This window comes from Pinus tabuliformis, chromosome 1_1 (assembly GCF_031772625.1).
Source record: "Pinus tabuliformis cultivar Carrire ecotype Pingquan chromosome 1_1, CPIR1, whole genome shotgun sequence".
Taxonomy (NCBI): Eukaryota; Viridiplantae; Streptophyta; class Pinopsida; order Pinales; family Pinaceae; genus Pinus; species Pinus tabuliformis.
The window spans coordinates 229,536,420-229,608,508 of NC_142297.1; positions in this window are offsets into that span (position 1 = coordinate 229,536,420).

Below are 72,089 nucleotides of genomic sequence, written 5' to 3' on the forward strand. Positions count from 1 at the left end.
AGATAGATATGTCATAGGCTTAACATTTATAAATAAAATTGGTACTAAAGTAGGTTTAGAATACTTGGAGAATACCTACATTGTCAAAAATTGTTGCAAGTATGAACATAGTGATGAAGTATTGCTACCAAGGCTATTGTGGGGAAGGAAACCTAGGATGGTAGGAATAACTCATGAAGAAAATTAGATGGAGTATCTACAAGACAAATTTGTAGCTAGAGAAAGCCATTACTATAATGATAAAATTGGTTACACAACTATTGGTGAAGAAAGATGGGGAAGAAAAATTGATAGAGATTGAGCATGAAGAAGATAGCGTATACCAAGAAGATTTCATGTGTATTTATTTGGGGTAAAATTCTCATTTTCTTCATCTTCAAATATTCCTTTGAAAGTTGAAGATAAATGTGAAATAAACATATTGATGAACAAGTTAATGCCAAAGTATTGAATAGTTATTTGAAACAAATATAATTGTATTTTTGGCCTTTATCAAATCTAAGAAACACAATAGATTTATTTTTCATGTCTGGAGAGGAATAGACATGATTTGTAGCGATGGGAGATCTATTTTGATGCTTTGAGGATAGGAAAGAATATCATGATTATGAAATGGAAGGATTTCAAGGCATTACTAAAGTCACAATTTTATCCCATAGTCTACATAGAGCAGAAACTCATAAAGTGGAAATAGCTTTAATAAGAACAGTGCAAGGGGTGAAAGAATACATTTATGAATTCAAAAGGAAATCCATTACGTTGGGCATCTCGTTCGAAGAATTAGGGGTGATGATGAAGTAACTTGGAGGAATTTTAGCCATATTCGAAGATATTTGCAACTTCTTAGTGTGAAAAGTATAAATGAATTGAGTAAGAAGGATCTCTATATTGAGTTGGACTTTATGAAGGTGATCTATATTGAATCATTGTATTATTTTTTAATCTATTTTGATGCTTCATGAGTGGAAAACACTAGAGGAATTAGTTTCCATGTTCATTTTAACAATAGGTCCTAGTTTGGAAAATTAGGGTGTAAAACCTTTTAGAGTCATTTTGAGACATTAAATGGCATTTTTTTGGGGTAAAAAATTCTCTATGCTTGAGCCAAATCCTATAGTGTTTTTCAACACTTAGTAAACTTTCTAATGATGCACAAATTGGGTCAATTAGAGCTTAAATACAATAATTATACCTCTCGCAAGTTGACCTACTATGTTGACACCATGGTATGAGAGGATGCCACATCATCCACTGTTACTCATGAAAATGGGTGCGGCTAGCCACATGTGGACTTTCAAGAAAACCAAAATCATAACTTTAATTGAGGGTTTGACAAGTCAAAACATTACCACTAGATGGATATTGAGTTGTGTTAAATACCATTCCTATAGGAGGAAAAAGGATTATATTCTATGTCACTATATTTGTTCCATAGTTAAGAAGAGTAACTGCGAATCAGAAGTTAGAGAGAAAAACAGAGGGGGATAATATTTTTCAATAGCCTTATAGGCCACACTATCTCAAGTAGCTCTACAGAGAGTACCTATTTCTTTGTATTTGCATATTCTATAATAGAGAAAACAAAGCAGAGCAGCCTTACCTTCTAGATAATTTTTCTCTTGTTATGGGTTTGATAGGTAAATATTATGTTTATTGTGAATGGTATGTGTATATTTTTCTATTCTCTATTTTTTATGCTTCAATGATTTCATACGTTGAAGAAGAAATCCATCAGTAAATAATCTGATATATAAAGGAAATTAACCCTCATAATAAATATTTTAGTATTTTTGTCATGACAAATTATTCTAGTGGAATATTCACGGTAGTTTATATATTAGAAGTGGTAGAAAAATATGAGTCTAGAATAAAATGGAAATTGAGGAGAGAAGAAGATGATAACTATAGCTAAAACAAGGAAGGACCCTAATAAGATTGCAACATTGTGATGTGGATGGGCACATAGAAGATAAGAGCTAGAGTTTTCATTTGTAATTGCATCCAAAGTGGTTGAAGTCCAAGGGAAAAAAAAGGTAGCTATCAACACAAAAGTAAATTGCATCTCTAATATAGATGAAGTCATAGTTTTCATCACATTGTAGCAACCAAAGGTAAGTGGAGATAAACATACTCTATTCCAAAACAAATTTCAAGTGAAGAACCAAAAGGTAAATGATTTGTTTGATAGTGAATCTTAAAGTAATCTGATTTTTGAAACATTATTTGATGAGCTCAGTTTTGAAATTCATGATCTAGCCTCGCCAAGTTCACTAGCATTACTGCAAGGTAAATTTATTATGAGAATCATTCAAAGATGTAAAATCAAGGTTTCCATTAATGCTAGCTATCTTGATGAAGTAGAATGTAAAGTTGCGCCACTAGACATCTATGGAGTGATGTTTGGTAACGCATACCTATGTATTAGGGATGCTACCATATACATGAGAGAAAATAATTATTTCTTGGTAGAGGGTGGAAAGACATACTTGATCAGATCACATAAATAGAGAGAGAGAATAACTCGTGCAGTAGCAAAGCAGGGGCATGCAAGCACAAAATATTTGATCTTATTTAGTAATGGAGTAGTGGATATCGAGAACCAAATGTAGGCCCTGTGATTCCATCTCCTTTGGGTACCAAAAGCATGCAAATGGAAAGATGTGTTTCGAATTAGATCCTTGCCAAAAAAAAAAAAAACTTTGTTTTGTAATAATCACTTAATTATTTTTGGCCAAAAATTAAAAAATGTCCAAAATTTACTTGGAAGTTAAAATCAACTATTGTGATGGTTATCCTTACAAGAAATCCCATTAAAAATGAAGATTATGATGAAAAGTACTCATTATTATAAATAAGACTTCAATTTTCATATAAAATAAAATGAAACTGGATTACAAATAACAAAATTATATATAATACAAGTAATATGTGTGTGTGTGTGTGTAAATTAATGTTTAAAAAATTCATAATATTTTAATTAATGTTGTTAAAATAATAGAGAGAGATCCTCCAAGTTGACCTGTCCTTTCCTTGTCACAAAGTGCACCCCTAATCACCTTAATGCATGGAAATATATCTCCCACAATAGCAACATAAGGGTAGAATTACTCTCCAAAATCCAACCCCTTGCCTATGGATGGCAGTAAATATATGGGTGAAGGAGGTAGTTCATGACTTCTTATCCTTTTACCAATCTAGGCTTGAGATCCACTCTTGATGGGAGGATGAGCTCAAGGGATAAGGGAATAAAACTCCAAGGTAGGATATGATACTTTTATTTGAGGTAAATGGTTACAACAGATCCTTGATGCTTCTGCAAGAGGAAGCTTTGGGATTCTCTCTCTTTTTCCTAAATTTCTAGAATCAGTGCACCCCCAACACTGAGCAACCTACTGGTGATTAGCACAGGTGCAGAGTAGGGAAACTTGGTATTCAACATTGGCCAGTGAGAGACTAGGGTGCATTGCTCCTTAAAATGATTGAAACAAGGTGCTTTCAGGTAGAAACTCAGGGATTAAAATGAGTCATTCTTAGGGATTTGTGCAAGGATGATGAAAATGAGGTCAAATGATGTTGATTGACCCATTTGAAGACCTATTAACAAAATGTGACAAAATGGCCTATAATAGAATGCCCCCTAAAGCGCAAAGTCAAAAATGGTAGCTAATGAATGAAGTGCTTTACCATTTGACAAGTCGGGATCAAGAACAATCGGTGAGATCGTCATCTATTACAATCCATTTACATCATGACATATTTCTTAAGGGAGGTATACCCATACTAAGCACATAAGCTAACATTACATGTACAATGATCAAAATACACGTCCACAGATCATTGATGGTAGACCCATGACTAGATGAATTCTTGTATGATCATAGCCATCATACATTGTGATATTTTACTTCTGAAATCGGAGCCTGGATGGATGAAACTAGATCTAGGCTCTTCTATCTCATTCACATGACCAACCAATGTATGAGTCTAACCATGTGAGTTAATGAGCTAGATTTGAACATGGTAGACACCATCTGGTTATTGTGTTGGGTCCCTATAATACTAGTGATTACCCCATTACTATTGTAGATGTATCCCTTATTAATATTTTTGTGCCCCTATTGTCCCCATATTGTTATTACTGTGCCCCATAGAATCCCTCTATTGTTATTTTTGTGGCTCTATATTATTATTGTTAGGTCGGCTGGGTTATATTGTGACTCCTTAGACTCCTATATATAGAAAGGAGGTTTTGTCATTTGAATCATCCAAGAATTGTTCATTTATGTAATGTAAAGGAGGTTGCCCCCTCGAAGAGGCTGAATTCTAAGGCATTGATCTATCTTTTCTATCTTTTTCTTGAGCTGGTTCCATAACATTTGGTATCAGAGCTTTGGATTCTAGGGTTTCGCTGCTCCAAACAGGTCATCGTGGCATTTTCACTATAACTTTTTTTCTTTGACATTAGAAGTTAAAACAATAACCCATTTGAGAAGAAATCACGCTGAATCTTAGATCCGAATTTCATATCTTTTCGCGCTATATTGTCGGAGATATGATCTGAGGAAATTGGTCTTTTTGCAGACTCCTGAATTACATTCCAAACAGATGACCTAGGGAAAATCGTCATAACTTTCTCTCTGAGCATCGGATTGAAATTTCGTAAGAAGGTACAGAAAGAGGACGAATTTTAGTTTCTTGTCTGTATTTTTTAGAGCCAAATGTCGAAACAGGGACACGTGGCATGTCGTACAAGTTCGCCATACTGAACTAGTCTATAATCAGGTCACTGTGGGAGATTTGACATAACTCTTCCTTGGAGAATCCAATTGGGATCAGACTGGTGGCATTGGAAAGAGGACAGAGAGGGATACTATAGGTCGCAATTTTAAAATTGTATGATTTGAAATTACAGAGATACATCAGAGGAAATATCGAGCTCCTACAATGTGAAAAAAGGTCTGTAGATTTTTTTTAATTTTTGCTTAAGCTTGGTTTGAAAAATTATTTTTAAGGAATTCAAAGGGCACAGTAGAGCATTGTTATCGGTAACTAGTGCCCCGAGGAAAGAAAATGCAAACACCTAGTAAGCAGCCTGAAAGCTCTAGCATGACTCATGAAGAAGAAGAAGAAATGCTACATGGTATATCAAAATTACAAGACCAAGTGAAAAAAAGTTCACTCTCACAAAAGCTAACAGAAGCTAAGATAAATGGCATGGAATCTAAGCTAAAGGGCGTGGAAGCTAAGATTGACGATTTGAAGACAAATTTGACAATTTTTCTACAAGAAATACTTACTAATGGTGAACAGGTAGTAAAGGAAACTCATGATGCGAACAAAAGAAATGTTAATCATGATTTCATAGACTCTAATGTGGGATCGAAGACCCACCATATTCCAAAAATCGATATGAGGAAGTTTGATGGCAAGGATCCCACAACATGGATATTACAGATGGAGCAATTTTTCGATCTCAATAATTTGCAAAACACACAAAAGGTACGTATTGCAACTTTATATTTGGAACCAAATCAATTTGTATGGTATCAATGGCTTTGCTCTCATAAACAAATTATCACTTGGGCAATTTTTACGGAAGAATTGACAGCACACTATGAGGATACAAAAAGCAACACTTTTTTTAGCCAATTGATAAGTCTCAAATAAAAGGGTTCAATAATGGAGCACATTGAGGAGTTCCAAAAATTGAAGATAAGGGTAAAAAATATTCCAAAGGAGCATAGGATTGATGTGTTCATAGGGACTTTAAAAGATAATATCCAACATGATGTTCGCCTTTGGGAACCTGATTCATTAGAGAAGGCATTCATGTTAGCAAGAAAATGGAAAGAAAAATTATGGCAACCAGGAAGCATACCACTCACAACTATAAATATGGAGGTGTTGTTGCCCCTAGTCTTCCACAACCTATAAGGTTGACACCACAACAATTGGAAGAAAAAAGAGCAAAAGGGCTTTGTTACAGTTCTGATAGCAAATACACTAAAGGTCATAAGTGTGCTGAGAAGAAATTATTCTACATAGATTGTGAAGAGGAAGAAGAAAAAGAGTAAGAAAGGTCAAAAGAAGAGGACACTCTCCAGGAACAAAGCCTAGATAAAGAAGAAATGAATCCGACCATATCTTGTAATGCATTGGTGGGAATTACCACTCCTCAAACCATCAAGATAGAAGGACAAATCAAGAAGAAAAAGGTAATAGTGTTGATTGATTCAGGAAGTACCCACAATTTTATTCATTGTAAGGTAGCAAAAGAATTGAATTGCTTCTTATATCCAGCACCAGAGTGTCAAGTGATGGTTGCAAATGGAGGAACAACAAATTGCTCAGGAAAGTGCCATAATATCAATCTATCCATGGGAGAATGTGTATTGACTAGCCCAATGCTTTCCATTCCAATGGGAGGTGCTGATGTTGTACTAGGAGTCCAATGGCTACAATCCTTGGGTACAATAGCTTTTAATTTTCAAGAAATTTTAATGAAATTTTCTGTGGAAGGAAAGGAAGTTGAATTAAGGGGTATTGTAGGGAAATCGGGAAAGATAATCAGCTCTAACGGTATCACAAAGCTTCTAAAAAAGGAACAAAGAGGTGTAATTGCACAATTATGTTCGCTAGATGTTTCCACATTGGAATCATCTATTTCTCCAGATCTCCAAAAAGTCTTGGACAATCATTCCAAAGTATTTGAGACTCCCAAAGGTCTCCCACCTATTTGTGATCATGATCACGCTATTCATCTGATTCCAGGAAGTGTTCCTCCAAACATCAGGCCATACAGATATCCCTATGCCCAAAAGAGTGAAATTGAACGTATGGTTGCAGAAATGCTAGAGGCTGGTATAATTCAACCGAGTCAAAGTTCTTTCTCTGCTCCAGTAGTATTGGTGCACAAGAAGGATGGATCATGGCGCACGTGTCCGGATTATAGGGAGCTCAACAAGCTCACTATTAAAGATAAGTTTCCCATTCCTGTCATTGATGAATTACTGAATGAATTGCATGGATCAATTTACTTCACCAAGTTGGATCTTCGTTCATGATAACATCAAATCAGAATGAAGACGGAGGACATTCCGAAAACAACATTTAGAACTCATGAGGGTCATTATGAATTTTTGGTCATGCCTTTTGGCCTTACCAATGCACCTTCAACATTTCAAGGTTTGATGAATTCCATTTTCAAACCATTCCTTAGAAAATTTGTGTTAGTATTTTTTGATGATATACTAATCTACAGCAAGTCTTGGAAGGATCATGTTGAACATGTTGACAAGGTGCTACAACTATTGGAGGAGAAAAAATTATATGCAAAAAGATCCAAATGTTTCTTTGGGGTACAAGAGGTGGAATATTTGGGTCATATTGTAGCTCATGAAGGAGTTAAGGTAGACCATAGCAAAATTAAAGCCATTAAGGAATGGAAAATCCCCACATCCATAAAGCATCTGCGAGGATTTCTCGGGTTGACAGGGTATTATCGCAAGTTTGTTAAGAATTATGGGAGAATAGCAACACCTCTAACAACATTATTGAAGAAAGATGCATTTTCATGGACTCCAGCAGCAACAAATGCCTTCGAACATCTTAAAGAGGCAATGTGCCAAGCACTAGTCTTAGCTACACCGGACTTCACAAAAACCTTTATTGTGGAATGTGATGCTTCAGGAAATGGAATTGGTGTGGTTTTAATGCAAGATGAAAGACCCATTGTTTTTGAAAGTCGTCCAATCAAGGGAAAGTTTTTACACAAAGCTATTTATGAGAAGGAAATGTTGGCAATACTCCATGCACTTAAGAAATGGCAACCCTACCTAATGGGAAGACACTTCAAGGTAAAAACGGATCATGATAGCCTTAAATACTTTTTAGAACAAAGATTATCCTCTGAAGAGCAACAAAAGTGGGTCACAAAGATGTTGGGTTATGACTTTGAAATCATCTACAAAAAAGGGAAGAAAAATGTGATGGCAGATGCACTCTCAAGAAAGGATGAGGATGTGGAAGCATTGTTGTGAGCCATTTCTATTATCCAACCAGATTGGATAAACGAAGCAAGGGAGGAATGGAAGAATGACGAAGAAGTGTGGGCACTTATTCGAAAGTTACAACAAGATTCCAGTACGTTTGATACATTTAACTGGAAAAATGATTCGTTATGGTACAAAGATCGCTTATACCTCTATAAGAATTCCCAGCTAAAACAAAAGATTCTCATGGAATTGCACACTTCTCCCTTAGGAGGGCACTCAAGATTTTTAAAAACTTACCACAGGGTTAAGAAGGAATATTTTTGGGATGGCCTTAAATTATATATTCAAAAGTTTGTGGCGAAATGTTTGGTTTGCCAACAAAATAAAATTGAAACAATTAAGACACCGGGTCTATTACAACCTTTATCCATTCCAAGCCAACGTTGGGAAGAGGTTTCAATGGACTTTATCACAGGTTTACCCAATTCTGAGGGAAAGAGTGTCATAATGGTGGTAGTTGACAGACTTACCAAGTATGCACACTTTTGTGCATTATCACATCCATTTAAAGCCAGTATAGTTTCTTATGCATTTATGGAAACAATTCAAAAGCTACATGGAAACCCAAAGATTATTGTAAGTGATAGAGATCCCATTTTCACTGGAAATTTTTGGATAGAATTATTTTCTTGTATTGGTACGCAGTTAGCTCATAGCTCATCTTATCATCCTCAATCTGATGGGCAAATTGAGATAGTAAACAAATGTTTGGAAGGATATCTTCGTTGCTTTGTATCTGATAAATAGACACAATGGGTCAAATGGTTGCCTCTGGCTGAATGGTGGTATAACACTTCCTTCCATACAACAACAAAAATGACCCCATTTATGGCACTTTATGGATATCAGCCACCATCCATCACATCATATTTAAGATAAAATTCTAAGGTTCAAGTAGTGGAACATCACATCGAACATCAACAAGTAGTCCTCCAACTCTTAAAGGATAACCTTGTGTTGGCACAGAATAGAATGAAACAACAGGCAGATCAACATCGCAGCGAAAGAAGTTTTGATGTAGGTGATTGGGTATTACTACGGCTACAACCATATAAGCAAATGTCCCTCAAGCAAGCTAAGAATGATAATAAATTATCACCAAAGTATTATGGTTCGTACAAGGTATTGCAAAAAATTGGTACTATGGCATACAAATTGGAGCTTCCTGCAGCTTCTCGATTGCACCCAGTTTTCCATGTTTCATGTTTAAAGAAGGTTATAGGTGACAAGCTCCAAGTTCAAACAATATTGCCAGAACTTGATGAGGAAGGAAAAATTATATTGGAACCAGAAGAAGTCACAGAAACAAGAACTCGACAGCTACGAATCGATCAATTTTGGAGTATCTTATCAAGTGGAAGAACTTATCCACTGAAGATTCCACATGGGAGGATGAAAATTTTATACAGAAGCATCCATAACTACTCAAGCGTTGAGGACAACACTTTTTTGGAGAGGGGCATGTTGGGTCCCTATAATACTAGTGATTACCCCATTACTATTGTAGTTGTATCCCTTATTAATATTGTTGTGCCCCTATTGTCCCCATATTGTTATTACTCTGCCCCATAGAATCCCTCTATTGTTATTTTTTTGGTTTTATATTATTATTGTTAGGTCGACTGGGTTATATTATGACTCCTTAGACTCCTATATATAGAAAGGAGGTTTTGTCATTTGAATCATCCAAGAATTGTTCATTTATGTAATGTAAAGGAGGTTGCCCCCTCGAAGAGGCTAAATTCTAAGGCGTTGATCTATCTTTTCTATCTTTTTCTTGAGCTGGTTTCATAACATATTGGCTAATGATCTAAGTCGTTAACATACATGAGAGAAACCACCGATGATGTTAATGGTTCTCAAGGTACTCTAGTGCAATCCGTATGGTCTGAATGGATGATTTTATGTTGAACACCACAATGAACCGTTTGGTCGAAGGCCAACGATGTAAACCTATTTCTGAGAGCGAGGAAAATTTCCATTGATGTATGCAAGAACCAAGTTACCAAGGGGTGTTTCTAAGTCAACTTCCTGAATAATGAGCTAATTTCAATAGGAAGCGACCCGTCGTAGGAGGGCCCTGATGTATCCCCCATCAATGACACGAAATGGGTATCGTGATTTGAGATAGAATGATCATAATGATGTTGATATGGAACTAGATCAAGAAATATAGAGATGGAATGAAGGCTTAAGAGAATTGTAGTAGATATTCACTGAATTACTTCTATTGAACACAACGGTGATACTAAATGGAGTTGGAAGCATTGACCCAAAACCAAAAGTGGAGGATTTGAAATGGTATGATAAACCAAAAGACAAGAAAATTTACCAACCCAATGGCCATGAAAATAGGCCTAGATAGTCGAAAGGTGTTTTGCACCTAGGTGATGGTATGCTACAAGGGAGGTGTGAAACACATTGTATCCCCTCTTGGGGGTGCATTGGGCATAAATCCAAGAAATGTTTGCCAATTCCCCTTAAAAAAATTGAGTTTTCTTGTAGGGAAAGAATCCTAATGAGTCTCTTCTTAATGTTTCAGGTCTTAAATAGCACAAAATGGCCTTTATCTGTAGAGAAGGAGAACATGAAGATGAAACTAATGATCCTGCTACTGCTTTGATACTAAAATATTGTGGATTGTTTAAATTCTTATGGATTCCTAGTATGAGGAAACACATGGAATTACTAGCATATCTTGTTCATGCATGGGATGTGTAAGCACACACATTCATATTTGGGGAACATCTGTTTTTGAGATAACAATAAAGGACATATATTTTCTAACAGTTTTATCCAAAATATGTGCTCCCATCTCTCTCCTAGGTGGTAGAAGGGGTGGAGAAATGATGAAAGTTTATATCACTACTTAATGTAGACCTCAATCCAAGCCAACTAGAGATGGAAAAATCAACGTAAAAGATGCAACCCATTTTCTCTTAAGAATGATATTATTCATCATTTCCATATTGGTGAGTAGCTCAACAGTTCATGTAGCTAGCAGATCATACATGAAGTATGGTTTGGAGTGTTTTGAGCCAAAAGTCTTCAACAAGAGTGAGGGATTCTTGGTCAATATGAAAGAACAATTGTCTAAAGCAAGAGAGGGAAAGTTGAAAAACTTTGGATAAATTTCCATCTTGGTCTCTTTTATCCTATAACAGGTTCCATTACTACAACCTTATTAGATTACACTCAAGCTCATTGATATGAGGGTACAATAGATGAGGAGTTGGATGGATCATATGTCCTGACATGCAGGTCCGTCATCAATCAGTTTCTTACTAACCTTCTTTGGATGGTTGCGCAGATAGTTCATTATGATCAATTATTATCCATACGCAAGGATTAATTTCCACAAATACCTTGAGATCATGCTTCTAGAGGGATAATGATGGGATTTTATAGGTAAGATATTTCAACATTTTGAATTTTTTAAAGGTTTACAATTACTTTGTGTTTTTGATGTTTCCGAGACTTAAACTATTGATTTGTTCATGCAAATATTAGGCATGTTTGATCGATAGGTGCTTCATATCTGCATTGCGTAGGAGAACAACCACAGGTATCAGTAAAACCAACACAGGTTGTTGCAGTAGGATGGGATGTACTACAGGATCTTAATGTAGCCGAGATGCTAACAGAGGTGGAGTGCCACATGGATGGGTTGACACATGGGATATATGAGAATATGATCAACCAGATTCCGATATGACTTCAGCAACACAATATCAAAGTGCCTAGTCGTATTGGTTGGCTACTGTGCAAGATAGCTCGTGTGATGGCTTGTTATCATGAGCACTTTGATTAGTCTACTTAGATATTTGCATGTATTTTTTATATGGGTTGTGTGGCCATATGTGTCTTAGGCACAAATTTTGTAAAACCAAACTTTATATATATCTACCTTTAGCGTTTCTGTGTTTGATCCGGATTTAAACAGGAACGCAACAAATTACAGAGATAACCATATACACAAAGATGCAGCGGAAATAATACTTCATTTCATTAATGGAAAATACTGAAATATGCTTACAAACAGAAATGGAAATAAACTAGCTAAGGCGATGGTAGCTTATCTCTGAGAAGAGATGTGATGGCTACATGCCTCTGAACTGTGTTACAATGAGGCTCGAAGGCCTATTTATTGTTGAGAAATAATGGAAAAACCCTTAACATTCCAAAACCTAACCCTAGGAGATGAAACGCCAAACTGTGGGCCCCGTTTGGGGGTAAGTTGGTACATCAACTTCCCGGGGTCGTAACTTTGGCATATGATCTCTGTTTGACGCGTACAATAGCTCATTAGAAAGATCTATCCGAGCACTATCATTGTTGGAACGGGCAACACCAGTCCATTCCATGGACTCGTGTTGCCCCCAGATTCCCCAAAAAACGTCGTTTAGGGCCTCAAAACGGCTCCGGAAGTTCAAGACCCGAAAAACTGCTAAAAATAGTAAGTTGTGCTACAATTAAGGAAACTGAAAATGCTGAGAAAGACAATGGTGGGGGTCCAGGTGGACTTGGTAGGTGGCCACCAATATCCACCTGGATCATTCCTCCCCCCTTAGGAAGTAATGGTCCCCATTGCGTTGAGCTCCTCCATGAGATGAGGAAACTTCTGCTGAACTTGTTCCCTGGTGAGCCACTTGCCCTGCTGAAGGAGTTGGCCCGCTTTGACAACTCGATACAGTTGGATATTCTGTTGGCGAGTGTTCTTGATCTGTGTGTCCATGATCCGATCAGTTGCAGCTTGTTCCATGCAATCTGGATTTAATTCTGTGGGTTTGAGTTGTTCTGCAATGTCGGATGTGTCTAGCAATGGTGGAAAGTATGGCCGAAGGCGGTCCACATTGAATACTGGGTGCAGGCCAAGGAATGGGGGAATGCTGAGCTCAAATGCATTGTCTCCCATAGCCTTAGTAATGGTGTAAGGACCATATCGGAGTGGTCTCAATTTCCGATAGGCTCCAGTAAGGCGTTCCTTTTGCAAATGCAACCAGACTTTGTCGCCCACCTGAAACTTGTGTGGCACCCGATGTTGATCATGTCGCTACTTGTACTTGGCATTTGATTTCTCAAGAATGTCATGGACCTGCTGGCGAATATGTTGGATGTGCTCAATGAAGCTGGTGGCCTTATCTGTTTCGGACTGGACATGAGCTGAATTCATGTGAGTAGCTGCAAGTGGCATGGCCACATCAATGGGGCACAGTGGCTGGAATCCCAAACCCACCTGAAAAGGGCTATGGCCAGTGGAGCTGTGAAGAGCTCGGTTGTAGCTGTGCTGAACGTAGGGGAGGCTCTCGTCCCATGTGCGTGGATGCTTTGAGTTATACATGCGCAGAATGTGCACAATCATCCTATTGACTACCTCTGTCTGGCCATCAGTTTGAGGATGGAAGGCTGTGGACTTCGTGAGTTTGGTGTCCAGCATTGACCAGAGACTGGACCAAAAGGTGCTGAGAAACCGACTGTCCCAATCTGAGATGATAGACTGTGGGATCCCAAAGTGCACCCACACTCATTCAAAGAAGAGTTTAGCAGTGGCTTCTGCTGTGATATTCTTCTTGCAGGCCATCATAATGGCCATCTTTGAGAACCTGTCGACGACCACAAAAACACAGTCATTTCCATGCTTAGTGGAAGGAAGGCCTGACATGTAATCCATGGAGATGGATTCCCAAGGTCGACTAGGGGTAGGCAACGGGGTATAGAGGCCTTGCTTCTTAATGGTCGGTTTGGCAATGGCACAGGCAGTACATGATCGGATGTACTTCCCAACATCCTGTCGAAGATTCGGCCAATAGAAATAATTTTGCAGTACTGCCACTGTTTTCTCGACCCCGAAATGCCCAGCAGCCCGACTGTAGTGTGCTTCCCAAATCATCTTGGCACGCTCGCTTGAAGGAACACAAAGGTGACCGAGGTGGCATAATAGGGCATCCTGGAGGTGAAAATCTGCAACCTGCCGACCCTCCAAGAGTGTCTGGTATGTGTGGCCGAATTCTGGGTCGCTTTTGTAGAGAAGTGGCCAATCAGAAGTCTCGTGCCCGCAAGAGTTGAGCACGGTGGTTAGCGCCATGATCGGTGGTCGACTGAGGCAATCTGCAACATTATTGGTGCTGCCCTTTTTATACTTGATATTCAAGTGAAACTGTTGCAGGTATGTAGACCACTTCTGATGGCGATCATTCTGCAATTTCCCTTGGGTCTGTATGAACTGCAGAGGTCGGTGGTCTGTGTGGATGACCGTTTCCTTCCCCAAAATGTAATGCTTCCATTGTCGGCAGGCCTGTACAATGGAATACATCTCTTTATCATAAGTGGGGTACTTCCGGACTGTGTCTGAAAGTGTTTCACTGTGATATGCCACTGGATGTCCATGTTGAGTAAGGACTGCCCCAATAGCATAGTTAGAGGCATCTGTCTCGACCTCAAATGGTTGTTGTAAATCTGGTAACGCGAGCACTGGTGCCGTGCAGAGGCGATCCTTCAACTCCCTGAATGCCTTCTGTTGAGATTCAGACCAAAAGAATTTTGCTTTCGCCCCGCCCTTGGTGACTTGACTCAAGGGCCAAGAAATATGAGAAAATCCCAACACAAACCTGCGGTAGAAGTTGGCAAGACCTAGAAAGCTGCGGAGCTCTGTTAGAGTGGTTGGAGAGGGCCAATCCCGAATGACTTGGACCTTGGCTGGATCGACATGCACCCCCTGTTCATCAATGATGTATCCCAGATACTGAACCTCGGTCATGCCAAAAGTGCATTTCTCCAAATTGGCACATAGCTTGTGTTGCCGCAGTGTTTGGAGAACCTGTCGGATGTGGTGGAGGTGCTCTTCCCAACTCTGGCTGAAGATCAGAATGTCATCCAAGTATACTACTACAAAGGAGTTGGTGAATGGCAGCAAGATGTCATCCATTAGCCTCATAAAGGTTGCAGGAGCATTCGTCAATCCGAAAGGCATGACCAACCATTCGAAGAGGCCCTCCTTGGATTTGAAGGCAGTCTTCCACACATCTGAGGGTTCAATTGGTACCTGGTGATATCCTGACTTCAGATCGATCTTGCTGAAATATTTCGCCCCCTTTAGTTGGTCTAGGAGGTCATCAATCCGCAGGATCGGGTACCTATTACGGACAGTGATCTTGTTCAGCGCCCGATAGTCAATACAGAGTCTCCACGTCCCATCCTTCTTCTGTACCAACACTATCGGGCTCCCACAGGGCGAAGAACTCGGACGGATGTGACCTTTCTGTAGGAGCTCCTGAATCTGCGTCTTGATTTCATTGTTCTCCAGAACGGAGTGCCGATAAATTGGTCCATTGGGTAGCGACGCACCTGGGGTCAGATCGATGGAGTGCTTGACTTGACAGTGCAGAGGAACCCCTGCCGGGGAGGTGAAGATGTCTTCGTACTCCTCCACAATCTTGTCCATCTGTAGCTGCCGTGCAGAGGGACCCCGTTTGGAGGCCGCGGCCACTGTCTTCTTCTTCCCTTGAGGGCGTATCATCAGGAAAACAAATTTCCTGGTTTTGGAAATGATCTTACTGCATTGTTTTGCAGTAATCAAAGAGATGGCGGCAGATGGTGCTACCTCTGGTATCCTAAACAACTTATTTCCCAATGTAATAATAACAGCACGGGGCCTTGATTCATACACAGCATGTTGCTTCCACAAGTATGGTTGTCCTAGTAATACATCACAAACTTCAAGGGGAGCAATGTCACACAATACCTCATCCGTGAAGGGCTTGATGTTGTATGGAAGGCGACACTGCTGGCTCACGCGAAGATCTCGCCCTTGGTGAAGCCACCCAATGGTGTATGGTTGTGGATGTGCTGTGGTCGGTAAGCCCAACCGCTTCACGACCTCTGCCGAAATGAGGTTCTTTTGACTCCCGCTATCAACAATGAACTGTATCGGGGAGCCCTTTACCCACATCTGGGAGTGGAAGAGACGCTCCTCCTCCTCTAGATCTTCGGGTTCATTTTTCTGGATCTTTGCGGTAGCAACAGTGGCGCTGGGATCCGCATCAATGATCTGCTTCCCTTTTTCATACCCCTTATCGGGTTCTGACTCAGAGTCGGAACATGCATCTGATTCTGAAACCTTTAGCTCAACCACCAGTGACTGCTTGGCCCGACACTCACTTGTGTTGTGAGTGGAGCTCTTATGGAACTCGCACCATTTTCCAGTGTCCTTTCTCGGCTTCGCGGCGTTGCTCTTTGCTTGCAGCTTCGGCTGGTTGTCTTGGGCTGTCCCGCCTTGGCTTTGTCCTTTGTTCTGTGGTTTAGGGGCACCTTTCCCCTGCTTTGGATTCGCAGATCCAAAGTCTCGCTTCTTTTGTTTAAACTTCTGCTCGACCTTGACGGCATACCGGTATGCTGCGCCGAGCGAGGGGATGTTTAGGAACTGTATTTCTTCCTGGATGTACTTGTGCAGGCAGCCACGGTATTTGAGTATCAAATGTTGCTCCGAATCCTTGATACCCAACTTTGTGCGAAGGGTATGGAAAAGATTGGTGAACTCCGGCACGTCTTGGTCCCTTCCCTGCCGCAGCGTGGTCCACTTTATGTATTCATCCTCATAGCTTCCGACAGGGTAGTACTGCTCCTTGATGGCATCTCGGAACGAATCCCAGGTGGGTGCGGCTGAAAATAGTGAGCCAGTACTTTCATCCTTCTGCTCGCAGTAGGTTTCCCACCAGTCCTTGACGTGGGGGGCTGCTTTGAGAAGAGCAAAAACAATCTTTTCCAGACTCGAAAATTCATGAACAGAAAAATAACCCTCTAGCAGATTTAACCATTTATCTACGACATCGGCGTCTATCTGACCCTCGAATATGGGGATTTCAAAATTAACTTGTACCTTAAAGGGTGTGGCGTTCCCAGAGGAGCTGCTGGAAGCCGATGCGCCGCTTCTGGGTAGCCGCTGAAGGATCTGCGCAAAGCTGTCCATCATCGCGTTCCGTTGTCGCTCGAGCGCTTCTTCGAGCAAGATTTTGATGGGATCTCCTGCCCCCTCGTCTTTCTTCTCGTCCGCCATGGGAGGCCGTCGGGATTTGCGAGGCTGGTCTTGCAAAGGTTCAACCAGTTCAAGCCCTAACTCCTTATATCCCGACCTTGTTGGGGACATACAAAGAAAAACAGAGAAAAAAGCAGACCGCTCTGATACCACTGATCCGGATTTAAACAGGAACGCAACAAATTACAGAGATAACCATATACACAAAGATGCAGCGGAAATAATACTTCATTTCATTAATGGAAAATACTGAAATATGCTTACAAACAGAAATGGAAATAAACTAGCTAGGGCGATGGTAGCTTATCTCTGAGAAGAGATGTGATGGCTACATGCCTCTGAACTGTGTTACAATGAGGCTCGAAGGCCTATTTATTGTTGAGAAATAATGGAAAAACCCTTAACATTCCAAAACCTAACCCTAGGAGATGAAACGCCAAACTGTGCGCCCCGTTTGGGGGTAAGTTGGTACATCAACTTCCCGGGGTCGTAACTTTGGCATATGATCTCCGTTTGACGCGTACAATAGCTCATTAGAAAGATCTATCCGAGCACTATCATTGTTGGAACGGGCAACACCAGTGTTGCCCCCGGATTCCCCAAAAAACGTCGTTTAGGGGCTCAAAATGGCTCCAGAAGTTCAGGACCCGAAAAACTGCTAAAAATAGTAAGTTGTGCTACAATTAAGGAAACTGAAAATGCTGAGAAAGACAATGGTGGGGGTCCAGGTGGACTTGGCAGGTGGCCACCAATATCCACCTGGATCAGTGTTCCTATTATGCTTTCAATGATGTCATGTGTATTGAAAGTTATTTACATTTGTTGCAAAGTTCTATCTAAAACATGATTGGAAAGGGCATCTGTTAATGTGTTTAGATTTCTAAAAATGTGTTCATATTGTATGAAATCAAATGTCTTTCTAGAAGGAGAACCCGTAAAAACATTCGCAAGATGGTAGGAATTCTAACTGAATAAACATTAGCAAGTTGTAGTACCATGAGTTGTGAGTCCAGTTTGATGACTAAATGTTGGATACCATGTGAAATTGCACTTGCTGTGCTGGCGCATTTTCAACCCAATGCTCGCGCATTTTCAAACTATCCCTCGTGCCAAACATTCATTTGCTCCATTCGCGCTCCGGGAACAGGTCCTCTGCAACCCTCTAGAGCATTCGTTTCTCCTGCTCACGGTGCTCACTCACCTCGAAGGTCCGCTCACGATGTTGAATCCATTATGAAGACAATTTTTTTAAAATGGGTTAATTTATCTCTTTCTGTGGCCGTTTGAGATTGCACAAGAGGAACTCTGCTAGACCGAACCCCACTATAATGACACGGAGATCTGGAGCAGACTGAGGTCCCTGAGCTTAAAACACGAATAGTTCTGAAGAGTTTAAATGAATTGCAAGAGTGGAATAAATCCAATAATAACACGCACATCGATTTCCGAGTCATAGTCGTATGATGGATAGACCTGTAGCGGGACAAGTCCTCGATCGGAAGCTAGTTTCTCAAATCAAAACTAGAACAGCGTAGCTCAGTGATTTGCAAGATCTATAATCTATCTCTGTTGAATTATTGGATTTGTTTAGAATTATTTGGAAATACTATGAAATAGATTGGTTCACCAGAATAGTGGATATGGGTTACATTGTTATTGCTTGATTATTGAATGATTAGTTCTGCACTGTAAGACTGTTTGTGTTATTGAAAGACCAGACAACCTTTATGCTAGAATTGCTATCTTATTATTTGAACAGAAAGGAAGTTTTAAAAATGATATATATAAAATGTAAAAAATTAAAAAACCTTAGTGATCTACTAAAATTTAGGGCAACAATCTTCCCATAACATTACAGTGTCTCCCCATAACATTTCAGTGATAACAAGGCAGAAATCGTGCCAGCTTGGATGGTAATTATAGATGGAACCACCGGAAGCATTTTTTGGCAAAAATATGCAAAATCTTGGAGGAAGCTAGAAGAACAACAAAGTCATTGAGGAAAATGGAAGAGCAGCAAGCAGAAAATATCAACAGTTTCCCAGAATGTAACAAAAGATTAGAAGAATTTAACAAAATGCCACATCTAAGAAAAATAAAATGGGACAAATTCTAGAATAACAGCAAGAAAAATGAACCAAATGATACTAATGATAAGTACTACAAAAGAAAGTATAAGAAAAAATGAAGCGAAAGAAAAAGTGTGGACATAGTTATCTCCCCCTAAAAAAGATGGATGATCCGAGGACAATGGGCCCTGTGACTGAAGCATATGAATTAGATAATCGGTCAATAGGTGATAAGTGAATGGTGTTATTTCAGAGTATTGCATGGTATATTAGTTGCTGGTTGAAGATTGGTTGGCATATCAGCTCATAAATTAGAAATGCAATATTATTTAGTTCTGGGTTATTTGCATTGGTGAAAGGTGCTTCTTGTCATTGTATGGCATATATCAGAATTGTATCTTTGGCTGAAATCTAATATTAAGGTTGTTTTCATAGATTAGGCTTTCACCTTAGGCTTTCAGAGATTAGGCCTTCACCTGTGTAAGGGGCATTTAGGGACATGAAAAGAAGTAAAAGAATTTTTCTCTACTGTTTTAATTTTCAGTTGCAGATATGCCATCTCTTCATGGATTTTGTGATTGATGGTATCAGGTTATAGATAGTTTGTGTGATATGGTGGGTATATGTTTTCACAGTGGCATTCTCCTCTGTAGATTGTTGGATGAATTTGCTATTGCATATGTTACGGATTGAATCTTCTTGTTTGGGCTTTTGGACGAGTTTTTAATATTTATTTGATGTGTAATGAGTTTTGAACCCTAACACCCAACTTAATATAATACAGTAACCTATTTTAGCATGGCCCCCAACTCAGCATTAACACAATACAGTAATTCATTTTAACATGGATCCCCAACTCTGTATTAATAGGGGTAACGTCAGGGTTCCAAGTTTGCATCAACATGATACAGTAACCCACTATAAAATGGGAAGGGCTGGAACTTTGATCACTTGCCTTGATCTATATATGGCTTAAGCTGAATCATATATTGTTTGTTGTATATTAAGCACAGAACATGTTCTCACCCTAGTTTGGGCACAAGAAAAGACAGTTTTAAACCCTCTAGATATGAGCAGGCCCTGAAGTTTGGCAGGCTCAAGATCTTACATATATCAGGGTCCCAACTAGATAGATATGGGAGATTGTGTAATTTGTTCCCTTATAAAATATTTTTAGAAAATGTAAACGTGATACCTTTCATTTTTAGTTGTAAAATTTGTAGATTCCTGATATTTAGTTATGTGAGACATGATTATACACAGCTTACAGTACATATTGATGTCAGACGAAAAGTAGTTGTGTTTTCTCCCCATGCAAATTTAGTTGCGTTTTCTCCCATGAAAATTAATAATTTTTTTCATGTTCTGTATTAATTATTTTTCAATTCTAGTTCAAAATTGGGCTGGATGAATGAAAATTAAAAGGGAAAATGTGTTCCAGCATGAAATTTTACTTATTTTCTTGAAGGATTTGATGTATAGCCTTGAGTGGTTTTTTCCCACTGATATTTTCTTGGACATATTTTTTTGATTCATTGCCATATTTCTGACTGTTTGATTAAACCATTTAATATTGCAATTTCTGATATCTTTGTTTCATAGAAATCTTTAATCTTGTGGCTCGGGAGTAGCTGTAGTTTTCATTGATTTTGATTCATTGCCATATTTCTGACTATTTGATTAAACCATTTACTATTGCAATTTCTGATATCTTTGTTTCATAGAAATGTTTAATCTTGTGGGTCGGGAGTAGCTGTAGTTTTCATTGATTTAAACATTGAAAGCATAGTTCTGTAGTGATTTTATAATATTCCATTTGGTAAGGGTTAGTTTAATCCAATCAAATCTTTTATGTTTTGGTGTTTTTTTGTTTAAATATTTGTTGAAATTTAATAAGAAAGAGTTAGAATCACAAGTTTGAGGTGTAAAATCTACATAATCTAAATATGCATAATCCAGATGTGTGAGTAGAAGGAATTTTCATAGTACTAATCTATTTATCTATTCAAAAAAATATTTTAAATAATACAAAATCATAATCTTACGGAAAATTATAACCCCAAATAAAGAAAACCAAAACACAAAATAATTAAATTGCACTTAATTAAAATGATTTTCAAACCTGTGTATAATGTTAACAGAGTTAGGGATTGTTCCTTAATCTTATTTTTGAAGGAAAAAGGTCTTTAAACCTTTGTGCAATGCTAACACAATTCGGTTTTGTAGATCCTAATTCCTTAGGCCTCTATGTCAAAGTAAATTTGTCTGTAGTGTAAACAAAGAAGGCTCATATATAGGGTCATTTTATATACAGGGATTATCCACTGCACTTCATGCCTTCACAGACCAACCCTTCCTGCTAGCTGCAGTACCAGTACGAGTCTTGAGAATGATCTGTCATGCATGAGATGTTTTCCTCTGACAGCAGAATCAATGTAAACAGGGTTTTTATGGTATGCAAAATGATACAGGAGTCTCACTGGTTCACGGGAAATCCTCACAACCAAAAACAAAATTTGTTTCCAGTTAAGATATTGATAGATTCTTCACTGATCTTAATTGAGCTCAGAATTTAGGTTGTGATCAGGATTTAGTTATAGAGATCATACCCTGTATAGAATTCTGGTTTTGTAAAACACTTCCAGGGCTTGCATCACGTTTTGAATTGGATTACATTCTGTCAACAATTGTGATTTGTAAACTTTACTGTTCGGTTGACAATCCACATGTCTGATAATCATTACCATGGAGGAAGATAAATGGTCCAGGATTCATGTCGGGACCTCTCAAGGGAATAATATCAACTCCAACACTTTGTATTACTGATAGTCACTAGACTCTGATAACCATTACCTTGGAAAAAGAGAAACAATCTAGGATTCATGTTGGGACCTCACAAAGGAATAAGTCATTGAAGTGGAAGTTGGATTCACAATCACCGCATGGTACCTTCGTAAACAATGCCTAAGTTAATTTGGGCTTCCAAGATTTGTAATATATTTTTATTTGGGAATTGAAATGGGTCAACATGGAATCAAGGTCTGAATCACTGATTCACATTTGCTGGAGAATGATAATATAGAAGTCAAACTGCCAACCACCACTGGAAGCTCATAAATAGCATCGAAGGTGTTTTGTCTGGAGGATTAATAGAAGTCAAACTGCCAACCAACACTGGAAGCTCATGTATTGCATCAAAGGTGGCTTATTTAACTGTTGAATGCCTTCTTAACGTTCCAAAGTTTTCTACAGTTTCAATAGTTCCTAAAGTATAGTTTGCCATAAATTAGAAAGGAAACATGTCTTACTGGCTCTTGGGCATATGTTGTGTAGTGGCATTATGGCATCGTCTGTGTTGTTCAAGTTTCTGCTGTGTAAATAATTGACTTGCTTCTAGATTTTTTGTGCACTGACTATTGCAGCCTATAGATGCACCATAAAACAAGTTACAACAAATATAAAGCAGAAGTGTGTTTTTCCTTCACACAGCTGTTGTGTAAACATCCAGCCAAAAAACCATGCCAAGCCCCAGACATCCATACAAGTTGAAAAGAAATAGGGATTTTTGATAACACAGTAAAGCTCAAGGAAACAAATACTACCATATCTTTCTAGATTTTCAGTCAATACATGGTAATATAAAATTCAGGCTTCAACAAATAATTTGGGCCTTGGATCTTCAGACAATACACTCTAAGCTTATTTATCCAACTTCGTTTTTTTCTTGAATCAGGTGGCAGTAACACTAAGCTACATTGAGTTAACAATAGTAAAATTTTAAATTGAGTAACACACATTCCAAGTTAGCCCAAGGCCTTGTGTAGCAATTATCCCTTAATTACCCCTTTCTAACAAGAGGCAAACAACTAATCATGTTTATCAGGGATAGCAAATGTAGGAAATACATCAACTAAAACATGCAAGATAAATATATTGAATGTTAGATTTTTTGTTAATCTTCACATATCCTCTAGACCTGCATCTCCTAGAAAGCAAGGTTTTGTCTTACTGTCTATGTAAGGACAGCTGTATAGTACTTTAGGAAGGTTAACTGACCCTTGCTTTATGAATAGACATTTAGGAAGAAAAAATCATTTTAGCCTTTATCTATAGAGAAGTATTGAATACATTTAATTAAATAATAAAAAAATATATAATGAGGCAACAAAAACTGTCACAAAAAAGGACAAACAGAGGAGAATGCAACAGAGAAGACAACATGATAATTAGGCAACAACTTGAATAGATAAAATGTAGTCACACTTTGTAAGTGTGGGAGAATTCCAGATAATGTAAAGTTGACTCATGCATTTTATTTCCAAAGCACTGCAATTCTCTATCGTATATTTTACTCTCTAATATTTGTTCACTGTGAATACATTCTTTCTGCTAAAATTAAAATATTTCAGTGGATGGTATGTCTTTTATTTGCTGTAAATTCATGCCTTAATCAATAAATTTGATTCCAATCGCTGAGCACTCTAGTGTTGCGAACACAAGCTCAATATCTCTCTTTGATCACTGGAATTTTTTCCAATATTTGATACCAAAGCTAATGGTCTGTTCATAAGGAAGGCCAGACTTTAATTTTCAGGTTGGTTACCTATTTGAAAAAGAACAAGCAATATAACAAACACCCATGCAAATTAGAAGTCTCAAAGTACACCAGAACCATGGCTGTAGCTAGCTTGACTTTCTTCTTTGTCTAAAATAGATCTGGTTGTAAAATTTAACAGCGTGGGATTTCATTTGGAAGCTGCAAATGGGAATTCCATTATTGAACAAGATCATTTAGCATTCTGGAAGAAGATGAAGTCAAACATACCATATGAACTGCAAGAATCAACAAATGGGAAACTAATAATCACAGGACTCTTACTTGTAGCATTTTGAGCATTAATGATCAAATGACTCACATCAGCAGTGCCAAAACACCAAAAGAAAAATGGGGCACACGTGTGTGAAAATAAAGTTGTAACTGTGAGATTTGTCTGAGGGAACTTCACCAAATAAAGAGGAGGCTCCTAATATGTAGCCAAACAAACAATCAATTGAAATTCAAGCTGTTTAACATTTATGAATATCAAGCTGTCATCCTAAGATATAGCTGAGGAAGTTTTCACAAATAACGATGACAACATAAGATGTGGCCAACAACATCAATCACTTCAAAATATTGTTAGAGATGCTAGCACCTGTTGAGGCATCAATTCAAAATGTACATGCAGTCATCGCCTTGCTTGCATTACTAGCCTAGTCTTATGACAGTCTGGTCACTTCATTTGACATAGAGCCCAGATTGCCATAATAATGCAAGAGAAGACATGAAAGAAATATTTAAGGTTGATAACAAAAAACACAGTTTTCTTTCAGCAAGTAGGAACAAGAAGTTCGAGAAAAAGGTTGTTGATCTGACACGAAAATGAGATTCACTTGCAATTATATTTTTTGTTGCTAAAATAGCAAGGTATAATTCATTTATTGCAGAAAGCAATGGCACCACACCAAAGGAGCATTGGAAAATGTTTTCAGTTGAAAAGGAGGATAAAGCAAATGTGGCAACATACTTCAGGCATTCTGAGCCTACTACTTACATCAATGCTCCACCAGTTGGTGCCCTTGCATTTTTCAGTGGTCATCCTTCCTAGAGAGCATGTGAAAATTAATGTGCACCAAATTCCTCTCACAGAATTGAATATATTTGTACTCAAAATCTCACCCCAATGAAAAGCCCAAATAAACTATGCACCTGGCAAAGTGCATAGGCAGGCACAATGGATGCAGGAAGCTTGCAATGGCGGCGGTTTAGGATTATTTGATTTTCATGGCCTCCATGGCTAAGTGGGTAGTACACAATCAAGCACACTGGATGCAGGAGCTTGAGTTTGCAATTGTAATGGCGGTGGTTTATTGTATTTTTTCAACTGAAAAAATTGTGTTTGGAGCAGTTTTCAGATATATATAGTTTTGCTTGAGATTGGACCACGTTTGGAGCAATTTTCAGATATATATAATTTTGTTTGAGATTAGACCTCCCTACTTAACTATTAACCATTAAACCACGTCCTAAAAACTATTGAAGATGTCTGAATGGATAAGTGGTTCGTTATAAATCTGGTAACTGATTACGATGCAATGGGAAAACACCTTCAGCGTCGCTCGAACCTGCGCCCAAATGGAGACCTTGAATGTATCTGTTACGCCAAACGCTGGGAGCTGCCAATGCAGACAATTTATAGCAGCACGGGGTGGGATTTGTATGCATGGGCCTTCCGGGCGCCCGCCAAAATGGTGGATGTCATTGTTCACAGATTATAATTTACCTTACGCCTGGAGCACAGCCTGCCAGGATTCAACACCGCGAGTGGACCTGCGAGGTGAGCGAGCACCGTGAGCAGGAGAAACGAATGCTCGAGAGGGTTGCAGAGAACCTGTTCCGGTTGTGCGAATGGAGCAAATGAATGTTTGGCGTGAGCGATCATTTGAAATTGCGCGGGTGTTGGTTGCCAGCACAACGGGTGCCAGCTTGGAGGTGGTGGGTCACCCGTTCTGGAAAAAATTGCCGTCGAGCTCCCTGAGAAATGATGGATGGCATGGGCATGTATGTATGGTGAGGCCGCTATCGGGTGCATTAAAGGCCCGATAGCAGGCTGGTTAGCTCTTGCCATGGTCCTTGCCTTTTCTTTATCTTTGTTTTTTGTCTTTCAACAGGGACAAAGAATCATTAATTTGTTTTCATTATAGCATGGTCCTTTGCCTTTTCTTGATCGTTTTTTTCTCTTTCAATGCTTGTCAAAGAAGCTTTAATTTGTTTTCATTATAGCATGGTCCTTTCCTTTTTTTTATCTCTTTTTTTGTCTTTCAACAGTTGTCAAAGAAACATTAATTAGTGTGATATGCTAGAAGCATTAATTAGTGTTATATGACATATGACTCATGATTTGTAAGGCTAAGAAGCATGTATTGCATATAGCATGGTCCTTGTTTTTTGTTGATCTTTTTTTTTTGTCTTTCAACAATTGTCAAAGAAGCGTTAATTAGTGTTATATGCTATCGATAGCTATCGATTTCCTTACATAGTGTTATATGTTATCTATTGCCTTACGGCGTTTTCTTTGCAATGTCTGGTGAAAATGATAATTATATGATCATATATATATATATATATAACCGAATTAGAACATACAAATTGAGCAACTAAGTAATAGTCGAAAGTAACACTGCTCGATGAACGACTGAAGGTATCTATATATATATATATATATATATGAACGACAGAAAAATGACCTGACTCAAAAGAAGTATATATTTGTTTACAATAAATTCTACCAGATTATATGTATATTAGAATTCTATCACAGTGAATTTTAGCATATTGTTGAATCAAGACTGACTGTAAGAGAATGGATAGCACTAGTAAAATCAGTTACAAATACTAAAGATTATGGTGGATAAAAATCAAAACTAGCTAGCGAAGTTCATAACTGGAATAGAAGACCCACCAATATTCGCAAAAATATACATTACTTTTTATAATACATTCTAGAACTCGAAGTATCAGATTCATGAGTTATTACCCTTGTGTCTAATGTTAAGGAAAGAATAATTAAAATATTCATGTATTAAATATCAAATATTCCATATAATAACTTTACCTTGAAAGAAATTCCTTTCACATACATTTATAACAAATATGCGAGAAAGGATAATCCATTAAAATTGTTAATAAAAAAAATCAATTTGAAACCCCTTGTTGAAATAAGAAGCCAAAAAATTAAAGTAAATATGAATATGGTACGTTTAGGATCTTATGACATTTTAATTGGTATGGATTAGTTTAGGATCTTATGACATTTTAATTGGTATGGATTAGTTGGAAGGACATTGGTACTTAGTAAACTGTAAAGATAAAACAATTAATTTTTTTAATGAATAAGGTGTTAAAAAATAAATGTAAGGAATGAAGAGATCTATAAAATTGCGACCAATAACATCCTCATAGTTATAAAAATGTATTAGGAAGGGTTTTCAAATATATGATGTCCAAGTAGTATATACCAATTCTAAAAACAAGACAACAACTTTGGAGAATTTGTTAGCTTTTCAATATTTTTCCGATGTGTTTCAGACGATATATTGAAGTTACTCCCTAAGCGGGATATTGATTTCACTATTGAGTTGATCTCAGGAGCTACCTGAGTTTCAAAAGCACCCTACTGCATGAGCATACCTCGATTAATAGAGTTAAAGATGCAATTATAGGAGCTAATTGATAAGAAATATATTCGCCCAAGTGTATCACTTTGAGCGGCCCCTATGTTGTTTGTTAAAAAGAAGGATGGAACTCTGAGACTTTGTATTGACTATCAACAACTAAACAAACTAACTATTAAAAAAAAAAATCTATATCCTAGGATTGATGATCTGTTTGATCAAATCAAGTGTGCTACAATTTTTTCTAAAATCGTTTTATGGTGAGGATATCACCAAATACGAATCAAAGAAGAAGATATATGTAATACAATTTTTAGGACTTGGTATGGGAATTATGAGGTTGTCGTCCTACCATATGACTTACTAATGCCCCAAATACATTTATGAGTCTTATAAAAGGTATCTTCAGTCCTTATCTTGATAAATTTGTCTCCATTTGTATTGATGTTATTATCATTTATTAAAAGAGCTTGGAAGAACATAAGAGACACTTGTAAAAAATATTACAAACTCTCGTGAACATCAAGTATATGTTAATTATATTAAGTGTGACTTTTATAAGGAGCAAATATAATATTTGGGACATATAATCTCTCAGGAAGGAATATTTGTGGACCCTAAGAAAGTTAAAACTATTATGGAAAGGCCTATTCCTAAAATTTTTGTAGACATTCGATATTTTATGGGCCTTGCGGGGTATTACTACTACTTTATAAAGGGATTTTCTAGAATTTCCTATCCTATAACTTCTTTGCAAAAAAGGGGAAAAGCATTTAAGTGTACAGTGGAATGCCAATATAGTTTTGAGTAGCTAAAACATTTGTTGGCTACAGCCCTGGTACGAAGAAATGGAAACACAAGAAAAAAGTTTGTGGTCTGCATAGATGCATGACAAGAAGGGATGGGGGTGTGCTAATGCAAGAAGGTAGATTAGTAGCTTATGAATCATGGAAATTGAAAGATCACGAACAAATATACTCTGCTTATGAATTAGAGTTAATTGCAATAGTTCACACCCTAAAGCTATGAAGGCATTACTTGTTGGGTAAAATGTTCATTTTAATGACCGACCATAGTAGTTTGACTAGTTTCTTTAAGAAGGCGAATCTTAATTCCCTTCAAGCACAGTGGACTTCTTTTCTAAGTGAATTTGACTTCAACATAAAAAATATGAAAGAGAAGGAAAATTGGATGGTTGATGCATTAAGTAGGAAGTTGCATTGTGTGTATGAAATCCCTTATAGTCAAATAGAATTTAACTTTACAAATCATATTAAAGAAGTTTCCTTAAGAGATCCCAAATATGAATTTCTATGGCTACAAACTAAATAGGAGAATAACTCTACAAATCAACTTGAGTATGGCTATAATAAAGATAATTTACTAACCTATAGGAAAAGAATATATGTCCCTAATCGACAAGTTGTTAAACAATTAATTTTAGATGAATTTCATAAAAGCCCATATGCTACCCATCATAGATACCATAAATTGTTTTCTGCAAGAAAAAAAAATTATTTTTTGCCTGGTATGAGAAAAACATTGCAGAATATGTAGCAAAGTGTCGGGCATGTCACCGATTTAAAGTTGAACATCAACACTCAGCTCTTCTACTCCACCCATTACCCATTTTGATCTAGATTTAAACAAGAACACAACAAATTACAGATATAACCATAAATACAAAGATGCAATAGAAATAACACTTCATTTCATTAATATCAAATATCTGAATATGCTTACAAATAGAATGGAAATAAGACTAGCTCGGGCAATGGTAGCTTATCTCTGAGAAGAGATGTGGCGGCTACATGCCTCTGAACTGTGTTACAATGAGGCTCAAAGGCCTATTTATTATTAGGAAACAATGGAAAACCCTAAACATCCAAAAACCTAACCCTAAGAGATGAAGCAACAAACTATGGGCCTCGTTTGGGTAAATTGGTATATCAACTTCCTGGGGTCGTAACTTTCGCATATGATCTCTGTTTGACACGCACAATACCTACTTAGAAATATCTATCTGAGGAATACAACTTTCGAATGATCAACATCAATTAATGACCCATGTTGGTCCCATTCTTTCCCCAAAAACGTCGTTTAGGGCCTCAAAACGGCTCCAGAAGTTCAAGACCCGAAAAACTGCCAAAAATAGTCAATTGTGCTATAAATAAGGAAACTGGAAAAATGAAAGAAACAATGGTGGGGGTCCAAGTGGAATAGGCGGGTGGCCACCAATATCCACCTGGATCATTCCTCCCCCCTTAAGAAGCAATGGTCCCCATTGCGTTGAGTTCCTCCATGAGATGAGGAAACTTCTGTTGAACTTGGTCCTTGGTGAGCCACATGCCCTAGTGAAGGAGACGGCCTGCTTTGACAACTCAATATAGTTGGATCCTTTGTTGTCGGGTGATCTTGATTTGTGTGTCCATGATCCGATCAATTGTGGCTTGTTCCATGCAATCTAGATTTAACTTTGTAAGTGTGATTTATTCTACAATGTCTAATGTGTCTAGCAATGGTGGGAAGTATGGTCGAAGTGGGTCCACATTGAATACTAGGTGCAGGCCAAGGAATGGGGGAATGTTGAGCTCAAATGCATTGTCACCCACAACCTTGGTAATGGTGTAAGGACCATATCAGAGTGGTCTGAGTTTCCGATAGGCTCCAGTAAGGCGTTCCTTTTACAAATGCAACCAGATTTTGTCGCCCACTTGATACTTGCGTGGCATCTGATGTTGATCATGTCGCTATTTTTACTTGGCATTTGATTTCTCCAGAATGTCTTGGACTTGCTAGCGTATATGTTGGATGTGCTCAATGAATTTGTTTTCCTTATCGACTTCGGACTGGACATGAGTCAAATCTTCCTGAGTAGCTACAAATGGTATGGACACATCAATGGGACACAGTGGTTGGATTCCCAAGCCCACCTGAAAAGGGTTGTGACCAATCGAGCTTTGGAGAGCCCAATTATAGTTGTGTTGGACATAGGGGACACTCTCATCCCATGTGCGTGGATGCTTTGAGTTGTACATGCGCAGAATGTGTACGATCATCCTGTTGATGACTTCCGTCTCGCCATTAGTTTGGGGATGGAAAGTTGTGGACTTAATGAGCTTGGTGTCCAGCATCGACCAAATACTGGACCAAAATGTACTAAGGAACCTTCTATCCCGATCTGAGATGATAGACTGTGGGATCCCAAAGTTTACCCACACTTGTTCAAAGAAGTGTTTAGCAGTGGCTTCTGTTGTGATATTCTTCTTGCAGGCCACCATAATGGCCATCTTCGAGAATTTGTCGACAACCACAAAATCAAAGTCGTTTCCATGCTTAGTAGAAGGAAGGCTCGACATGAAATCGACGGAGATGGATTCCCAAGGTCCACTAGGGGTAGGAATCGGAATATAGAAGCCTTTCTTCTTGATGGTCGGTTTGGCTATGGTGTAGGCAGTGTAGGATCTGATGTACTTCCTAACATCCTGTCGAAGATTCTGCCAATAGAAATACTTTTGTAGTACTACCACCGTTTTCTCGACCCCGAAATGCCCAACAGACTGACTATAGTGCACTTCCCTAATCATCTTGGCACGCTTTCTTAAGGGAACACAAAGGTGTCCCAGGTGGCATAACAGGGCATCCTAGAGGTGAAAATCTGGAACTTGCTGACCCTCCAAGAGCGTCTAGTATGTGTGGCCAAATTCTAGGTCACTTTTGTAGTGAAGTGGCCATTCAAAAGATTGTTCCCACAAGAGTTGAGTGTGGTGGTTAACGCCATGATCGGTGGTTGGCTGAGGTAGTCTGTAACATTCTTGTTTTTGCGCTTATTATACTTGATATTCAAATGGAACTGTTGCAGGTATGTGGACCACTTTTGATGGTGATCATTTTGCAACTTCCCTCACGTCTGTATGAATTACAAGGGTTCGTGATCTGTGTAGATGACCATTTCCTTCCCCAAAATGTAATGCTTCCATTGTTAGCATGCCTACACAATGGAATACATCTCTTTGTCATAAGTGGGATACTTCTGGATTGTGTCTAAAAGTGTCTCATTGTGATATGCCACTAGATGCCCCTATTGAGTAAGGATTCCCCCAATAGCATAGTCAAAGGCATCTGTCTCAATCTCAAATGGTTGTTGCAAGTTTGGTAAAGTGAGAACTGGTGTAGAGAAGAGGCGATGTTTCAACTCTATGAATTCCTTCTGTTGAGATTTAGACCAAAATAATTTTTCTTTCGCTCCTCCGTTTGTGACTTGACTCAAGGGCCAAGTGATATGAGAGAATCCCAACATGAACCTGTAGTAGAAATTGGCAAGACCTAGAAAGTTGCGTAGCTCTGTTAGAGTGGTTGGGGTTGGTCAATCCCAAATGACTCAGATCTTGGTTGGATCCACATTCACCTCCCTTTCATCAATAATGTGTCTCATATAATGAACCTGGGTCATGCTAAAACTGTTCTCCAAATTGGCACACAACTTGTGTTGTCACAGTGTCTGGAGAACTTGTCGGATGTGGTGGAGGTGCTCTTCCCAACTCTGGTTGAAGGTCAGGATGTCATCCAAGTATACTACTACAAATGAGTTGGTGAATGGTCACAAGATGTCATCCATCAACCTCATGAAGGTTGCAAGAGCATCCGTCAACCTGAAAGGCATAACCAACCATTCGAAAAAGCCCTCCTTGCCTTTGAAGGTAGTGTTCCACACATCAGAGGGTTCAATTGATACCTGGTGGTATCCAAACTTCAAGTATATCTTGCTAAAATATTTTTCCCCCTTGAGTTGGTCTAGAAGGTCATCAATCCGTCAGATCGAGGACCTATTCCAGATAGTGATCTTTTTTAGTGCCCAATAGTCAATACAGAGTCTCCAAGTCCCATCCTTCTTCTGTACCAACACAATTAGGCTCCCATAGGGCAATGAACTCAACCGAATGTGACCTTTATGCAACAGTTCCTGAATCTGCCTCTTGATTTCATTGTTCTCCAAAATGGATCATCGATAGATTGGTCCATTGGGCAACGACACCCCTGGGGTCAGATCGATGGAGTTCTTGACCTGATAGTGTAGAGGCACCCTTGCAGGGGAGGTGAAGATGTCCTCATACTCCTCCAAGACCTCATCCATTTGTTGTTATCATGCGAAGGGGCCCTATCTGGAGGTTGTGGCAACCGTCTTCTTCTTTCCCTAAGGGTGTATCATCAGAAAATCAAATTTCCCAATTTGGAAATGAGCTTACTGCATTGTTTTGCAGTAACCAAAGAGATGGCGATAGGTGGTGCTACCTCTGGTATCCTGTACAACTTATTTCCCACAGTAACAATAACAACACGAGGCCTTGAATCGTACACATCATTTCGCTTCCACAAGTATGGTTGGCCTAATAATACATCACAAACATCAAGGGGAGCAACACCACATAATACCTCATCCGTGAAGGGCTTGATGCTGTATGGAAGGCAACATTGCTAGCTCACGCAAAGATCCTGTCCTTGGTGAAGCCACCGGATGGTGTACAGTTGTGGGTGTGTTATGGTCAGTAAGCCTAGCTGCTTCACGACCTCTACCAAAATGAGGTTCTTTTGGCCTCCATTGTCGATAATGAACTGTAGCGGGGAACCCTTTACCCCCATCTGGGAGTGGAAGAGGCGCTCCTCCTCCTCTATATCTTCGGGTTCCTCCTTCTGGATCTTCATGGTGGCAACAGTGGTGTTGGGCTCTGCATTGATAATCTGCTTCCCTTTTTCATTCCACTTGTCGAGTTCTAACTGAGAGTCGAAACATGCATTTGATTCCGAAGCCTTCATCTCGGCCACCAATGACTGCTTTGCCCGACACTCACTTGTGTTGTGAGTGGAGCTCTTATGGAATGCACAACACTTTCCTGTGTCCTTCTTTGGCTTTGCATTGTTGTTCTTTGCTTGCGGCTTTGGCGCGTTATCCTGGGATGCCCCGCCTTGGCTTTGTCCTTTGTTCTACAGTATGAGGGCACCTTTCCCTTCCTTCGGATTTGCAGATCCAAAGTCTTGCTTCTTATGTTTAAACTTCTGCTCGATCTTTATGGCGTATCGGTATGTCGTGCCAAGCGAGGAGATGTCTAGGAAATCCATCTCATCTTGGATGTACCTTTGTAGGTAGTCACGGTACTTGAGTACCAAATGTTTCTCATAATCCTTGATACTTAACTTCGTGCGAAGGGTATGAAAAACATTGGTAAACTCTAGCACATCTTGGTCCCTTCCCTGCCGCAATGTTGTCCACTTTATGTATTTATCCTCATAGCTCTCGACAGGGTAGTACTGCTCCTTGATGGAATCCCGGAAAGAGTTCCAAGTGGGTGCAACTGAAAACAGTGAAGGCATACTTTCATCCTTATGCTCACAGTAGGTTTCCCACCAGTCCTTGATGTGGGGGGCGGATTTAAGAAGAGTAAAAGTAATCTTTTCTTAGCTACAAAAATCATGAACAAAAAAATATCCTTCTAGTATATTTAACCATTTATCTATAGCATTTGCAACTATTTGGCCATCCAATATGGGAATGTCAAAGTTTACTTGCACCATAAAAGGAGTGAAGCCTCTAGAGTGGTTGTTGGATGTGGATGCACCGCTAGTGGGAAACCGTTGAAGGATTTGGGCAAAGTTATCCATCATCACATTCCTTTGTTTCTCGAGGGCCTCCTTGAGCAATATTTTTGATAGGATCTCCTGCCCCCTCATCTTTATTTTCTTCCCCAATGGGCGGTCATCGGGATTTGTGAGGGGTATATTGCAAAGGTTCAACTAGATTGAGAATTAACTCCTTATATCCTGACCTCGTTGAGGACATGTAAAGAAAAACAGAGAAAGAGGAGGCCGCTCTAATACCACTAACCCATATTTAAACATGAACGAAAAAAATTACAGATATAATCATAAATACAAAGATGCAATAGAAATAAAACTTCATTTCATTAATATCAAATACCAAAATATGCTTACAAACAGAATGGAAATAATACTAGCTCGGACGATGGTAGCTTATCTATGAGAAGAGATGTGGCGAATACATGCCTCTGAACTGCGTTAAAATGAGGCTCAAAGGCCTATTTATTATTGAGAAACAATGGAAAACCCTAAACATCCAAAAACCTAACCCTAGAAGATGAAGCACCAAACTATGGGCTCCGTTTGGGTAAATTGGTACATCAACTTCCTGGGGTGGTAACTCTGGCATACGATCTCCTTTTAATGTGCACAATACCTCATTAGAAAGATCTATTTGAGGACTACAACTTTTAAATGACAAACATGGCTCCATTATCCATGTTGGTTTCAGTTTTCCCAAAAAAAGGTCATTTAGGGCCTCAAAACGGCTCTGGAAGTTCAGAACCCAAAAAACTACCAAAAATAGTAAATTGTGTTACAAATAAGGAAACTGGAAAACTGAAGGAAAAATGGTGGGGTTCCAAGAGCAATAGGCAGGTGGCCACCAATATCCACCTAGATCACATTCCTGAGTGGAAATGGGAAATTATTACGTTAGATTTCATTACGGGTTCACCTATATCATAGAGGAAAAATTATTCAATTACGGTTGTTGTGGACAAGCTGAGTAAATCAACACATTTTAGCCTTATACAATCCAATTTCAAAACTATTCAAATTGTTGATATATTTATGAAGGAAAATTTTCGGTTACATGGTATACTTGAGGTAGTAATTTTAGACAGAGATGTGAAATTCACTACTACATTTTGGATGGATATTTTTACCAAATTAGGTACCCAAGTCTAATTCAATATCACATACCATTTGCAAACAGACAAGAAAACTGAACATTTGAATCAAGTACTTGATAATATGTTAATAATATATGTTATGCATCAGCGAACCAAGTGGGAATATTATCTCCACCTGGTAGAATCTGCACATGCCTCATTAAAAATGAATCCATTTGAGGTGTTGTATGGAAGGAAATACAAGACACTTATTAATTGGAACAACCCTGAAGATAAGTTGATATTGGGACCCGACATGTGAGTAGAAATGGAACAAAGTGTGAAGAAAATTCGGCTAAATCTAAAGGCTACTCAAGATAGGAAGAAGGATTATGCAGATAAGAAGAGGACTTATATAGAATTCTTGGTGGGAGATCATGTGTATGTGAGGGTCAAGACCAAATAGAGCACCTTGACGTGGGGAACTTGTGCAAAATTAGCTCCCCAATTTTGTGTCCCTTTCCAAATCTTAGCTAGAATTAGACCTATAGCTTATCAATTAGCACTACCTAGTCACATACTAATACGTGATGTATTCTATGTTTCTTTTAAAAAAAAGTATGTTTATGATCCTAAACATATCATTAACTAACAGAATGTGCAAGTAAATTTGAGATTTAAATGTTTGGTGTATATATCTTTTGTATAATGATTGATATAAGCTAATGATAACCTTCATGACAATGAAACATGTCAAACCATATGGAGAAATATTGGTAGAGCCTCTAAGAATTCTCGATCAGAGAGAAATAATGTTAGAGAGGTGAGCTATCACCCAGGTTGAAGTGTAGCGGATGCACTTTAGCGCTGAAGAGGCCACCTGGGAAGATGAAAATTTATGTGAGAAGAATATCCCATCCCGTTCCAAGGGGCAAGAGTAAACATCACGGATGGTGTTTCACTCGAGAGGGGGGAGATGTAATACCGCTCATTTATTGTAAATATTATCTTGATTTATTTTTTACTGCAATGACTTAGTAAACTATAGGCTATGTGGAATCCCCAATAACAAATTTAAATGTTAAAGTTATTTTTAATTTCATTCGTTTCTGGTGAGCCATGAAATTATGGAGAAAAGGCACTAAATGAAAATTGCACCTTCCAGATAGTTAGAATATAGTTACTCCCTTCTCCACAGATAAGTTATCCCAGTTGGGAAAAGAGAGGAGTCAGAGGAAACTCTGGTGGTAGTTTGAGAAAGGAAAACTAGTACATCTAACATGAAATTGTTGAGAGGAGGAAATACACTAAGAAATAGGGTACTCTTGAGCTAGTTGGGCAGTGGAATCCCTAGAACATATTGGTAAAGCCTACAAACCTAGGATGGACTTGGTGCAATCTGAGAAGCCTTAGGAAGATCTTGTAAGATCCCTGTCATAATTGTTCTATATGTGAAATGCACGAGGGGAGATATGGTGTTTCTCACCATTCTCATTGGTTGGGAGGAGTTCCCTATTCCTCTGTAAATTTATTGGCTTCCTGACCTAAGAAAGATAAGTATTTTTATTTGTGGTTTCCAAAACATAGAATATATTTTCTATATTTCATGTAATGTGAAATTTTCTGCAAGTTTTTGTAATGACTGGTTATAAAGAAATGATAGGCCTTTCCTGTAGAAGAACTTTGTGACTCTGGAAAATGTTCATGGAAGGGTTTGATATGTAAAGAGGAAGTATTGTTGTGTTACTGTAGAATAGAAGGAAAGTTATATGTTGTATGGGTTACTGCTATTATAATAATATAAGAGATTAGTGTGGAAACTGGTTTGTTCAAATTTAATAGATAGGAGTCCATTAATGGAAGAGTCCATATTTTTGTAATTATTTATACCTAAGTAGTATAAAAGAGCGAATGGCAGGTCCCGAAAGGACATCGGGTCCCACCTCCCCATTGTGCCACTGGTAATAACTTTAATAAAAATGATTAAATAATCTAACTTGAAACTTTGTAAAGAATCTACGTATTAGAAAAAGATACAAAAATAATTAAATATGTCATTGAATAACTATTATCATAAAAATAGATAGAACAAGAAAAAGAAGAAAAGTGATTATGTGATCTATATATATATAGTAAAAAAATGAATAATGGAGTAAATGCACTAAAAGTTACACCTGGTGTAACATTAACTCAACATAAGTACAATGAACAACCCACTATCAGCCAACCCAACATTAGCTTGTAAAATTATTTTCTTCACATTGTTGGGTTGAGATACACTCTCCAACCTAGTATCAAGCGATGTAATGTCTTGTTATGTCATGTTATCAAAACATTTTGACTCATTCAAATTACAACACACACATATAATTATTAACTAAACATTTTTGGCTCAGTGAAATTAAATATAAATAAAATTAATCATTATAATATAAAAAAATTTGATAAGTATAATATAAAAATAAAATTTATAATTATAATTATTAATTGTTAATAATTAAACCAACCTAGATCCATCTTAACTCCATATCTATCAAGCTCCGAAAGAGATCAAATCTTTCGAGGTGCAAACCTTTCCTCAAGTTTTGTACTCAGAAAAGAGGTTTGCTCCTAGGGAGGTTTGATCCCTCTCAATGCTTGATAGATCTAGGGTTAAGATGGATCTTGGATGGTCTTACAAATCATGCATGAAAGAAAATAAAATTAGGTAAGGAGAATTATTTGTAATAAATAAAATTATTATGTTGATGGATGTGTCTATTTTGGAATAAAGTATTTAAAATTTTAATTTAATCATCAATTACTAAATGAATGGTATGGATTTAACCTCTTTGAAATATTTTAAGTAGTATTTAGGATAGAGGGTTAAAATTTATTTCAAAATAGTTAGTTCCCTTTTTACATTTTAATTTAATTAGCACATCCATATAAATTAACTGAAAAACAAATACTCATCAATCTATGACAAGCAATAATATATGAGTTAAACATATAGATATTTCTAATCATAGAGATTCACTCCAATTTTATTATGGAAAATTTTAACCTATCAATAGGCTTTGTTACAATTCCATGTAGCAATACCATGGATTATAAATACCACATACCCAAAAAAAACCATAACTCATTTCATAGTCAAGATATTTTACATATTTTTAATTTTAATTTGACTTTGTTATATTTTTTAATTAAATTGAAAAGAAAAAAGTGTATAGCTAACTTTGAAATAAATCTCAACGTTTTATCATTACTAATGCTAAAAATATTCCATCTTAATATTGATAAGATGTAGTGGCTAGTGTAAGTATTGTTGTGTGTACTATTTGTTGTTTATCTGTGGGGTGGTAGCACAATTGGAAAAAATCATGTTGACAAATACTTGTGTATCCAAGTGATCGAAAGTTTAATCTCTCGTAACATGTCTCATCAATCGAAATTAAAAAGAAATGCTAAAAATATTTCATGAATATTCCATAAAATTAAATCTATGCCATCCACCTATTAATCAATTAATATAATTAAATTAAATTTTTGAAAATCCTATTCCAAAATAAACAAGCCTATCTGGTGACTAATTTTCTTTTTTTATATAAAATTAAATTAAAATTGAAAAACACATAGAATATTTTGATTGTGAAATTAGTTAAGGTTTTCTAGAAATCTCTAGATTAAGAATGTTATATATAATTTTCAATATTAAATAATTGCGTATAATAATTCATTTAACTATGACCATATCCATCACTTTAAGTCTTAAATGACCAAATTTCTCATGATTTTGAATATTCTACATAACACTCATTGCATTGGGTGATACTCACAAGGCTAAAGAAGTCAGATTGATACCAGTAAAATAAATCGCGCAACATCAATCATCACCTATGAGCCTTGCACCCAATAACTAAGACTTCCTGAGAAGTCACCCATCCCAAATCTCCTCTAGCACCATCCTAATAATGTTACCTCTAAATTGATGTTTGTTGTAAATTTGAGTGAAACTTCCAACAATTTGTAGCACTTGTATCCATGTTTCCAAATTTCTATATTAACTCATGTAACATATGTACATATACACATAAAATCATCCAATAAGTTATTTTTGGCACTAGTACACTCTATTGATGTTTCTAAAGTTTCCTTCCAATACTCGATGTTTCCAAAGTTTCTTCCTAGAAACTAGTGTAACACACACCACAATCTAGAAGGAGCTTAAAGATAAGGTAAGGAGCTAAGGGTGACAATCTCCTATTAATTAATATTTATCTATTTGTTTAATTTCTTTATAGGTAGTTTCTTTTTAAGCAAGTGTTATATGTCGACTTAGTGCTTGTGGGTGATTTAGAAAATAGATAATGAATACTCGAAATTAATATGACTAAGTACGCAAGTAATGAGTATTTTTTTGTCAAGGGTTCATTAAAATAAGGTAGTCATAAAATTTGAAAAATTAAACCATTTATTTTAATGGAAAGTCAATGCTAAAGTTATCACTACTAATAATATTTATTTATTTATTTAATTAATTTATCTATTTTTTTTAAATTAATGTTTCTAATTTGAATCTTTTTAAGGTCTATGAGATGTGGAATAGTCAACTACATGGTGTCTTGTTAAGGCACTCATTGTGCAAAGGTTCTAGGTTACAAAAAATTCAACCATGTTAAAGATTAGTGTGTCCTAAGATGAGTGTGATGGTTGGTGATTTTAATAGCTTAGCTACCCCTCGATTGTAGTTTTTTATCCAAAAGCTAGCCTCATAGGTCACAAACAAACTAACAAACAAAAGAGTTTACCTTTCTAAAAATTTATATTATATTTTTTAAAAGGTTATTTAATATTTTGAGTAAGTATGAAAAATGAACAAAGTAGATAGGGAAATGTTTAATATGATATTTTTCAAAATACTATTGGTATTATTTAGAATATGTACACCTCCATAAACCTTAAAATTAAATTACTATTATTATTGTTAATATTTTTTTTTCTTTTTAATATATATTTTTATTTAAGTCAAGTCCCACTAGCACAACCAGTTGAGGATGGGTCTCGTCAGCAAGGTGATCCAAGACAAAACTTCACAGAGGTTGTTGCATCTGTGCTAGGGGGAGGAGACACACTAAAACTCAGTCAGCTTAGGGCTGGTGTGGCCCAGGTTAGGTGCAATCTTCAGGTGATTTTGACGGCTTAGATGCCCCTGGGTCGGGGTTTTTCAAGCCACAGGTCAAGCCTCGTTAAACACAGATGACTTGACAAACAAACAAAAAATGTATAATTTTATTTAAGGCTATTTCACATTTATTATTATTATTAATTATATTTGTAACATTAGTAGAAAAAATAAATATTATTGATAATACATAATTTTTTTATTACCAATTGATTTTAAGATTTTGGTTACAAAAATATTTGTTATTAAAATTATAATTTCAAACAAATTCTAATTTTAACCCTAAAGAAAAAGATAGTCATAGTACCATCACTATTTGAGTTAGGGGTTGCAGACTTTGATTGCAATTATACTAAATATTAAGGCCTCATTTCAAACAGTTAATATAATTAAAAATAAAAATAATGTCATTAATAACACTACTTTTCAATTCAGTGGTTGAATTTAAGATTGAGTTAGAGGTTGCAGATTTTGATTGCAATTATACTAAATATTAAGGCTTCATTTCAAACAATTCATATAATTAAAAATAAAATAAAAAAATGTCATTATTAACACTACTTTTCAATTGAGTGGTCGAATTTAAGATTTTGGTTATAATGATATTAGTCGGAAATCCACTTTCCTTTGTTTCATGTGGATTTTAATGGCCTTGGGTTTGTATACACTATCCAATAAATAATCCATGGTAGTAATCTCCACTATTGACTTTTAAAAATGTTATTATTGAATTAAAAAAAAAAACATCTGTAGCAACACCACTTTTTTATTTTGGGCTGATTTTACAACTTTTGTTAACACATTATGGGTTTTTAAAGTCATGATTGTAAAACATTATAATTGCAACCTCCAAAAAAGATATGATATTGAAAATATCATTGTTTTAGATGTTGGTAAAAATTACTAAATGCAACTTGTAAAAAAAAAACTTTGAGTGAATTTGGACAAGTTAATAACCATGTTTAAACCTGTGATAAATTTTTTAACTAAATACATATTGTTTTATATTATACAATATAACTAACATAATGGTTGAGTGTTTGATGTGTGAATATAATGGTTCATTATTTGATGTGGGAATATCCTTATCACTCAAATTTCCGGTTCCCTCCATGTCAAAAAAAAATTCAAAATATCTCACAGTATCTCTTTAAAAAATATCCACTATTAAATTAATTACACTTATAATATATAAATATTGTAATTATTTTTATAATAAAAACATTTTTCTACCAAAAATCAATCTCATATTAATTAAAAAATTAACCCACATCAACATACAAACTCCAATGTACTCTAACCTTTATAAAAATGGGAAAAAAACTTCTATTAACATGATATTTGATTAATTACATAAAAATATATATATATATATATTTTTTTTATTTCATATATCAAAATAAAAATACTTGTCGGCAAGCGGTACCCAATGAAATGAAAGCAAAAGAAAAAGGAAAGTTGTTTCGTTGAAGTCAAATCAAAAGAGCGAAATAGAATCGTCTTTCCCAAGAACGAGACTAAACGCGCGATGTGGGGCCGTGTCTGTGGGTAAACCAATTATCAGTAAATGCAGGTACCCACGAAGAAACTGCCCATTCATTTCTGGCTACCGCTTTCTTTCCGAACAATAATGGAGAAGACAAGCCACGAAGAAACTGCCCATACATTTCTTGCTACCGCTTTATTTCCGAATAAAACTCTGTCCCGCTTTTAATTCAATTTATATAACAATTACATTTAAATGATAATGGAGAAGACAAACGTAGTTGTTTTTAGTGTGATTTTTTGGACTTTATGGAGTTGGAATTTGGTGGGAAAAATTGAGGTGAAATATTGATTTGTGTTATTTAAATTGTTGTTTTTATTATATATGGATTAAGCACCCTAAAAGACCCTTAGGGCACTTTGATTGTGTAGGGGTTACCCATCAAGCGTGTTATTTCAATTAAAAAAATTTCAATAAATTCTTACTGGATTTTAGAGAAATTACCCATCGGAAAAGCTTCCAAAAAGTCTCACTAAAGAAAACTCGAAGAGGAACTATACTTTGGTAATTAAATAAGCAACGATAAATGAATCTCACATTGCATTGTAGGCAAGCGCCAAGAGATAGAGACACATAGCATATAATAACTTGGAAGCAAATTGTCAGCCATTTTGCACTAGTGACCTCAACTACATGAAAAAATTATATTGAGGTGATTGATTGTACATTCCCAATATTTTTGTTAAACTCACATGGAATGTAAACAGCCAATGTGGAATATAAGCATTAGATTGCATATATTATTGACATGATATACATTTATAGTACATTTGTGTGACCCTTCGATTCATATTCCAAGTGGTCTATTGGACTCCAGTGGTTGTTCACATTCCACACCAACCCATAGAGGATTAGGTGTCCAACATTCCCCCCCCCCCCTTAATCTGAAGGGGTATGTATGAGTCCAAGAAGAGAGCTATAATACAAAATATGAAAAAATGCATGGCAGCACTACGCTGAATGTGCTCTCTGAAATCTTGGTATAAAGGGAGTGGTTTACGAATGACCACCAACAGTGGAACGCTTAGTGCAGTTCCCGGAACTCTTCCAAGTCTGGCAAGAAGCTGAAATCTTTTGCAAGAGGAAGTGTCCCTAATGCTTTGGAGAGGGAGACCTTCAACCTGAGAAAGGGAGTTCTACAACCTGCAGTGATTTAAGGATGACCACCAACTCTGGAATGCTTAATGCAATTCGTGGAACTCTTCCAAAATTGGCAAGAAGCTGAAGTCTTCTACTAGAGGAAGTGTCCCCAATTCTTTGAAGAGGCATCACCAACTGAAGGAATGCTCAGGGGCATCTTTGTCTCTGGCTACAACTCTGAATCTGATATGGGAGGTTATGGCTCAGGCTCGCTTGATGTGGCTTTGAAGCTTCTAGATGACCATCACTTCCCCCCGTTGTTAGATACAAGGTGAGATGATGGAGAAAACTCAACTTTGAGACCTTTTAATATTCTAGAATAAATTCTAACATATGACTGAAATATCTTCTTGGCTGTTGAAGACCATTGACAAAAAGTGATCCATCCAAGACGAATCTTTGTTCTTGTAGGAGGCTTGTTTTTGAAGGATCTGTTTGAAAAATGAGTGGTTTTATGACAGTGCTCACATGGCCAATTCGGTCACAATGTTGGCATTTAACATTGGTTTGTTGCTATTGTGGAGAGGAGCGAAATATGGAACAAGTGAAGGTGAACTGTCATGAAGGAATCCAACACTCTGAAACTGGATGGCCTTTGAGTAATCTGGAATATGAAAGGACACATCCTTGTCATATCCAAGACCAGTTCTGTGCTTGTTATGGACAAGCTCTTCCCAAGGTCTAATGATGGGCTTGGGAAGTGCAAACTGAACTTCTGCGTCTGCACGCAAATCTTCTCTTGAACTAAGCACTGAATGTGAATCAACCTCAACTTTATATTCTTGTTGCTGACGAGAGTGTGTCTCAGTCTTCTGAACATAAACATGTTTAGAATGATGACTCCAATGTTGTAATTCTTCTTGTTGAACCTGAGATTCAAGCTCCAAAAATTGTGCCATTTCCTATGTATGCTGGAGACATGTTCGAATGTCAGCAAGAGTGGTTTTGTTGATTTTCACTGTGTCATGATCAAAGGAATGTATCAGAGTTTTTATGAACTCTAATACTATATTAATTCTGATCATTTTCATTGAACATATCATGTGAATCTCACAAACACTGCTCCCAAGAATGAATAAATTATAGTAATCAATGCCTTCACCAAAAAATGACCACCAAGGATGAAATGCTGGAATTGTTATACTTATATACAGAGACTGCTAGTATTACCAATGTATTTGACTGCATGGCCTACCACGCTCCTGATATCAATTCACAAGAGAGATCACATCATGTTCTTTGAATTCCAGAACCTCTATTATAACAGTTTGTCCTCCTGCTTCAATTGTTGATGCTTCGCGACCTAAGATAAGGAGACTTTTGTCCTTCAATGACATTGATCTTGTCTTCCCAAGACAATATTTTGTTTTGCCTCCAAAAGGATGGCTCTAAGATAATGATAACAAGAAACTCTAGAACTCCTCCTAATGATGACAAATCTCAGTCCTTAAAATAATAAGGCTCTCGGCAATTGATTGGTCACACCCAGAATTGAAAAGTTCCATCCTTCAATTCTTTTATAAAAGTCAAGTTTACAACAAATGGGTAGCCCCACCTCTCTAGCTTGGCTCCCTTCTCAAAGCATGTAAATATCACCAAATTACAATACCATGGAGTGTCATAAAAATTTGGTTTGCTTGGACAATTCACCAAAAGGGGTTGTTGGTTCCCAAGAGCCGAGGAAAGTTAGTCGCGGTTGGAGGAGCCTGAAGGAAAGAAAAGGTTCAAAAAACATTGTTGATCAAAAGGACAACTTGCAATAACATAAGACTTTTGTTGACAAATAAGTTCCACTAGACTTAGAATAGACTCTAGTGGCTCCTCCTCATCCCTCCTTTGAGAATACTCGTCCGACAAATGAAAATGGAGGGACTCTAGCGATAATCATGTTTGCAAAAAGTGGGCAAAAACGTACCTATGAGTCTGATAACCCAGATACTGATATTGCGAATTCGTCCTACGCCCCTTGTCGCCCAAAGGGAAGCATATCGAGTGGCTTCAGGCCATTCTGAATCCAAGATTGGAAACTGGCTTTCCTCGGGTAAGTCAGTGGTGACCAGCATGATGGATAGGAGAAGTCACGCATAATGGAATGTCTTGCCCTCCCCCTGTACGTTGCGGCAATCGGTCTGAAACTCCTCACAAAGGAACTGCAACCAGTTGAACCGTACGCCGGCTGCGCATTCCTCAGCAAGGGTGATAACTACGGCGGGGACCTCAGTGCCATGACATTTCCTCATTACTTTCCCTGCTAGCAACTGAGTGGCAACGCAGACTGTGTTGTCTGAGATACTATCAATGAGGTACCCTCGCTGTCCCTTGGCGAGCTGATACTTCCTTTTCAGTCACTCTATCATCGCAACATCGTTACCTTTATCAGTAATCTCCCGAGGGTCTCTTTCATCACAGGGAAGGTGCGAAACCCGATGAACAAGTTTCGGTGTGATACTTACGAGTTTACCAACCCATAATATGTCCTCATGAACTAAACAAAGAAACTGCTTTATGACCAACATGGTGATAGGGGGTCGGAGAAAATGAGGAATCAACAAGAGGCAGAACAATCCAGCTTTGTCCACCTTTTATAGCCACTCCTTTGGCTGTAGGGTTGTCACCGTCCCTTCTACCTTCTGGTCCATTAGTGCGTCCGTCGCGAGGTGGGGAAATTTTACTATATCTGCAAGGTCCCAATCTTCGAACTTCATTGTCGCAACACGGCCAACCACTGAGTTTTCCAATAGAACAACTTTTGTTAGCGCCAGGGTACTAATTACAGAGTTGACTTCATCCAGATTTGCAAGTACTTTAGCCTTCCCTTTGCTTGGCATCACATACTTGGGTCACCGTACTGGTTGTATGGGATCTTCTTCCGAGAGGACTTCTTCGACGTATGTGGGAGGACCCTCATCTTCTTCTTCGTTTTCAATTATAACAGTTTTAGCCTTCTCCTCCATCATGAATTTTCCAGATTGCATGTGCCGGGGTGACCTTTTTACTAGGTCTGGGCTCTGGGGCTCCTTCTTGGTCCGCGACGTCCGGGGAGATTTGGGGAGCTTGGTGGTCTGTGGCGTGGCTGTCTGCGGTAGGATTTTTCGTCTTCCGGATTGCGTCTTGGCAATACTTGGGCAATTCCTGAAACCACGGACTATTTTCGAATTGCTTGTCACTCATCATGTTGTTGATGCAGGGCGGTTTTCTTGTAGAGTGGTAAGATGTGGTGGCGTGACCCTAACTCTGATTATATACGGTTCAATATTCAAAATTCGCTGCTCGCCCTTGCAGTGGCTCATAAATGCAATTTTGGCGGTTATTCTTTTGATTTAATTGCTCGTCACCGACTTCATAGTGCTTTAAATGGCTCATCATATCATGAACAATACCTGCAACGGTTGTTCTCCATCTTTCCGGCAACGAATCCCTAGGGACGCAGATGTGGTTTTTGTATGTATGCGGTGGTTCTGTCGTGCAACTTCACAGCAGCTTGGTTTATCGTCCCGCACCCTCTTCCAACTGCATGGGGCACTGGGACTAGGCCTCCTACGGATAGTTAGGTGGGCGAACCCCTAGTGCACTTTTTCCGTTTCCCGACTAGCCCGGGTCGCAAGCACCCTATATGTTCTCTCGATTCTACTCCTGAAGTGTGGCGTGCGCATCCCTGTTCTCTCGGGTGCTGTCGCAACCACACTAGTGGGGTCAATGCTTGTAGTAGGGTAGGAGAGCCAGCCATGTCGGTTTCCCTTGGTAATTCGTTTCCGTAATCCAGGTAGGCAACTTCTAACTGTAATTCCGCAATTGCTTTGTCTAGATTTATACTTTGTGCGTGGAGTCGGGCCTCAGTTTCTTCTAACTCATCAAGTCGTAGTTTCCCATGCAGGATGGTTACCCAAAGCTGCTGAATTCTGTCGTGGACGTCGTCACCGGTGGAATGCGCTACACTTGTAATGGTTAGTAGGGCCATAGAGAGATGGTCCCTCCCGACTTTGTGACCCTGTGTTCCGCGCAGCTCTGATTGAGTTGTCAGTCGTCTGATGTGCACCTGTATCTTTCATCCTGCCACTTTATGCCATTGTAGCTGTCGCGCACATCCTCTAATCCAGATTTGAAACTGCCGCCTATACCCCTGCTTCTGCGGCTCCCCTCTAGGTGTGCGCAACCTATCTTTCAGCACACTAGGCTGCCCCTGTATTACGCATAATGTGCCGGGCAGGACAAGCTGCGCTTCAGCTGTCGCGCCACTCTCCTCTGGGCGTGGTCTTTCTTCTACCATTACACGCCATACTGATTGAGTCATCATATTATAGTTGAGTGTCGTAACTTCCTACAATCGATTCTGCCATCGCTCCGCTTCCTCCTCAGAGTCCATGGTGCAGATGCTATCGCATTCCTATGAGGTTCTTCTATTCTCAGCGGAATGCATCCGATCTTGGTCTTGTGCTGTTATATGATAAATGCAATCCAATTCATCGTCACTTTCTACGTCGCGTACGGGTTCGGTGTAGCGTTCCCCTTCCACTGGGTCCAACGGAACTACTACCCGTAGTGACTTCTTTTCGAAGGTCATCTTGCGCCTTTTTAAGTTAATAATCCCTTTCATGTTTGTGGTCCAATCAATTCCGAGCAGTGTGTTATCACTTAAGAAATGATTTCTAAATTCTGAGCATCAATTCTATTCCAAAGGATTGGTGTTAGTATTGGTCTAGTCTTTCCATGGTTGCTTTAGTGTCTAAGATCTAGAAAAGAGTCTTGTTGGTATGGTCAAATAGGGTCAACACTCCGTTCTTGCCCATCACTGGTCCCACATCACACATAAATTCCATGTGTCAAACTTGTGTCAAGGTTTTCATGCACTACAAAACTGCCTAGGAGTTTTCGTAGCGCAAAACCTAGAATTTTCACTGAACTAGGAGTTTTTGTAGCGCGCTACGAAACCCCTGAAAAAGCCTGTTTCAGCATAAAAAACTTTGTTTTCTGCTTTTACTAGTCAACTTACAGAAGGCTTCCTGAGCCGCTGAGAGCTCAATTTTGAAAACTGAAAGAGGCTTTTCTTCCTAACATACTAAACTACAAAAACCTCTTTCCGTTTCTTCAAATTCGTTCTGAAGTGGGAGGAATTTATGGTTAAACTTGTACTACGAAACTGCTGAAAGTCAAGCTTTGTCTTCTGGTTTTAGCAATCTTTTTCAAGATCAGTTTCTGGTCACGGGAAAAGGTATTTTGGAATTCTGAGGGAGGTTTCTCTTCATCAACTCTCCAGCTACAGTAACCTATCTCACTTTCTTCACAAGTGTTATCAGTTGGGAGATACTAAGCTTTCTTTGAAACCCTAATTTCAGAGAACAAATTTTTCCTGTTTTACCCGTGTTTTTCAAGGACAGATTCTGGACAGCTGGTCAAGTATTTTAAAAAACCAAGAGAGGCGTTTGTTCTAGACAACACGGAATAAAAAAAACTCCTTCAGTTTTGTAAAATATGTCATGGATGAGAAGATAAAGGCTTTGTCCCACGTGCCAATTTTCAAGGATCCTAAACCTAAAAACACGGAAACATGTTCCCTAATTTCTACGGTTTATCATCAGCAGTAAGGTGACAACGTGTTGGCTTCATCAAATTCGACCTCATGAGGTTGAAGCTATCAAAGAATTCATTCAATGTCTAGTTAAGGTGTTTTATTCATAATAAGGAGTTACACTCCTAGTTGTATTAGGTCTCTAGGACTGTTAGTTAACAACGAGTTGTAATTAATAGTTTGTTTAAGTATCAATAGGTGTCAGGTCAAGTGAAATTCGAATTCCCCTCATGATGGAGGAAGGAATACAAGCTTGTAATGAACTCTATATATGACAAGAGATGTAATGCACTAAAGGTTGGAAATTTTCAAAGAAACAAGCACATTGTGCTATTGTATGTGACTGTAAGTTTTCAGGTTAATGCAAATAGTTGCTTTCACTACTCAGGATTCAGAAAGGGTTTCAATGTTTGATTTTCCTCATGGCTTCCTTCATATACTTACTTGCAGTGGTATAGACACATGCTACTTAGAATTCATTTGATGATGCTCTAACTTCCTTCATGTGTTTGTAGGCTGTGCTCCTTACATTATATCTCTGTTTTTCTTTTATGTTAAAACCCTTTATGCCCTGACTTCCATGTGAAATTGATCTTACTATTGTACTGAAATACACTTTGACTCCATAGCCCAATGGAAGTTTGTTAATTGGTATTTAAACCATTTATACATTGTTGTTCGAATTTTCCATAGAGTTAGCCATCTAATCTTCAAAGTAAATCTTTAACCCAGTGAGAGAGCCCTCTCAGGTTGAGGAGGCTAAGCCTCAGCCAAAAGTTTGGTTTGAAATAGTTACTCAAAGTCTTCCTGATCAACAACCTATCAGGGTTGGGTTTTGTGATAACATTTTTGTGCGTCTGCCGGGAGCCTGAAGTCTATTCATTCGCGAAATTAAGAAGCTGAACTTCTGAAGGTAGTAGGAGCTCCGACATCTTTTTGAGGCTGCAAAACTACCTTGGCGACTCCGTACATCGAATAAAAAATTGGAAGGTGACTCCACTGCTAGAAGATCAGTAGCTTGATGAAGTTTCAAGATGAGTTCCACTACAAGAATGAATGCCAGGTATGCCCCTATGAATCGGTCTCATATCCCTGGTTTTCCAAATCCTATGCCAAAGGTTGATTGGTTAGATGATCTTCCAATATTCAAAGATGAAAAGAAAGACAATGCTGCTCTTCATTTGGTTAGGTTCCATATGCATGTACACAGTCTTAAGGTTCATTTCCTTGAAGATTGTCTCATGAAGATGTTTATGACCACTTTAGAAGGAAAAGCATGGTCTTGGTATAAAAGCTTGGAAAATGGTTCAATATATTCTCTTGCTGATTTTCACGAAGAATTCTATGAGATGTATAAAGAATGTCATCCTTCCTTATTGCTGGTCAAAGATTGCTGTAAACATTCTTTGAGTCTTATTCAGTATTTGGAGGATTGTTATGATGATGATGAATTTATGGATGAAGAAATTTTAGAGGCTCTTCATAACAATACGTTTCAACAACAAGAAGAAAGGATAACATCCCATGAAATGCAGCATGAAAATCAGCAGAGGTTTACTTATGAAGACCATGTTACATCCTCTGAGATTAACGTGAAAATGCAGCAAACTTTCCAGTCTTTTGATCATAAAGAGTATGAAAATGATTACAAACACCAAGAAGAAATATTGGAAGAAATTTTTTATAACCCTCAGGCAGAGGAAAAGGTTGTTCATTTTTGTAATTCCTTGTAGCAGCTTACATCAAAGAATGATCATAATAATGAGGAAAATCACATTGTTTGTGGGAATCATTTAGAAAAGCAGTTGGATAGCATATCAAATAAATGTTGTGTGACTAAAGATCAGTGGTTAGAAGTAACACGATGTTATGAGGATCATCAAGCTGATCATGTATTCTAGGATCCTATAGCTAGATACATGGAAGAGTTTTACTCTCCAGTGTTTCAGTTTTTCTATGAAGATCAGAGGCAATTCCAGTGGCAGTGGTCATCACAATATCATAGTTGCTTTGAACTCCGATGCAGTCAAAAAACTCAAATATCAAATAAGACAAATGATTGGCTACATTGGAAATTTCATATTGATTGAGCTGAAAGAAGTTTGAAATTGATAGGGTAGGTAGGTAGGAAAATGCAAATAAGCTCAAGGTTGACTGAGCATTTTTCAGTAGATATAGATTTCTTTCTCCTACAGTGATCATCAAGCTTAAGCCCGAGGTGAAGGCCCAAGAAGCTTAAAGGGGATGCTTGTCAAATAAATTTATGTTTATCATAAGAGGATAAAGCACTGGACCTACGAGTTCTTAGTGTACCACAAGGGCACACTATCCCAAGTGGAGCCACTATTATCACTTAAGAAATGATTTCTAAATTCTGAGCATCAATTCTATTCCAAAGGATTGGTGTTAGTCTTGGTCTAGTCTTTCCATGGTTGCTCTAGTGTCTAATATCTAGAAAAGAGTCTTGTTGGTATGGTCAAATAGGGTCAACACTCCGTTCTTGCCCATCATTGGTCCCACATCACACATAAATTCCACGTGTCAAACTTGTGTCAAGGTTTTCATGCACTACAAAACTGCCTAGGAGTTTTCGTAGCGCAAAACCCAGAATTTTCACTGAACTAGGAGTTTTCGTAGCGCGCTACGAAACCCTTGAAAAAGCCTGTTTCAGCATAAAAAACTCTGTTTTCTGCTTTTACTAGTCAACTTCCAGAAGGTTTCCTGAGCCGCTGAGAGCTAAATTTTGAAAACTGAAAGAGGCTTTTCTTCCTAACATACTGAAATACAAAAAAATCTTTCAGTTTCTTCAAATTCGTTCTGAGGTGGGAGGAATTTATGGTTAAACTTGCGCTACGAAACTGCTGAAAGTCAAGCTTTGTCTTCTGGTTTTAACAGTCTTTTTCAAGATCGGTTTCTCGTCAAAGGAAAAGGTATTTTGGAATTATGAGGGAGGTTTCTCTTCATCCACTCTCTAGATACAATAACCTATCTCACTTTCTTCACAAGTGTTATCAGTTGGGAGATACTAAGCTTTCTTTGAAACCCTAATTTCAGAGAACAAATTTTTCCTGTTTTACACATGTTTTTCAAGGACAGATTCTGTACAGCTGGTGAAGTATTTTAAAAAACCAAGAGACATTTTATTCTAGACAGAATGGGCTACAAAAACCTCCTTTAGTTTCATAAAATATTTCATGGATGAGAAGATAAAGGCTTTGTCCCACGTGCCAATTTTCAAGGATCCTAAACCTAAAAATAGGGAAACATGTTCCCTAATTTCTAGGGTTTATCATTAGCAGTAAGGTGACAACGTGGAGGCTTCATCAAATTCGACCTCATGAGGTTGCAACTATCAAAGAATGCATTCAATGTCTAGTTAAGGTGTTTTATTCATAATAAGGAGTTACACTCCCAGTTGTATTAGGTCTCTAGGACTGTTAGTTAACAACTAGTTGTAATTAATAGTTTGTTTAAGTATCAATAGGTGTCAGGTCAAGTGAAATTTGAATTCCCCTCATGATGGAGGAAGGAATCCAAGCTTGTAATGAACTCTATATATGACAAGAGATGTAATGCACTAAAGGTTGGAAATTTTCAAAGAAACAAGCACATTGTGCTATTGTATGTGACTGTATGTTTTTAGGTTAATGCAAAGAGTTGCTTTCGCTACTCAGGATTCAGAAAGGGTTTCAATGTTTGATTTTCCTCATGGCTTCCTTCATATACTTACTTGCAGTGGTATAGACACATGTTACTTAGAATTCATTTGATGATTCTCTAACTTCCTTCATGTGTTTGTAGGCTGTGTTCCTTACATTATATCTTTGTTTTTCTTTTATGTTAAAACCCTTTATGCCATGACTTCCATGTGAAATTGATCTTACTGTTGTACTGAAATACACTTTGACTCCATAGCCCAATGGAAGTTTGTTAATTGGTATTTCAACCATTTATACATTGTTGTTCGAATTTTCCATAGAGTTAGCCATCTAATCTTCAAAGTAAATCTTTAACCCAGTGAGAGAGCCCTCTCAGGTTGAGGAGGCTAAGCCTCAGCCAAAAGTTTGGTTTGAAATAGTTACTCAAAGTCTTCCTGATCAGCAGCCTATCAGGGTTGGGTTTTGTGATAACATTTTTGTGTGTTTTCCAGGAGCCTGAAGTCTATTCATTCCCAAAATTAAGAAGCCAAACTTCTGAAGGTAGCAGGAGCTCAGACATCTTTTTGAGGCTGCAAAACTACCTTGGCGACTCTGCACATCGAATAACAAATTGGAAGGTGACTCCACTGCTAGAAGATCAGTAGTTTGATTAAGTTTCAAGATGAGTTCCACTGCAAGAATGAATGCCAGGTATGCCCCTATGAATCGGTCTCATATCCCTAGTTTTCCAAATCCTATGCCAAAGGTTGATTGGTTAGATGATCGTCCAATATTCAAAGATGAAAGGAAAGACAATGCTGCTCTTCATTTGGTTAGGTTCCATATGCATGTACACAGTCTTAAGGTTCATTTCCCTGAAGATTGTCTCAAGAAGATGTTTATGACCACTTTAGAAGGAAAAGCATGGTCTTGGTATAAAAGCTTGGAAAATGGTTCAATATATTCTCTTGCTGATTTTCACGAAGAATTCTATGAGTTGTATAAAGAATGTCATCCTTCCTTATTGCTGGTCAAAGATTGTTGTAAACATTCTTTGAGTCTTATTCGGTATTTGGAGGATTGTTATGATGATGATGAATTTATGGATGAAGAAATTTTAGAGGCTCTTAATAACAATATGTTTCAACAACAAGAAGAAAGGATAACGTCCCATGAAATGCAGCATGAAAATCAGCAGGGGTTTACTTATGAAAACCATGTTACATCCTCTGAGATTAACGTGTAAATGCAGCAAACTTTCCAGTCTTTTGATCATAAAGAGTATGAAAATGATTACAAACACCAAGAAGAAATATTGGAAGAAATTTTTTATAACCCTCAGGGAGAGGAAAAGGTTGTTCATTTTTGTAATTCCTTGCAGCAGCTTACATCAAAGAATGATCATAATAATGAGGAAAATTACATTGTTTATGGGAATCATTCAGAAAAGCAGTTGGATTGCATATCAAATAAATGTTGTGTGACTAAAGATCAGTGGTTAGATGTAACACGATGTTATGAGGATCATCAAGCTGATCATGTATTCTAGGATCCTATATCTAGATACATGGAAGAGTTTTACTCTCCAGTGTTTTAGTTTTTCTATGAAGATCAGAGGCAATTCCAGTGGTAGTGGTCATCACAATATCATAGTTGCTTTGAACTCTGATGCAGTCAAAAAACTCAAATATCAGATAAGACAAATGATTGGCTACATTGGAAATTTCATATTGATTGAGTTGAAATAAGTTTGAAATTGATAGGGTAGGTAGGTAGGAAAATGCAAATAAGCTCAAGGTTGACTGAGCATTTTTAAGTAGATATAGATTTCTTTCTCCTACAGTGATCATCAAGCTTAAGCCTTAGGTGAAGGCCCATGAAGCTTAAAGGGGATGCTTGTCAAATAAATTTATGTTTATCATAAGAGGATAAAGTACTGGACCTACGAGTTCTTAGTGTACCACAAGGGCACACTATCCCAAGTGGAGCCACTGTTATCACTTAAGAAATTATTTCTAAATTCTGAGCATCAATTCTATTCCAAAGGATTGGTGTTATATTGGTCTAGTCTTTCCATGGTTGCTTTATTGTCTAAGATCTAGAAAAGAGTCTTGTTGGTATGGTCAAATAGGGTCAACACTCCGTTCTTGCCCATCAATGGTCCCACATCACACATAAATTCCATGTGTCAAACTTGTATCAAGGTTTTCATGCACTACAAAACTGCCTAGGAGTTTTCGTAGTGCAAAACCCAGAATTTTCACTGAACTAGGAGTTTTCGTAGCGCGCTACGAAACCCCTGAAAAAGCCTGTTTCAGCATAAAAAAACTCTGTTTTCTGCTTTTACTAGTCAACTTCCAGAAGGTTTCCTGAGCCGCTGAGAGCTCAATTGTGAAAAATGAAAGAGGCTTTTCTTCCTAGCATACTGATCTAAAACACCTCGTTCCGTTTCTTCAAATTCGTTCTGAGGTGGGAGGAATTTATGGTTAAACTTGCACTACGAAACTGCTGAAAGTCAAGCTTTGTCTTCTGGTTTTAGCAGTCTTTTTCAAGATCAGTTTCGGGTCACAGGAAAAGGTATTTTAAAATTATGAGAGAGGTTTCTCTTCATAAACTCTCCAGATACAATAACCTATCTCACTTTCTTCAAAAGTGTTATCAGTTGGGAGATACTAAGCTTTCTTTGAAACCCTAATTTCAGAGAACAGATTTTTCCTGTTTTACACGTGTTTTTCAAGGACAGATTCGGGATAGCTGGTGAAGTATTTTAAAAAACCAAGAGAGGTTTTTGTTCTAGACAGCATGGGATACAAAAACCTCCTTCAGTTTCATAAAATATGTCATGGATGAGAAGATAAAGGCTCTGTCCCATGTGCCAATTTTCAATGATCATAAACCTAAAAACAGAGAAACATGTTCCCTAATTTCTAGGGTTTATCATCAGCAGTAAGGTGACAACGTGGAGGCTTCATCAAATTCGACCTCAAGAGGTTGCATCTGTCAAAGAATGCATTCAATGTCTAGTTAAGGTGTTTTAGTCATAATAAGGAGTTACACTCCTAGTTGTATTAGGTCTCTAGGACTGTTAGTGAACAGCTAGTTGTAATTAATAGTTTGTTTAAGTATCAATAGGTGTCAGGTCAAGTGAAATTTGAATTCCCCTCATGATGGAGGAAGGAATCCAAGCTTGTAATGAACTCTATATATGACAAGAGATGTAATTCACTAAAGGTTGGAAATTTTCAAAGAAACAAGCACATTGTGCTATTGTATGTGACTGTATGTTTTCAGGTTAATGCAAAGAGTTGCTTTCACTACTCAGGATTCGGAAAGGGTTTCAATGTTTGATTTTCCTAATGGCTTCCTTCATATATTTACTTGCAGTGGTATAGACACATGTTACATAGAATTCATTTGATGATGCTCTAACTTCCTTCATGTGTTTGTAGGTTGTGTTCCTTACATTATATCTCTGTTTTTCTTTTATGTTAAAACCCTCTATGCCCTGACTTCCATGTGAAATTGATCTTACTGTTGTACTGAAATACACTTTGACTCCATAGCCCAATGGAAGTTTGTTAATTGGTATTTCAACCATTTATACATTGTTGTTCGAATTTTCCATAGAGTTAGCCATCTAATCTTCAAAGTAAAATCTTTAACCCAGTGAGAGAGCCCTCTCAGGTTGAGGAGGCTAAGCCTCAACCAAAAGTTTGGTTTGAAATAGTTACTCAAAGTCTTCCTGATCAACAGCCTATCAGGGTTGGGTTTTGTGATAACACAGTGCAGGGTAAGGATTGTTGTCATCAACAATTTCCATGACTTCGAAATTGGTGTGGGTACTTACACCATCAATATCCATCATCACTCCTTGCAATTGGCCCATTGGTAAGATATTTTGTTGGTTGGCCATTCGTAATTGAATCGGGGACCATTGCAGTGCGGGCTTGCCCATATGCTCCCAGGTTTTTTTAGGCAGTATGTTCACATCCGAGCCTAAATCTAGGATGACTTGATCCATTTCATAGTCACCGATTTGCGCTGTCTGTCTCATCTCCCGTCCGGTGCATAGAGCATGTCTTCCTATCTTCTGGACGACCTGGGGTTCGCTGGATCCGGCGCACCTGGTGATCAGCTCTTGCAACCCTTAAATAGCCTTACGACCGCACAACAATTTCATGTAGGTTTCAAGAAAGGTAGTGACCATGGAGGTGTCCACTCCTGACTCCATTTGATCCCTCCTATCTAGGGTAGAAGCTTCCACGAAGCTCCGATGAGCTTCTCTTGGCCCCGTCCTCCTCTGCTCCGGCTCAGCACTATGTTTCTTTATAGGTGTGTCGCACCTCTTCCCGCCTTCATTCCCTCCTATAGTTGCGCCACTTCTTAATACCATATTTATACTAGGGTCCTCTTCGCGAGGTTCTGAACACATCATTTGGATATTCTTGGTTGGTGGAGGTTGGAGTACTCCCTCTTCACTCAATTGGGAAATTAAGGTTGGACAGTCTATCAATTCGTGATCAAACTGCTTACAGTAGGGGCATGAGATCCTAGTTGGGTTAGTACAGTCGCGAGCGTAGTGTCCCTATCCACCACAATTATAACAAATTAAGTATCCGCGGCCCCGCCCGAGCCCCAATCCTCTTCCTCGACTGCGTCCTTGAAACCCTCCCCGCACTTCAGTCTGCACCCGATAGGCTGGGGTTCTTTCTAGCATTAAGTCATAATTGCAACATGTTCACTTGTCGTGTCCTACCAATCGACAAAAATTGCAATACAACTGCTGTGAGGTCTGGGTATACTTTTGTAATAGGTGACAGTTATCTATTGCATGCTTCCCTCCCACCTGGAAAATCACGCACCAGAGAGCAGATGCGACACTCGGTCCTGCTTGTACCTCTACTTTTAATGGTATCAGGCCTCCTCCCGCTAGATAGTTCACGAAGACAGGGCAATGGTCCTTGTCGTGCATTTGAATCTTACATTTAATGCAACCTACCTCCGGACGTACCTCTGGTCAGGACACTTTTCCTTGCTTCAAGCTTTGCATTTCCAAACTCAAGTTTTGAATTTGCGCGTGGATTTGCTGAACTCCCAACCCTGGGTCCGGTATTAGGGTCACGTGTAACCTCATTGCTATCTCTAGTGCCTCGGCTTGGGTTGAGATCTTATGTTGTGACAAAGCCATCCTCAGATGGGGTGTCAATGACACCACAAACCATGCGCAATGCTGCCCATTTTTCAATGTCATGTTAGCTTCGCGAATAGTACTCTTTAACCTTTAGTCTAGATCCCACGGAGTTTCGCCAAGCATCATTGCTATCTCCTTGAACCCAATGATCGACTGGGCTTCAAACTTTGGTCGGCCAAACTCTTTATTAAGCACATCCTGGATTGCCACTATCCCCTCATTCGAATGGTCGGTTGAGTGTTTTATGTACCATGTCAGTGCGCGGTCCTTTAGTGCAATGATCAGCGTAGCCTTCTTGATGTTCTCTTTTGTTATGCCTTGCGTGTCCCATACAAATTTTATCACAAACCAGAACCGACTTGGTTCTTCATTCCCTACAACCTGAAATGTGGGTAGCTTGACTGCAGTCGCCATCCCAACTTTTGGTGGTGGAGGTGGGGGTGGAGGTGGAGTTGGTGTGGATGGACTCGATGGGGGTGAAGTGGGTGGCGGTGTAGATGGAGGAGGTATCAGTGGGAAGCGTTCTTTAATCAATCAGACCACACTTCCTAGCGAGAACCTAACGAGATCCTCCTCGTTCTCCCGCGAGACAGAAATCAGAGGGCTGTTTTCTACTCCTCCTGCCCCTCGATAAGCTCTTCCGCTCTGCGTTACTCCAAACATCAATATACGCGCAGAATTTGTTTTTCGTGCAACAACATCTTAATCCAAGTATTTAATGATTTGATGTACCTACCCCGGGGTCCTTGGAGAAATTTCCTTTCTAATTCACTGTAACTTACAGTTGTATCTATCGCGAGTTCAGTGATAAATCCTCCTACGATTCAATCTAACCAGTGGTCTACCGCACGCGCCAGTTTATCTTCGGTGGCTTCTAGCCTGCACACCAATTCTGGAGTCCACACTATCGGCTGGTCCAATCTGCACCTCCCCACGCTATCAGCTAACTTCGTGAGCCACTCGTACAATTCTGTCGAAAATATCACGAAGAAGATCTCGTGTATATCTGTGAATATATAGCGATCCAACCACTGTTCCTTTGATATCCGCGAGTTTCTGTTTTCTTGAATCGCAAACTCGTGAAGCTTTAGATCCCACCAATCTTCAAGCTCTTTCTTTGTAGGATTCCAGTGTTCCCACATTAGACACCCCTTAGGCAGATCCCGGCTCCAACAACAGAACCATTTGTTGGCTTATTTGGGCCTGACCCAGGTTCGCAAGAGTTATTTAGCCAAACAAATCCCGTAGCTACCGGCCCTTTCGGCAACAGCCTGCCGAGCGCGGATTGAGGTCTCACTCGAGGTAGTAGGGGAGGGTGTTGGAACCAGGTTTTCGCACCCTAGGGATGTTTAGATGTGTTCTGGAGGTTTCGCGCACTAGTCTACAGCTCCGCACTGCTCGGTCTTCGCACAGATCCAGAGTGATTATATCTTTCTTATTAGTGCTATTCTATTAGAGGAAGTGGTTATAACTCAGAACTATCCAACAGGGCCTTTAAGCAAACATTTAACCAACACAACTGAATTGCGCATTAAAATGAACCCAGGTTTACATACATTCATACAGTAAGCAGATTAATTAAACAAATATTAATAAAGTTAGATTCGCGAGATCTCAGGAGGAACACAGAATTTTCAGAAAAACTTATCTTTATTTCCATTTATCCCCAATACATTCAGATCCACCTTGCACACTTAGCTGCAGGGGTCCACGCACACAGCTGCAGACTTTCCAGGCCTCTGCGCACACAGCTGCAGAGCCTCTACCTGCTACCCCCACCTTCGACTCGGACTTACAGATGCTTTTAGACTATCTTCTTCGAAAACCCATTACATCTCATATTCAAGATCATCCAACAAAAACTTAACTTCCTACCCATAGAGCCTCGCTCTATTTATACCCTTCCTTGGCCCGTGATCCCTGAGCGGGCCGACTCTATGTACATTTCTTTACATTATTTTCAGGCGGACTATCCTTTGAATCAACCTGTTACAATTCACGCTCCGTGCTTTCAGTGGAGTCTTTACCCTATCTTTACCCAAAACTTCGGGCTTCGAGCCCCTTAACCATTGCGATGGGCTTCCGCTACCCAACACCTATGGATTCCCTTGGTTGTCTTTGGATTGTTTTATCCCATGATATCCCACATTTATGCTTGGAATATGGCACGTGAGTGATTGGATGAAGAGATATTTGGCTCAACCAATCTATGGTCGGGTGGAACTTGGAAGTCCCATACCTGGTTGGTAATTTCCAATGGTTAATAAAAGCTAATTTTCTCTTTCTTTTGGTAAGTAAATTTATTGGTTATTATGTGGCTTTAATAGATGTTATCTTATGTTTATTTATCTAATTATATGTTGGTTTTAAGCATGGTTTTATGGCAGATCTTAGTCATGGCTCTTTTCATGTTTTCACTTATAACTGAATAAATAATGAATGCAAGATTTAATTGGTGTTAGGATAGCTAATGAGAGAAGGTAGTGACCCTTCTTGTTAAACCTCAGATAAGTTTTCAATCCCTTATGTTTAGACTTGCATTGATGACCTGTAGGTTGCATAACTACCAAGTGTTTGATCGAATGTTAGTCCTAGTTGGGGATGGTCAGGTCAAGTCCTCGTTCTAGTCTTGTTTTAAAATAATTTTCTTCATGTCTTTTATGAGTTTTAGAAGTTTCATAGCTTTCTGGGCAGAGGCTAAACCCTAGCCCTAGAAAATATCCTTATTTCTCGCAATCGCTGGCACAACACTGGCAGAAAATGGCCACATTCACACTGATGCAGGCCTATGGGAGTGTTTGGGAACCCATAGTCACATGGAGGTCATGTCAAGGGAGCAACTGGGGCTCTAGGTCAGGGAAAAGGTGATTTTTCTCAGGGATTGGACAACTGGAGGGGTTGGGTTACTCCTGTGGGTCCTGTGGCACCTTAGGGAAGTCACTAAGGTCTAGTTGTGTAGACTCCATTGCCTTAAGGTCATCTAGGAGGTTGATTCATATCATAGTAACCCCTCATCTCATGTTTACCGTGAGTAAGTCAGTGAAAGTGGGTATATGTGAGAGGATGCATGTCACAATTAATTATCTAGGTGGCATATGAAGAACCAATTTAAAAGGGACACAAAGTTATGCTATAGTTTTTTTGGTCCATGTATAATAATTTTGACATCATTTTCATTCATTTTTTTTTTATTTCGATCTTGGTTTGCATACATAACCATAGTCCCAATACTTGATTCTTTGGTGTTTCTCACTTGATCACCTTAGGTATTTACCCATAACAATTTGCAATATGTCCCATGCAAACAAGGAATTTTCTAGGATGACCATTGTATAAAATATTCTATAGCTAGCTCTTATTTTAACTGAAGCTCAAAATGGAAGTTATAGTAGTAGTATGCAAATAGAGTTTTAGTCTTATGAAGGAACATACCATTAGTAGAGTTTACAATTATCCAATAAATTTGGGCTGCAAAGTTGAATTCCTATTTAAGTGGCATTGCAAATAGTCAAGTTAGATAATAAAAATATTACACATAATTTCTTCAAAAGGATTCAACATCATATTTTTAACTTTCTATCGATAATTTGAATTTGTAAATATATAGGTGTATTGAACAACTTCATTATTTGAGTGTTAAGTTTTGCACATCAAAGGAGAAAACTAGGTTATAAATTCAATCAATATACAAGGATAAGACTTGGTTGGATTGGCCATAGAAATAAGTAAACAAACCAAGCTACTTGGAAATAACCTAAATTTGAAGACATAGATTTTGATGTGATTGTACTTAAATAAATAATCAAACTCAAATTCATTTTAATTTTGTAGAGGGGGTCATGTTGATGAGATAGATATGTCATAGGCTTAACATTTATAAATAAAATTGGTACTAAAGTGGGTTTAGAATACTTGGAGAATACCTACATCGTCAAAAATTGTTGCAAGTACGAACATAGTGATGAAGTATTGCTACCAAGGCTGTTGTGGGGAAGGAAACCTAGGATGGCAGGAATAACTCATGAAGAAAAAAGATGGAGTAACTATAAGACAAATTTGTAGCTAGAGAAAGCCATTACTATAATGATAAAATTGGTTACACAACTATTGGTGAAGCAAGATGGGGAAGAAAAATTGATAGAGATTGAGCATGAAGAAGATAGTGTATACCAAGAAGATTTCATGTGTATTTATTTGGGGTAAAATTCTCATTTTCTTCATCTTCAAATATTCCTTTGAAAGTTGGAGATAAATGTGAAATAAACATATTGATGAACAAGTTAATGCCAAAGTATTGAATAGATAGTTGAAACAAATAGACATGATTTGTTGCGATTGGAGATCTATTTTGATGCTTTGAGGATAGGAAAAAATATCAGGATTATGAAATGGAAGGATTTCAAGGCATTACTAAAGTCACAATTTTATCCCATAGTCTACGTAGAGCAGAAACTCATAAAGTGGAAATAACTTTAATAATAATAGTGCAAGGGGTGAAAGAATACATTTATGAATTCAAAAGGAAATCCATTACGTTGGGCATCTCATTCGGAGAATTAGGGGTGATGATGAAGTAACTTGGAGGAATTTTTAGCCATATTCGAAGATATTTGCAACTTCTTAGTGTGAAAAGTATAAATGAATTGAGTAAGAAGGATCTCTATATTGAGTTGGACTTTATGAAGGTGATCTATATTGAATCATTTTATTATTTTTATCTATTTTGATGCTTCATGAGTGGAAAAAACTAGAGGAATTAGTTTCCATGTTCATTTTAACAATAGGTCCTAGTTTGGAAAATTAGGGTGTAAAACCTTTTAGAGTCATTTTGAGACATTAAATGGCATTTTTTTGGGGTAAAAAATTCTCTATGCTTGAGCCAAATCCTATAGTGTTTTTCAACACTTAGTAAACTTTCTAATGATGCACAAATTGGGTCAATTAGATCTTAAATGCAATAATTAAACCTCTCGCAAGTTGACCTACTATGTTGACACCATGGTATGAGAGGATGCCACATCATCCACTATTACTCATGCAAATGGGTGCGGCTAGCCACATGTGAACTTTCAAGAAAACCAAAATCATAACTTTAATTGAGGGTTTGACAAGTCAAAACATTACCACTAGATGGATATTGAGTTGTGTTAAATACCATGCCTATAGGAGGAAAAATGATTATATTCTATGTCACTATATTTGTTCCATAGTTAAGAAGAGTAACTGGGAGTAAGAAGTTAGAGAGAAAAATAGAGGGGGATAATATTTTGCAACAGCCTTATAGGCCACACTATCTCAAGTAGCTCTACAGAGAGTACCTATTTCTTTGTATTTGCATATTCTATAATAGAGAAAACAAAGAAAAGCAGCCTTACCTTCTAGATAATTTTTCTCTTGTTATGGGTTTGATAGGTAAATATTATGTTTATTTGTGAATGGTGTGTGTATATTTTTCTATTCTCTATTTTTTATGTTTCAATGATTTCATACGTTGAAGAAGAAATCCATCAGTAAATAATCTGATATATAAAGGAAATTAACCCTCATAATAAATATTTTAGTATTTTTGTCGTGACAAATTATTCTAGTGGAATATTCACGGTAGTTTATATATTAGAAGTGGTACAAAAATATGAGTCTAGAATAAAATGGAAATTGAGGAGAGAAGAAGATGATAACTATAGCTAAAAGAAGGAAGGATCCTAATAAGATTGCAAACATTGTGATGTGGATGGGCACATAGAAGATAAGAGCTAGAATTTTCATTTGTAATTGCATCCAAAGTGGTTGAAGTCCAAGGGAAAAAAAAGGTAGCTATCAACACAAAAGTAAATTGCATCTCTAATATAGATGAAGTCATAGTTTTCATCACATTGTAGCAACCAAAGGTAAGTGGAGATAAACATACTCTATTCCAAAACAAATTTCAAGTGAAGAACCAAAAGGTAAATGATTTGTTTGATAGTGAATCTTAAAGTAATCTGATTTTTGAAACATTATTTGATGAGCTCAGTTTTGAAATTCATGATCTAGCCTCGCCAAGTTCACTAGCATTGCTGCAAGGTAAATTTATTATGAGAATCATTCAAAGATGTAAAATCAAGGTTTCCATTAATGCTAGCTATCTTGATGAAGTAGAATGTAAAGTTGCGCCACTAGACATCTATGGAGTGATGTTTGGTAACGCATACCTATGTATTAGGGATGATACCATATACATGAGAGAAAATAATTATTTCTTGGTAGAGGGTGGAAAGACATACTTGATCAAATCACATAAATAGAGAGAGAGAATAACTTGTGCAGTAGCAAAGCAGGGGCATGCAAGCACAAAATATTTGATCTTATTTAGTAATGGAGTAGTGGATATCGAGAACCAAATGTAGGCCCTGTGATTCCATCTCCTTTGGGTACCAAAAGCATGCAAATGGAAAGATGTGTTTCGAATTAGATCCTTGCCAAAAAAAAAAACTTTGTTTTGTAATAATCACTTAATTATTTTTGGCCAAAATTCAAAAAATGTCCAAAATTTACTTGGAAGTTAAAATCAACTATTGTGATGGTTATCCTTACAAGAAATCCCATTAAAAATGAAGATTATGATGAAAAATACTCATTATTATAAATAATACTTGAATTTTCATACAAAATAAAATGAAACTGGATTACAAATAACAAAATTATATATAATACAAGTAATATATGTGTGTGTGTGTGTAAATTAATGTTTAAAAAATTCATAATATTTTAATTAATGTTGTTAAAATAATAGAGAGAGATCCTCCAAGTTGACCTGTCCTTTCCTTGTCACAAAGTGCACCCCTAATCACCTTAATGCATGGAAATATATCTCCCACAATAGCAACATAAGGGTAGAATTACTCTCCAAAATCCAACCCCTTGCTTATGGATGGCAGTAAATGTATGGGTGAAGGAGGTAGTTCATGACTTCTTATCCTTTTACCAATCTGGGCTTGAGATCCACTCTTGATGGGAGGATGAGCTCAAGGGATAAGGGAAGAAAACGCCAAGGTAGGATAGGATACTTTTATTTGAGGTAAATGGTTACAATAGATCCTTGATGCTTCTGCAAGAGGAAGCTTTGGGATTCTCTCTCTTTTTCCTAAATTTCTAGAATCAGTGCACCCCCAATACTGAGCAACCTACTGGTGATTAGCACAGGTGCAGAGTAGGGAAACTTGGTAGTCAACATTGGCCAGTGAGAGACTAGGGTACGTTGCTCCTTAAAATGATTGAAACAAGGTGCTTTCATGTAGAAACTCAGGGATTAAAATGGGTCATGCTAAGGGATTTGTGCAAGGATGATGAAAATGAGGTCAAATGATGTCGATTGACCCATTTGAAGACCTATTGACCAAATGTGACGAAATGGCCTATAATAAAATGCCCCCTAAAGCGCAAAGTCAGAAATAGTAGCTAATGAATGAAGTGCTTTACCTTTTGACAAGTCGGGATCAAGAACAATCAGTGAGATCGTCATCTGTTACAATACATTTACATCATGACATATTTCTTAAGGGAGGTATACCCATACTCAGCACATAAGCTAACATTGCATGTACAATGATCAAAACACACATCCACAGATCACTGATGGTAGACCCATGACTAGATGAATTCCTGTATGATCATAGCCATCATACATTGTGATATTTTGCTTCTGAAATCGGAGCCTGGATGGATGAAACTAGATCTGGGCTCTTCTATCTCATTCACATGACCAACCAATGTATGAGTCTAACCATGTGAGTTAATGAGCTAGATTTGAACATGGTAGACACCATCTGGTTATTGGCTAATGATCTAAGTCGTTAACATACATGAGAGAAACCACTGATGATGTTAATGGCTCTCAAGGTACTCTAGTGCAATCCATATGGTGTGAATGGATGATTTTATGTTGAACACCACAATGAACCTTTTGGTCGAAGGCCAACGATGTAAACCTATTTCTGAGAGCGAGGAAACTTTCCATTGATGTATGCAAGAACCAAGTTACCAAGGGGTGTTTCTAAGTCAACTTCCTGGATAATGAGCTAATGTCGATAGGAAGTGACCCGTTGTAGGAGGGCCTTGATGTATCCCCCATCAATGACACGAAATGGGTATCGTGATTTGAGATAGAATGATCATAATGATGTTGATATGGAACTAGATCAGGAAATATAGAGATGGAATGAAGGCTTAAGAGAATTGTAGCAGATATTCACTGAATTACTTCTATTGAACACAACGGTGATACTAAATGGAGTTGGAAGCATTGACCCAAAACCAAAAGTGGAGGATTTGAAATGGTATGATAAACCAAAAGACAAGAAAATTTACCAACCCAATAGCCATGAAAATAGGCCCAGATAGTCGAAAGGTGTGTTGCACCTAGGTAAGGGTATGCTATAAGGGAGGGGTGAAACACATTGTATCCCCTCTTGGGGGTGCATTGGGCACAAATCCAAGAAATGTTTGCCAGTTTCCCTTAAAAAAATTGAGTTTTCTTGTAGGGAAAGAATCCTAATGAGTCTCTTCTTAATGTTTTAGGTCTTAAATAGCACAAAATGGCCTTTATCTGCAGAGAAGGAGAACATGAAGATCATGGTTTAAATGAAACTAATGATCCTGCTACTATTTTGATACTAAAATATTGTGGATTGTTTAAATTCTTATGGATTCCTAGTATGAGGCAACACATGGAATTACTAGCATATCTTGTTCATGCATGGGATGTGTAAGCACATGCATTCATATTTGGGAACATCTATTTTCGAGATAACAATAAAGGACATATATTTTCTAACAGTTTTATCCAAAAGATGTGCTCCCATCTCTCTCCTAGGTGGTAGAAGGGGTGGAGAAATGATGAAAGTTTATATCACTACTTAATGCAGACCTCAATCCAAGCCAACTAGAGATGGAAAAATCAACATAAAAGATGCAACCCATTTTCTCTTAAGAACGATATTATTCATCATTTCCATATTGGCGAGTAGCTCAACACTTCATGTAGCTAGCAGATCATACATGAAGTATGGTTTGGAGTGTTTTGAGCCAAAAGTCTTCAACAAGAGTGAGGGATTCTTGGTCAATATGAAAGAACAATTGTCTAAAGCAAGAGAGGGAAAGTTGAAAAACTTTGGATAAATTTCTATCTTGGTCTCTTTTATCCTAGAACGGGTTCCATTACTACAACCTTATTAGATTACACTCAAGCTCATTGATATGAGGGTACCATAGATGAGGAGTTGGATGGATCATATGTCCTAACATGCAGGTCCGTCATCAATCAGTTTCTTACCAACCTTCTTTGGATGGTTGCACAGATAGTTCATTATGATCAATTATTATCCATACACAAGGATGAATTTCCACAAATACCTTGAGATCGTGCTTCTAGAGGGATAATGATGGGATGTTATAGGTAAGATATTTCAACATTTTGAATTTTTAAAATTTTTACAATTACTTTGTGTTTTTGATGTTTTCAAGACTTAAGATATTGATTTTTTCATGCAAATATTAGGCATGTTTGATCGATAGGTGCTTCATATCTGCATTGCATAGGAGAACAACCACAGGTATCAGTAGAACCAACACAGGTTGTTGCAGTAGGACGGGATGTACTACGGGATCTTAATGTAGCCGAGATCCTAACAGAGGTGGAGTGCCACATGGATGGGTTGACACATGGGATATATGAGAATATGATCAACCATATTCCGATATGACTTCAACAGCACAATATCAAAGTGCCTAGTCGTATTGGTTGGCTACTGTACAAGATAGCTCGTGTGATGGCTTGTTATCATGAGCACTTTGATTAGTCTACTTAGATATTTGCATGTATTTTTTATATGGGTTGTGTGGCCATATGTGTCTCAGGCACAAATTTTGTAAAACCAAACTTTATATATATCTACCTTCAGCGTTTCTGTGTTCCTGTTATGCTTTCAATGATGTCATGTGTATTGAAACTTATTTACATTTGTTGCAAAATTCTATCTAAAACATGATTAGAAAGTGCATCTGTTTATGTGTTTAGATTTCTAAAAATGTGTTCATATTGTATGAAATCAAATGTCTTTCTAGAAGGAGAACCCATAAAAACATTCGCAAGATGGTAGGAATTCTAACTGAATAAACATTAGCAAGTTGTAGTACCATGAGTTGTGAGTCCAGTTTGATGACTAAATGACGGATACTATGTGAAATAGCATCAAACAGTAGCTCGATCACTACGTTATACTCAGTGATGTTGTTGGTTGAGCGACCAATACAAATCCCTTGTAGACTCACTAACTTGCCATTTAAAGCAAATATAGCCCATGCTACGAAGGATAGGCTTCGAGTACTATGACTAGCACCATCAGCATAACCAAAATATGGTTCAAGGGATGTTGACATCTGCAAACCAAATGTACAAGGGATCAACAAAAACCTTAGGAAACTCTAAAGAGACACACCGCAAAAACACTCAACAAACCTATACATAGTATGTGCATAGTGCTACATTGTAGCTGGTACAACACCCTCCAAACTTTTTTCTTACACTCAATCTCGAAGCCTTCCTTGGTCTTGCATATTGTCATTACAAACACCGAAAATCATTTCATGAGATTTCTTGAAGTATTTTTCTCCCCTTTTCAATTTGGGTTAACTATTGTCTTTCAACATGATTTGATGTCGCACAATGTGTAGAAGTTTGTTCTGATGGTTTCAAGGGTCTACCTTTGTACACATGAGTTTTTCTAAACTATGTAAACATTTTTCGCATTGATTCACAAATTTTTGATCTCTGTCACACATGTGTCCTCACGGTCACCCCAAAGTCTATCTTAAGTGTCACACTTGTCGTAAAGTGGTCACACAAAGGGAAATGCATTTTTTAGGAAATCAACTCACAAAAATATAGAAAAGATAGATCAATGCCTTAGAATTCAGCCTCTTCGAGGGGGAAACATCCTTTACATTACACAAATAAACAATTCTTGGATGATACAAATGACTAAACCTCCCTTCTATATATAGGAGTCTAAGGGGTCACAATGTAATCAAGCCGACATAACAGTAATAACATAAGGGCACAAAAATAACAATAGTGGGTTTTTATGGGGCATAGTAATAACAATATGGGGACAATAGGGGCACAATAATAACAATAAGGGATACAATGACAATAGTAATGGGGGAATCACTAGTATTATGGGGGCCTAACATGCCCCTCTCCTTCAAAAAAGCATTGTCCTCAATGCTTGAGTAGTTTTGGATGCTTCTGTATAAAATTCTTATCCTCCCATGTGGAATCTTCAGCAGATAAGTTCTTCCACTTGATGAGATACTCCGAAATTGATCGATTTTGTAGCTGTCGAGTTCTTTTTTCTATGACTGCTTCCGGATCCAATATGATTTTTCATTCCTCGTCAAGTTCTAGAAATATTGTTTGAATTGGGATCTTGTCACCTATAACCTTCTTTAAACATGAAACATGGAAAACTTGGTGCACTAGGGAAGCTCCAGGAAGCTCCAATTTGTATGCCATAGTACCAATCTTTTGCAACACCTTGTACAAACCATAATACTTTGGTGATAATTTATTATCCTTCATAGCCTGCTTGAGGGACATTTGTTTATATGGTTGTAGCCGTAGGAATACCCAGTCACCTACATCAAAACTTCTTTCGCTGCGATGTTGATCTTCCTGTTGTTTCATTCTATTATGTGCCAACGTGAGGTTATCCTTTAAGAGTTGCAGAACTTGTTGTTGATGCTCGATGTGATGTTCCATTGCTTTAACATTAGAATTTTCTCTTAAATATGATGTGATGGATGATGGATGATATCCATAAAGTGCCATAAATGGGGTCATTTTTGCTGCAGTATGGAAGGAAGTGTTATACCACCATTCAGCCAAAGGCAACCATTTGACCCATTGTCTCTGTTTATCAGATACAAAGCAATGAAGATATCCCTCCAAACATTTCTTTACTATCTCAGTTTGGCCATCAGATTGAGGATGATAAGATGATCTATGAGCTAACTGAGTACCAAGACAAGAAAATAATTCTGTAAAAAAATTTCCAGTGAAAATGGGATTTCTGTCACTTACAATAATCTTTGGGTTTCCATGTAGCTTTTGAATTGTTTCCATAAATGCAGTAGAAACTGCACTGGCTTTAAATGGATGTGATAATGCACAAAAGTGTGCATACTTGGTAAGTCTGTCGACTACCACCATGATGAAACTCTTTCCTTCGGACTTGGGTAAACCTGTGATAAAATCCATTGAAACCTCCTCCCAATGTTGGCTTGGAATGGATAAAGGTTGTAATAGACCTGGGGTCTTAATTGTTTCAACTTTGTTTTGTTGGAAAACCAAACATTCTGCCACAAACTTTTAAATATCTGATTTAAGGCCATCCCAAAAAAATTCCTTCTTAACCCCGTGGTAAGTTTTTGAAAATCCCGAGTGCCCTCCTGAGGGAGAAGTGTTGGGTGTGGAGCCTGATTATCTTCTGTATTCAAAGGTTTCAGCTGGATGTATACCCCAGGAAGAATGTACACCCCTCCACACGGGGGGTGCAGGGGGGTAAATCCCCCCTGGCTGGGGGTTCCCAGTGCCAGTGGTCCTCCGGCGGGGGTTCAGGGGCAGTGCCCCCGAAGCTAAAAATAGATGTAAAATTGCCTTGTAAAAGTCTAGTAATTTCTAGTCAATCTGGGCCGTTCATTAGGCGGATGATATGATGATAGAATTTATGTTTAGTTTAGGGTTTTTTTTCCCTAGAAGGCAACCCTCACTATATATGAGGGAATTGTATTGCGTCTATGTATATCTGTATTCTGAGTGAGGAAGAGAGAGGAGATTGAGAGCGAAGAGGGTGTTACAGTGGATCTGTTGTAGGTTATATCTCTTCAGTTTGCTGGATAATATAATAAAAGAAGGACTGGCTGTTTCTTCGTGGATGTAGTCGAAACTGGGTGAACCACGTATATCTATGTCTCTCTTGTTTTATGCATTTTCTGTGTTTATATTTCTGAAATATTTTATATGTTCCATTGCTCCGTAATATATAATTTTCTAACAACTGGTATTAGAGCCAAAGGTCTATTTCGCTGATAAACTCGCAGGAGAGAAGGGTTCCTGGTTCGAGTGGGAGCAATGGCAGAAGATGGTAGGTTTAGGGTCGAAAAATTCAATGACCAAAACTACCAGTTGTGGAAGATGCAGATGGAAGATTATTTGTATCAAAGAGATCTGTACCTACCATTGAGCGGAAAGACAAAGAAGCCGACGAGTATGACAGACACAGAATGGGATATTCTCGATAGAAAGGAACTTGGAACAATACGGCTGTGCCTAGCGGCGTCGGTAGCATTTAATATTTCAATGGAAACGACAATAGAGGGTTTAATGTCGGCATTGGCCAAACTATATGAAAAATCCTCGGCCTCAAATAAGGTATTTCTTATGAAGCGTTTATTTAATATGAAGATGTCAGAAGGCAGATCTATTGCAAACCATTTAAATGATTTTAATACAGTTACAAGTTAGTTAAGTTCTGTAGGGGTAAATTTTGATGATGAAGTTGCGGCTTTGTTATTTCTGTGCTCATCGCCCGAAAGTTGGAATGGTTTAGTTATGGCCATTAGTAACTCTGTCTCTAGATCTATTACTTTAAAGTTTGATGATGTTGTTAGTGCAATCCTTAGTGAGGACATGCGACAGAAAAGCTCCAGTGAGACATCAGGTAATGCTTTGACTGCAGAGACTAGGGGAAGAAAACTGGAAAGAGGAAAGAGCTCAGGATATCGCAGTAAGTCAAGAAAAGGTAGATCCAAGTCTAGATCAGGGATAGTGTGCTAGAAATGCGAGAAGAAAGGACACCTGAAGAAAGACTGCAAGTCTCAGAAGGGAAAATAAGGAGACGCGCAACAAGAAAACAATCATGAAGCGAATGTAACAGGTGATGTGTTGCAAGATGCTTTGATTCTTTCATTATAAAAATATTATTGATGCCTGGGTGGTAGATTCAGGGGCCTCATTCCATGCCACACCTGATAGGAAATATTTTCATTATTATGTTCAAGGAGATTTTGGACATGTTCGATTGGGTGATGATAAACCTTGTAAAATCGTTGGAATGGGTACAATTTTCATAAAATAGCAAAATGGAAATCAATGGCTATTGAAGGAGGTAAGGCATGTTCCAGATCTGAAGAAAAATGTGATTTCAACAGGGCAGTTGGGAGGTGAAGGTTGCGTAACTACTTTCACAGATAAAACCTGGAAGGTCACTAATAGTGAAAGGAGGAAAGGTTGGTACATTGTATTTATGCAATGGTATTTCTAATTCTGTTAATGCTTTAACCTCTATAGGAGAAGATACGACATTGTGGCATCATAGGCTCGGGCACATGAGTGAGAAGGGGATGTAGATTCTTCACTCAAGAAATATGTTGCCAGGTTTGAAGCATTTTGATTTAAAATTTTGTGAAAATTGTGTTTATGGAAAACAGAAGAGAGTCAGATTCCTTAGAGTTGGGAAACAAAAGAAGAGCAAAAAATTAGAGCTTGTGCATACAGATGTATGAGGACTTGCTCAGGTATCATCTCTTGGTGGCTCTTGTTATTATGTTACTTTTGTTGATGATGCAACCAGAAAAACCTGGATTTATTGTATTCGAAATAAATCTAATGTATTTGATACTTTCAAGAAATGGAAAGCTTTGGTTGAAAATGAGACAGGGAAAAGGTTGA